The 72089-nt window shown below is 42.8% G+C and overlaps 1 protein-coding gene across 1 annotated transcript; it reads left to right on the top strand.

The window, feature by feature from the left end:
• Window positions 1-15457: 15457 nt before the first annotated feature.
• On the top strand, window positions 15458-62818 carry pard6ga (par-6 family cell polarity regulator gamma a). The gene is made up of 3 exons (XM_068050235.1): window positions 15458-15748; window positions 22167-22389; window positions 60995-62818. The coding sequence occupies exons 1-3, from the start codon at window positions 15677-15679 to the stop codon at window positions 61846-61848; spliced, it is 1149 nt and encodes a 382-aa protein (XP_067906336.1). The 5' UTR covers window positions 15458-15676; the 3' UTR covers window positions 61849-62818.
• The last annotated feature ends 9271 nt before the right edge of the window (window positions 62819-72089 follow it).

The raw sequence follows: 72089 nt of genomic DNA, 5'->3' as shown, positions 1-72089 counted from the left end.
GCAGCAGAATAAAGGTATAAATGTTTAGAGTTGTAAACAGTAAATTTAGAACAGATATCAGAGCCCCAATGTTAACTTGAGGTGGCAGTTGGCAGGTGAGGTGGACAGAAAACCATACTGTCTTCACTAGCATGAGGCCGTGGAGATTTTAACTCCGTGGCTTTATCTGCATAGGCCCGGTCAGTTTCTCACCTGCAGCTGGTGGAAAGTGCCAGCAGGCAGGAATGGAATGTCGAGGGGTAGGAAGCGGCTGCTGGGGACTGAAGGAATGGCCTCTGGTACTCAGGTAACCATTTAGAAGGGGCACAAGAAGGTCATGGGATCAGGAGGGCAGGATGTCCAGAGCAGGGAAGACCTAAACTTTCATTGCGGGGCTTGAAGTAGCACTCCTGGCAACACAAGGAACGTAAAGAAAACCACTTACCTTTTGAGGTTTTTACTGATCCTGACCCCTCTTCCTGCTACTCTGGCCTGGCAGGTAAACCACAATGGCTTCCCCATGCAGATCACTGGCTAAATTTGCAGTTGGGTCCTGATGACGTCATTGGCCATGCACTGCATATTTAAAGCAGAACCTCACAGGCTCCCAGCGGGTGTTCCTGTCACTTGTTCAAACAGCAGGTTAAATTTGGAATCCACAAGAAGACAGCAGACCTTGGCAAGTAGGTGCACAAGTAATTTTAATTCCCCAGCCATCTGGTTTCACCAGCCGGGCAGGGTTAAAATCGGCCCTCAGCAAGTATCTCCTCAAACAGAGAGTGATTGACTACTGGACGATGTTGCTAGGAACAGCAGACTCATGCTGGACTCACTCAAGAAACAACGAGAAGATAGGTTTAATATTTTGCAGAATGAGGTTGAATGGTATCAACAACAACTACCTGCCTTTGGCCCTGAAAGAAAGAAGAAACTTGGATTTATATCGTGCCTTTCACAACCTCAGGATGTCCCAAAGCACTTCACAGTGTCATGCTTATGAGAAGTGCAGGAATGAAAATACAAAAAGTAAACTGAAGAGTTATAAAAAATTAGAACAATTTAAAAAAGACTGGTACATTTTTGCCTTCAACAAGATGGAGGACAGTCACATGACAAATACCATCTTCTGCACTAAAATACACATCCATGTCTGCTAAGAACTAAAACTCATTAACCCCGTCTGCGTTGAAATTAAACAGCTCATCACACATGGATGTGAGCTGTCCACAAAGTGAGTTAAAACAAAGGCATAGCAGAGGCTCCGTCTCAAGCTACAATCACTACTTTAAGATGTAAAAATCCTCATCTTATCAAAATGGGCTGAGATCAGAAGCCATTATATAGCCCCTCAGGAACCAAAAGCCTAAAGTCACATGGGCAAAACTAACACTTTATGAATTTACCTTTAAATGTAACCTTTTTGGAGAACAAAGGGAGTCATCAGTCATGAAGTCATCAGAACATCAAGATCATCAGTTCGGGATCTCCAGCCACGGAGATAACATCAAAAGCCATCTTTTATTCCAGAACAAGGCTGAGAGAGAGAGAGATCAATTCCAGCTAAGACATTTGAACCCTGCTGAGATGAGTCGGCAACCAACTGCAGCAGAGAAGCAAGAGAGTGCCATTTGAACAACTCCTCCATAAGTGGAAATTGAACTAAGAGATACCAGCATCATCTTCAAACTGACATGTTCTCTGCCAGGAGACTTCAGCAACCCTGTGAGGACAAGGCGACCAGAAAACAGGCCTACAACTTTAAAACTTTCATTCTCAGAGGATTCCACAGGTTTTCCTGAAAACAGCAGACTTTTCCACCTTGAACTCTTAATGCTGCTTACCCTATACCTTCTATCTATCTTTTCTTGGGTGTGTATGAGAGAGTGAATGCATGCATGGATAGTGTTGTGAACATTTCTGTTGATTTTTTTTTAGAGATACAGCACTGAAACAGGCCCTTCGGCCCACCGAGTCTGTGCCGACCAACAACCACCCATTTATACTAACCCTACAGTAATCCCATATTCCCTACCACCTACCTACACTAGGGGCAATTTACAATGGCCAATTTACCTATCACCTGCAAGTCTTTGGCTGTGGGAGGAAACCGGAGCACCCGGCGAAAACCCACACGGTCACAGGGAGAACTTGCAAACTCCACACAGGCAGTGCCCAGAATTGAAACTGGGTCCCTGGAGCTGTGAGGCTGTGGTGCTAACCACTGCGCCACTTGTTTAATAAATATTTAACCTTCTGTTTTAAACTCATGAGTAAACCAGTAACTGTCTGCTTATTTGGACAACAAAACACAGGGGCTGAAACATTAATTTAAAACAAAACACTACCTGTGGTCAGTTAGTAGGTGACCAGTGGAAACTAGCCATGTCATTTCCAACCTGTCCATAACAGAATTAAATACTTTTGAAGTGTAGGCATTGTTGTAATGTAGGAAACATGCCAGCCAATTTGCATTTAGCAAGGTCCAACAGACTGCATGTGATAATGACCAGATAATCTGTTTTAATGATGTTGTTTGAGAGATAAATATAGACCAGGACACCAGGAAGAAATCCCCTGCCAAACTTTCCTTGGACTTTCTGCCTAAACTGAAGAACCCTGCAGAAATTCATCCACACTGTTTCTTGTTTCTTGGGCTAATAATTCATGGCACATTAGAAATAGACTGTCCCACTCTCACAAGCTTTTGTCTCAGTGGAATTATGATAGAGATTTTATCTGAGGCCTGTTGCTGCACAAACATTCGAGGTTGGGAGTCCCAGAATTGCTCAATCTTTTTTTTCCTTCCCTGAATTGTTCCTCTCTGGAATATATAGAAGTTTTCAGCTTTGATGGGCAAGTGTCACTATTGGTATTTCTTTGTCAGGAGCAAACCATTGCATTGATTAACTTCAACATTTGTTTGTTTATTTATGATTGAAAGCCAGGAGTTGTATTAGGGGAGTGCTGGTTACCTTATCAGAGAAACTGGCATTGAGGAATTGCTGAGCCTGATACTGTGAGGGAGCTAACATGTTTACATTTCAGAGCAACTTCAACTGGAAACAAATCGGTAATATGCTGGCTTCCCAGTGTAAAGGAGCTTACACCATTTACACTGCATGACAGATTCTGCTACACCAGCAACAACAGACAAAAACACATGTGAAAGCTAGTTTGTGCCCATTTGTCTGATGGTTACAAATTACTGAGATAGGGAGTAGAGTTTTGCACAACAAAAATCCATCTGGAATTCAGATGCAGACCTTGGTGCATCCTGCATGACTTTCATCCTAAATGGACAGAAAGTTATGTGAGGTGTGCTGATTTCTGCACACCAATAAGCCCTCTCATTGGGCAAGGCTTTGCTCTTGGAGTGCCAATTTGTAAAATCTACCCCATCATTAAAGCAGTAAAATGAAAACTTGAAAGGTAGTGCCCATTCATTGTTAAATTATTTCAGTCAGCCAGGAATCTGAACATGTGCTGGAAGAAAGTAAAATTAAGCCCTGTCTTGGGACTATTTTCTGAATGCTGTTTTTATTTTTGCACAGGCAATTAGTGACAATTAGAAAAGCGCAGAAACTATTTATATTTGTTTAGACAGTGTTAGCCTTAAACTGTGGTTTCTTGACTGGACTCAATGTTAACTGTTTACCATCATTGGAATAAAAATACCATCTGAACCAATTTTTTGGCGGAGGGGGTATCCTACCTAAGTGAACAGCAAAGGCCCACAGTGCAGGACACCACAAAGGATAAAACAGCAGGAGAGAAGCCAAGGTGAATAAAGAATTTGATGATGCATAGTTTGGATTTTTAGAGTCTGTCTGGTATTAAAATAAAAGGAAGATTGTAGGAGGGAAAAAGTGCTAAAGTTTTTACTTATCAGAAAAGAATGAGTCAAACTCCGATTTCAACATGAGGTGTGAGTGCTGTGTGGGAGGAGGGTGGGATTGGGGGGAGTGACCACCTCACATGGCCGCTCTGGTGAGAGGTCTCTTTTAACCTTTGGACCTTATCACTATATTCCAGATGGACTCCCACCAAAGCAGTGGAAATGATGAGGAAGCCAGCACGCAGGAGTGGGAGCGGTTGTCAAGTCTGATCAGGAGGCAATAACAGTCAGGAGAGGGGGGAATTTCCGGTCCAGGGAAAACCTAAGGTTTCCTTGTGGGGTTTGGAAGAGCATCTGCACACCTCTCAAAATCAGGAAGTTAAAACAGTAACTGGCAGGAGTACAGTGCAAATGGGGCATTAAGTACTCTTCCCATAGTTTAACCTCCCAAATGCTCCACACTCATTGAGCGTGGAATGTTAATATAGGGACTTTTGACTAGGGCGCAGAATAATGATCCGAACACCTACGTGAACATTAGAAGGGACAAGGGTGGTTGTTGGTCGGCACAGACTCGCTGGGCTGAAGGGCCTGTTTCAGTGCTGTATCTCTCTATGACTCTATGACCCTAAGATAGAAAACTTGAAAGGAACATATTTGTAAGAATAACATACAGTGAGAGAAAGAAAAAGATGTTGTGACAGAACGAAATAGCTTGGAGGTCAAAAGTGAGGGGAGTCACCTATTAGACAATTAAACTTTTTCTTGTATCCTGTCCAGGCTTAAGAGAGAAGTGTCTCCCCAAATATGGCTGAACCTGCTTAAGTGAGGTGATATTACGAAACATTTGATGCCACCAGTACTATCTACCTGCACTATAGCTTCCTATTAAGCCTTAATAATTACACAAGATTAAAGTTTACAATATTGATAGATTTTATGAGTCCCCGTCTGCTGCAATTTTCTTCATTCATTGCAGGTGCATATTGGAAAATCACAGTGGAGGAGGGGAAGACATTAAAAAGGCCTTACCAAATAATGCTATAGGTCTTGTATATTCAAAGAGTAAAGCTAAAATGAGTCTTAGTGTAAGCAGCTATCGTGGAACTTTTTATTTACATCTCCCCAACAGAGGGGGCAGCAAAGAGGCAGTATACCAGCATACAAATGCTTAGCTATCACAATACACTACAATAGGAGTCTTAATTTTCCATAGAAAGTACAGGTTTCATGCACCTACTTTTCAACACACTGGAAATTACCCTCTGACTTTAATTAGCTTCTCAAGGAGTTTGAGTAGAATCTGATGCCTGATGCTTTGCTGTTAAATCTGGAAACCCCACATTACAGAATTGACCTTAATTTCACACCAATTGGCCTTAGAGAGGTCACAAAATGGTTAGTGTGAGGATGTGGAAACGCTGTCACACTGGTTAGATAGAAGGTGCTATTAATGTCAGAACATAAGAAATAGGAGCAGGAGTAGGCCATAAGGCCCCTTGACCTGCTCCACCATTCAATAAGAACTTGGCTGATCTTCTATTTCAACTTAACTTTTCTGCCCTATCCTCATAACCCTTGATTCCTTTAGTGTCCAAATATCTCTCAACCTCAGTCTTTAATATACTCAATGACGAAGCATCCATAGCCTCCTGGGATTGAGAATTCCAAAGATTCATAGCTCTCCGTTAGTATCTCATAGTGTCTCAGTTCTAAATGGCCCCTTTACCCTGAAACTATGCACCCTATTTCTAGACTCTTCAGGAAGGGGAAACAGCCTCTCAGCATTTACTCTGTCAAGCCTTCTAACAATTTTATATGCTTCAATTAGATCATCTCTCATTCTTCCAAAGAATATGGGCACGTTCTACTCAGTCTTTCTTCACAGGATAAACTTCTCATCCCAGAAGTCAATTTTGTGACTCTTCATTGAAACCCCCCACCCAAGGCAAGTATATCCATCCTTAGGTAAGAAGACCAAGCAGGACAAATTTGTTCACGTAAGGCACCATGCAGACTTAAGTTGATTCCCTGGGGCAGGCAGCACCGTGGGCTGCTACTTGCATGGCTAGTGCACCGTTCCTCATTGATATCATTGAAGAAACCCACACGAGCCACGTAGGTAGCAGCTCACATCACGGTCTGCCCCTGGGGAAATCACTGTAGTCTGCGTAGCATTGCTACGCGAGCAAATTTTTGCTTTAGGGGAATATCGGTGACAAGGGCACCAGAGTAGAGGGAGCTCTACTCTGCCTCTGGGCTGTGTTTAATACTCACACTGGGTGCCTGACTTAGCTTCAGGAGTTCCGTGGAAAATTGGGCAGAGTGTAAAACGGGTTGCTGATTCACTATACTATACACTAGTCCCCAAAATCAGTTTCACTCCCATACTGCTCCTGTAACTTTTGAGATAGTTTTCATGTTATCTGCATCACAGAGGGGGAAAAAATTCATTCATGAAGAGCCACTAAATATAAGTGGAGAACGTTGCGTGGGTCACACAGGTAACAGTCCATGGATCTGCCTGCCCTCAGGGAATCAACATAAGTTTTCTTCCTCTATATTTAATTTTCTCTATTGAGTGGCTGAAGTGCCTGATGTCGCTCCAAAATAAATGTCATTTCAATGATGTGACCAGAGCAATCTTAAATATTCTGAAATAAAAACAGAAAGTGCTGGAAATACTCAGCAGGTCAGGCAGCATATGCGGAGAGAGAAGTAGAGTTAACGTTTCAGTTTTGTGACCTTTCATCAGAACTGAAAGTAGAAAATGTAGGACTGAAAGACCATAGAACTGAAGTGAATGTTTAAACATGTTTAATTTTTTTAAGTAGTAGATAAACATCACCCTCAATGTTCCCTGCGTCAGGGGATAAATAGGCTATGCACAAGAAGTGGTCCCTTTAAGATGTGCAGATGAGTGGCTGCGTGGCAATCTTAAAGATACTGTGTAGTGGAACAAACAGGCTGCGCACAGCGAAAAGAAATTAGAGTGATCATTAATTACAATTACTGTAATAAAGCTGTGAGGCATGCCCCCACCCAAGTACTTCAGCAATAATCGAGATTGACACTTCACTACAATACTGACAGAATGCTGCATTGCTGAAAGCATTCTTTATCAGATGAGACATTAAACTGAGGCCCTGTCTGTCTGTTCTTCTGATGGAGGTGGACATTAAAGCTTCTATAGCACTATTTGAAAAAGATCAAGGAGCTCTTCTGATATTCTGGCAGGGAGATGATAAAAACCAATCCAGAGTCAGAACTTATAACATTTATTTTGGAGTGAAATTTCACATTCCAGCCATTCAAAAGAGAAACTGATACCATCACATTATTTCATTGGTTGCAAGAATATAAGTATAGCTTTAATGTGCTCATCAAGATGAAAGAAGGATTTAGGACTGAGGTTTGGAATTCTTCCCATTTCAGGTCTCCAGTCACTTATGAATCATTTGCTCTTATATACGAATGATATGTTTCAGCCTGAAACATAGGAAGACAATGAGCTGGATTTTACCAGCCCCTCAATGCCGTAGATTGTGGCGGGGAGGGACATAAAATGCTAGCGGGAGCGGCCTGCCATGAGCGACGACGCCGAGAGGGCCCCGCTTGGCGGCACGGCCTTCATTAAAACATTAAAATGAGGATAATTAAAATGCAAATGAACTTAGCTGCCGATGGCGGCCGTCCCACACCGATTTTACGGCCAACCGGCCGCAACTCGCGCGCCTTTGGAACTCCATATGGAGTTCCGAGGCGAGACACTGGTGGGGAGGGGGAGGAATAAAATTATGAGGGAGGGGGGTAGTGGAAGCGTGGAAAACCTTTTTCATCGGGTGTGGGGTTGGTGGGAAGGGGTTTAGGGTCAAAGGGAATAAAGTTCGGGGGGACAGGTCGTTACTGATTACTTTTTTTTTAAGGGTTTAGACCAAATAAATAACTGTTTTGTGCATGGGGGGGAGGGATTGGAGAGGGGATTGCAGGTATGCACAAATCCTAATGTAAAGTTTCATTGTCCCGGCATCTTTAAAAATGTAAATTTCATTTAAGGGCTGGAAGCCCTTTAAAAATGGCACCGGCGCCTGTGCGGTATTGCCAGATGCCGTTGCTGGGGACGCAGCAGCTGCCTCCTCTACGTCATTGGTGGCGGCCACTCCACCCCTCAAATTAAATGAGCTCCCGCAAGTAATATCACAGGGGCTCGGCAGCGGAAGGCTGTCGACTTCGCAGCGCGCCGCCGTAGAGCACGGCGCGCTGATAAAATTCAGCCCAATATTTCTTCATGAAGAAAATACCTTTCTAACTTGAGTTCCAAGAGTAAGATATGCTCTTTTTCACAAACCACTGAAGAGCCTGAAAATGGGGATTTCCAAAAATAATTTGGCAAAGTTCCTCATGAATGTGTATTAGTCAATCTCAAAGCCTTATGAATTTAGGGTAAACACTGGGAATGGATAAGGCAATTGTTGAAAGTGAGAAAGCAATGAGTACTCATTAGAAGATTTATGTCAGGGTAGAGGGAAATACTGGGCTGAATTTTATCAGCGCGCTGCGCTCCGTGGTGGCACACTGTGAAAGCGGCGGCCGAGCCCCCATGATATTTCGCGCGGGGGCTCATTTAAATGGAGGGGACGGAGTGGCCGCCCCTGATGACTTTTAGGGGGCGACCACCGCATCCCCTGCAACGGCATCCGGCACAACCACAGTGCCATTTTTAAAGGTCTTCAAGCCGTTCAGGATATATTAAAATTATGCTCAGGCGGCAAGGTCCAAGGAAAGGCCGGGAGAAGGTTCGACGAAGGCGTCCACTGTTCGAAAGGAGACCAGCAACCTTCTCCGCAGTGAGGAACTTCAACCTGAGAAGGAAGGGGAGGCAGCTGAAACCAACGACCCAGCACCTACCCAGTGCCCGGAAACCCCTCCTCCACAGACAGAATCAATGGAGGAGGAGGCAGCAGATGGACAAACAGGTCAGTGGCAAGTGGTCCAGAGGAAAACCACAAAGAAAAAACATCCCAAAGCCACCAACCACCCAAACCAGTGGCAAGAGGAGGCTCTCTTCTGAATCAGACTGCAACAACTCCTCTTCACTGGACGGGGAAATGCTGGAACGACAGCCCCTTCAAAAGAGGCGGCAGAACTCCGAGATGGATGATAAAGCAACCCAGCCCCCGGGCACTGGAAGCTGTGATGGGCCCGGCGTGCCCCAACCCCAATGCCCCACACGTAACGACGTGGCCAACGCATCTCAGCTCTGGGACACCGGGAGCAAAGACACGTCTGGCGCACCTGAGCTCCGGGAGACCGGGAGCTGTGATGTTTTCGAGGAGGAACAGATGGAAGCAGCTGAGGACAACCCAATCCTCTCTGCCTACAAGACCCCCCCCGATGTCACCCGAGCGGAACAAACCCTGCATGAAAAATAAGGAGGGGTTTCTGAGCCCAACCAACGTGAAACTGCTTGCGCACACGATGGGTATGCAGGAACATCCCGAAGGACTGGGACTAGCGAGGACAAATGGTATGGGAAGCAACAACTAATTTTTAGTAAAAAATGGGTGTAAGAATTGCTTCCATTAATGTGCGTAGCATTAAATCTACTACGCGATGTGTTTCAACCTTGGATTACCTTGCCAAGGTCAAAGCTGACCGACTGTTTCTGCAGGAGTGTGGAATACCACACCTCAGCACCTACAGGCAGTGGTCGCGATGGTGGTCCCACGGGCCATCGATCTGGTCGGGGGGTAATGACTGCCGTTCCTCCGGCCTGGGTATTCTGCTGCGGGGAGGTAACTTCACCATCTCCGAAGTTAAGGAGGTGGTGGGCGGCCGCCTCCTCGTAGCAGACGTGATGTACAACAATGCTCCGCTCCGGTTGATCAACGTGTATGCCCAGGTACAACGCAGCGAGCGGCTGACCGTCTTCCAGCAGCTCCCACTGCTGCTGGCGACGTCCAGGCCGGTCATCCTGGGTGGTGACTTCAACTGCATCATTGATGCGGCTGGACGATCCGGCAGTGACAACAGCAAACTGGACGCTACGTCCAGATTCCTATGGAAACAGTTAAAGATGCCAAACTGCACGACGTCTTCAGCAAACCTGCAGACGGAGCGCAGCGCAGATACACATGGTCAAGATCGGACGGGTCTGCCCGTTCCAGGATTGACTTCCTGTTTGTGTCCCGTGCTGTCACGGTCGGATCCACCGACGTCAAGCCGGTGTTCTTCTCCGACCACTGCCTCTTACTGGCCGACTGTCACTTACAGGACGACCAGTGGGTTGGCAGAGGGACGTGGAAGCTCAATGCGACACTGCTGACCCCAGAGAACGTTGAGGAACTCAAGAGGGATTACAAAGGTTGGAGGACCGTGAAACCCCTCTTTGAGTCTCCAGTTCACTGGTGGGAAGCGATTAAGGAGAACATCAAGAGGTTCTTCATCCACAAAGGTGTTCAGAAGGCGAGAGAGAGACAGAGGGAACTGTCCCGACTCCAGAAAATTATGCAAAATCTGCTCCGGTTGCAGTCAATGGGGGTCGAGGTCAAGGAGGACCTCCAAGAGGTGAAGAGCCAGCAGGCCTCGCTCTTTGCCAAGGAGGCCTCCAAGATTATCTTCCGGTCCAGAGTCCGCTCCATCGAGCAGGATGAGACGTGCTCGCGTTACTTCTTCCAAAAGGTACACAGAGAGAGCTCTGTTATCAGCAGCCTGAAGGAAGAAGATGGCTCGGTAACGTCGTCGCAGTCCGACATACTAAGGATCAGCAAATCCTTTTATGCTGGGCTGTATGACGCGAAGCCCACAGACAGCAGAGCCTCCCAGTCCTTCCTGTCATCTATCACAGAGGTCTTAGATGACAGCAGGAGGGAGAGACTGGACAAGCCACTAACTCTGGGCGAGCTGACAAAGGCCGTCGAGTCTTTCGAGACGAGTAAAACTCCCGGGAGCGACGGCTTACCGGTCGAGTTGTACTCGGCCCTGTGGGACTGGGTCGGCCCGGACCTGCTGGAAGTATACGAGAGTATGCTCCTGGCCGGCAGCATGTCAGAATCCATGAGAAAAGGCATCATCACCCTCATTTACAAGCAGAAGGGGGAGAGGGCAGAAATCAGAAATTGGCGGCCCATCACACTGCTTAATGTTGATTACAAGATTCTGTCCAAAGTCATAGCCAGTCGAGTCAAGTCTGCTCTGGAGTTGTTGATTCACCCCGATCAGACCTGTACTATACCCGGCAGGAAGATCTCTGATAGTCTCGCGCTACTCAGGGATACGATCGCCTACGTACGGGACAGGAGGGTGGACACCTGCCTCATCAGCCTGGACCAGGAGAAGGCTTTTGACAGGATATCGCACACCTACATGATGGACGTGCTTTCCAAAATGGGGTTTGGGGAGAGAATCTGCAATTGGATCCAACTGCTCTACACAAACATCAGTAGCGCAGTCTCAATCAACGGGTGGGATTCTGAAAGTTTCCCGATCAAATCTGGAGTCAGACAGGGCTGTCCTCTGTCCCCGGTCTTGTTTGTTTGCTGTATTGAACCCTTTGCTGAGTCTATTAGGAAGGATGCGAGCATAAGAGGGGTGACAATCCCAGGCAGTGGAGGCACTCAGGTCAAAACCTCCCTGTACATGGATGACGTCGCCGTCTTCAGCTCGGATCCGCTGTCCGTGCGCAGACTGATGAGCATCTGCGACCAGTTCGAACTGGCCTCGGGAGCCAAAGTTAACCACGGCAAGAGCGAGGCCATGTTCTTTGGCAACTGGGCTGACCGATCCTTTGTCCCCTTCACCGTCAGGTCAGATTACCTGAAGGTGCTGGGGATATGGTTCGGAAGGGCCGGGGCGTGCACCAAAACATGGGAGGAGCGAGTAGCCAAGGTACGACAAAAGTTGGGCATGTGGGGGCAGCGATCTCTCTCCATTGTGGGTAAGAACCTGGTCATCAGGTGCGAGGCGCTCACGTTGTTGCTCTACGTGGCGCAGGTCTGGCCCATACCCACTCCTGCGCCATGGCAGTCACCCGAGCCATTTTCCGCTTCGTCTGGGGATCTAAAATGGACCGGGTCCGGAGGGACACGATGTTCAAATCTCTGGACAAGGGCGGGAAAAATGTACCCAACGTGGCCCTCATCCTGATGACCACCTTCGTGTGCGGCTGCATCAAGTTGTGTGTAGATCCCCAGTACGCAAACTCCAAGTGTCACTACGTGCTGAGGTTCTATCTGTCCCCAGTGTTGCGAAGGATGGGCCTGGTCACATTGCCGCGGAACGCTCCATGCAGTTGGGCCGTGCCGTACCACCTATCCTTCGTGGAGCAGTTTCTGCGGGAAAACACCTTTGACCACCGGTCCATCAGGCAGTGGTCTGCACGGAATGTCCTCAAGGCCCTACGGGAAAAGGAAACGGTGGATCCTGTCGGATGGTTCCCCGAGCAGACCGTCAAAGTCATTTGGCGAATGCCTCATCACCAGAACTTTCAAACAAGCACCAAGACGTAGCTTAGCTGGTGGTGAGAAGGGCCCTCCCTGTCAGATCCTTCATGCACACCCGAAGTCTCGCCCCCTCCGCACAGTGCCCCCGCGTTGGCTGTGGTGGGGAAGAGACGGTCGCCCACCTCCTCCTGGAATGTGCCTTTGCAAAGCAGGTGTGGAAAGAGATGCAGTGGTTTTTGTCAAGGTTCATCCCAAGCAGCTCTGTAACACAGGAGTCTGTGCTCTACGGGCTGTTCCCAGGGACGCACACCGAGACAAACATCAACTGCTGCTGGAGGACTATCAATTCGGTGAAAGACGAACTTGCTGGTCTTCCAGCGCAAAGAGTTGTCCACCACCGAATGTTGCAGACTGGCACATTCCAAGGTCCAGGACTACGTGCTGAGGGACGCACTAAAGCTTGGGGCAGCCGCAGCAAAGGCTCAATGGGGAAAGACCACAGTGTAAGGTTCCCCCACCAAGCTGGACTGAGGGGCTGGATCCATGGGAAACCCCTCGAACTGTATCGTTAATATTCTCAATTGCTGTAAATGTAAAACTGTAATTGACATGACAATTGTGAAACGGAAGGGTTGGGAAGAAACTTATGACAGTATTGAAGGAAACTGATCTCCCTTGCAATGTTTGTATTTTTTGGTGCTGTTTGGAAACTGTTTGGCAATGTAATTTTTACAGATTTTTATGAATAAAGTATATTTTGGAAATTTAAAAAAATTAAAATTTTTAAAGGTGCCAGTAAGCTTAAAAAAATTAATAAACATTTAATGTAACACCTCTCCCACCCCCCACTACTGAGTCCTAAACACATAAATTGACCTATCCCCCCAAAAATACACTTTTTGAAATTCTGAACTTTCCCCCGCGAAGTTCAGTGTCTTTGACCCTCAACCCCTTCCCACCATCCCCACAACCAATAGGAATAGCTTTCCCCAACGGAATTCCAAAGGCGTGCAAGTTGCGGCCGGTTGACCGTAAAATCAGCGTGGGCGACAGGTGAGTTGATTTGCATTTTAATGTGTCTCATTTCAATATTTTAATGAAGGCCCTGCAACTTGGTGGCAGGGGGAGCCACACCGATGCCTCGCCGCTGCTGCTAATGTCCGATGGGACATTCTCGGCGTCGTGGCGGGCCATTTCCGCTAGCAGTTTACAGATCTCCCCGCCACAACCCACGGCGTCAAGGGGCTGGTAAAATTTAGCCCACTGAGTGGAGTGTTTCAGGGCTCAATGTTGGAACCAGTCTTGTTTCTCAATTACATAACTGACCTATACACAGATACTTAACATGAAGTGGTCGGGTTTACTGATGATATCAAACTGGGCAGTGAAATCAGTATAAGCAGCTGAAAAATTAGAGTGAGTTGGACAAAAGAAGTACATGGCCAAATGAAATTTATTGTAGTCAGGTGCAAAATACTGCACATAGCATGGAAAAATAAGCAACATGTGTGTTCCATGAATTGTGTTGAGATAGCTAATGTTGAGTCAAAAAGAGACCTGGGAGTCCTACTAGACTTTAGACAAAATAATGTAGAGCAGCAATCAACAAAGCTGTTTAAATGTTGAACTGCATAGCCAAAACAACAACTTGTCTTTATATAGTGTCTTTAATATAGTAAAATGTTCCAAGGCGCTTCACAGGAGCACTATCAAACAAAATTTGACATGGAGCCACATAAAGTGATATTAGGGCAGATGACCAAAAGCTTGGTCAAAGAGGTAGGTTTTATGGAGGGTCTTAAGGAGGCAAGAGAGATAAAGACATGGAGAGATTTAGGGAGGAAATTCCAAAGCTTAGGGCCTAGGCAGCTGAAGACATGTTTGCCAATGGTGGAGCAACTAAAATTGGGTAGTAGGGTTGAAGGAGACTACAGAGGTAGGGAGGGGTGAAGCCATGAAGGGATTTGAAAACAAGGATGAGAACATAAGTAAGAGGAAGTTGTGATCCAGCATTACAGTACTGTGATCAGATCACACTTTGCATATGTGTCACCAAGACACAATGGAAGCATTCAGTGCAGCGAACAGCAACAAGGCTCATTCCTGGGGTTCTACATTAACTCAGGGCAGGAGTAGGAGGCCCCCAAATTGGGTAGCACATCAGGTCATGAAGGATTCAAGGTCAAGAATGATCTGGAAAGGAGGCCTATAGAGGCTATTTTTGAGAGGTATATAAAATAGTACATGCTTTGGAAAAGGTAAATCTGGAATATTACTTGTGAGAGTAGAAAAAGGTTCAAACTAGTATAAAGGAACATTAGTAAGTATTAGGAACTTCTTCATGTCAAGGATAATCAACATTTCCAGATAGAGTGGTAGAAGTAAAAAACTTGGATGACTGTTAAAATAACAATTAAATACTGCAGTGGAGGACTAGCGGGTGCTTCTATAGATTAAATAATATGGAACCCATGGCCTTCATCTGAAATTATTGTGTGATCTTCTGAGGAAGGACAGACCTGCCATAGAGCGAGTGTAACGGAGGTTCACCAGACTAATCCCTCGGATGGTGGGATTGTCTTATGAGGAGAGATTGAGGAAACTGGGCCTGTATTCTCTAGTTCCGAAGAAGGGTCACTGACCCGAAACGTTAACTCTGCTTCTCTTTCCACAGATGCTGCCAGACCTGCTGAGTGAATCCAGCATTTCTTGTTTTTGTTTCTGTATTCTCTAGTGTTTAGAAGAATGAGAAGTGATCTCATTGAAACTAACAAAATTCTTACTGGGTGGATGTAGCTAGGATGCTTCCCCTGGCTGGTGAGTCTAGAACCAGGGGACATAGTCTCAGAATAAGGGCAAGCTGTTTAAGATTGAGATGAGGAGGAATTTCTTCACTCAGCGGGTGGTAAATCTTTGGAACTCTCTACCCCAGAGGGCTGTGGAAGCTCAATCATTGAGCGTGTTCAAGACAGAAATTGATAGATATCTGGATATTACTGACATCAAGGGGTATTGGGGAATGCACGGGAAAGCGACGTTGGATGTAGGTAGCTGGTGAACGTGAGCCTCTGCTTCACAGAGCCACCTGCAATTTCAGAAGAGAACAACGTCACCATTTGGGAAAGGAGGCGGGGTGGAGTTGAACGGCTTTACGTGATGACATCAGAACGTCCGGGAGGCGCTCTTCGAGTGAGACAGACAAGAGAGAGTGTGGATGCGCGCGCAAGTAGGTGCTTGCTCGCGGCATTGAGTTTGATCGACAACAATCGGACGAAGATAACGTTAACGGTCGGTGTTTGGAACGCGCGTTCGAATTTCGATTAGAACGAGAGAAAGAGAGAGAGAGAAAAAAAAGCCTCTCCCGGGATTCGGCGGTGTGAGCGCCCGTAGCGGGCACATTGTTTAAAAACAGACGGAGAAAATGAACAGAAGTTACAGCAAGTCCAGCACGCTGAGGTGCTTGGACAGGGTGGCGGTGGAAGTGAAGAGTAAGGTGAGTGAGTGGAAAGTACAGAATAAGTCTGGACTGTCGCTCATCGGGTGGGGTGACGAGAATGGATCTTCCCTCGGTGGGGTGGGGTGAGCGCGGTGCCGGCGCGGCTGGGCCAGGGTCGGGCTCTGGGCTTTAAACTGTCGCGACTTGTTGTAGGTTTATTACACGGCTGCGCTGTAACCCTGTTGCTGCCTTGCCCCCTCCCCTCCCGTGCCTATTTAAATCTGGAGCGCAACATGTAGAGGTAAACTGCAGCTTTTAAAAAATCGTACACGTTGAGAGGAACACAAGAAACAGGAGGGTTGTTCCAGAAAGAATGCGTTTGAAAGTTTTTTTTCCCCTCTTTTTCTTTAATCTAAGGAATTAAATCTTCCAGCAAACTTAGATATGAATCAGTGTTTTTTTTCCCCTCGCCTAAAAGTTTAGGGCCAACATCTGGAACAGGGTTATGTCCTTCCTTATGTCTCACTCAGTTGCTCCTCTTCCCTCCCCCTGAAAACAAAAAGAGAGGTGGTAGAGCAGGCAAAGTGAGGCCACTGAGCAAAATTGCTTAGCCCAACTCCTGGAGAGTTGCTGCCTTTCTCTCCTACACAGGAGGAAGCTCGTCATTATCTAACATTTTGGAGTATCTGTTTACATCGGGAAAGCTCCAGAGAGAAGGTGCAGGAGTTTTGTGTGTGTGTCGATGTGTTCATTTGATACCAGAGCGGCAGTTTCAGCGTGTAAGTGGATAGCAGCTACAATTCCTGGACGGGTTTTTGATTTGGTGTGCCGTCTTAGGGAATATTTCTAAGGTTAAGCGGTTTAAAAAAAAAACGTGCTGGACACAGGATTTTGCTGCAATTTGCAAGTTGTTTCTTGATCTGAAACCTCTAATCATTTCAGGCAGTTTATACGTGATGTTTGCACGTCAGCCAACTCTGACCATCGCTGTTAATTGACCCAAAGAAAGAAGTAAATGAATTTGTGGTAATTTAATCTTGTGGTTTAAGGACAAAATAAGCTTCTCAGACTTCAGATTAAGTTTATAGTGCTATTTGTAGTCCAGCGTTTATAGCGATATAATTTGGCTCTAGGTATTTGTTTTTGCATAATCTTCATATTTCTGCATTTATATATATTCAGCTTCCCATGCTCTGGCCACTTCCCTAGTTTCCACAACTGAAGTTTACTTGGTCATCTTTTCTAACTGCTGCTTTGCAAACGATAGCTAAGTCATTGCCAATAATCCATCTCTATCAGTTTAAACAGCCTTTTGCTCCAGCATAACTTGTTCCATCTTGTTAGAACTTGCACATTTCACCTCTAATTTGAGTAGCTCCATTTTAATTCTGGAAAATCATGCAGTTAAGCACTTATGAAGCAACTGTTCTGTTATCAGAGCTTCTAAATATGGCAACTCTTTGCAAACCACCACTCCATCTCCAACCTCTCATGCTTGAACATGTTGTCGCCTCCTATCTTTCTCGTAACTCTGTTAGAACCCATCCAAGCAGGACTGCACTCTCGCCACAGCACAGAATGGCCCTCACCAATGTATGACGATGACCAGAGTAAACTCTTCCACCTCATTATTCTCTACCTACCTGCAGTCTTTGACATGGTTGCCCACACCATCCTTCAATGTATCTCCTTTGTCGTCCAGCTGAGTGAGACTGCCCTTGCTTGGTTCCATTCCTATCCATTCATTCGTAGCTAGAGAATCACCTGCAATGGCTTCTCTTCCCGCTCCCAGACTGTTGCCTCTGGAATCCCCAAAGATCTATCCTTGGCTGCCTTCTATTTCCCATCCACATGCTGATCCAAAAACACAACATCAGGTTTTATATGTGCGCTCACGACACCCATCTCTACCTCGCTGCCACCTTTATCAGCCCTTCCACTGCCTCTAATTTGTCATGCTGCTTGTCTGACATCCAGTACTGGATGAGCAGAAGTTTCCTGGAATTGAATACTTGGATAACCAATGTAAATGTCTTCGGTCCCTGCCACCCACTCCATCCCTCTCCCTGGCCACTGCCTGAGACTGAAGCAAATAGTTTGCCATCTTGGCCTCCCATTTGACCAAGATGAGTTTGCCACTCCATATCTGCTTCATCACCAAGACCTCTTACACCTCTGTACCATTGTCTGTCTCTGTCCTGCCTCAAATTATCTGCTGCTGAAACCCTCATCTGTGCCTTTGTTACCTCTGGACTTAACTATTTTAAGGCTCTCCTGGCTGGTCTCCTACCTTGCACTCTCTGTAAACTTGAGCTCATCAAAAGATTTGGTGCCCTATCCTAACTCATACCAAGTCCTGTTCATCCATTCCCCTGTGTTCACTGACCTACATTGGCTCCCAGTCTGGCAGTGACTCAATTTTAAAATTTAAACTTTGTTTTCAAATACCTCCATGGCTTCACCGCTCCCTATCTTTGTAATCTGCTTTAGTCCTACAGCCCTCAGATCTCTGTGCTCCTCCAGTTCTGGCATCTTGTGTCCCCGATTTTTAATCACTCTGCCAGTAGCAGCCATGCCTTCAGCTACCTAGGTCCTAATTTCTGGAATCCCTTCCCTGAACTGTTCTGCCTCTTCTCCTTTAAGATGCTTCTTAAAACCTACCTCTTTGCCTCAGCGTTTGGTCAACTATCTAGGCAAGGCTTCATGTCAAAGTTTGTTTGCTAACGCTCCTGTGAAGTACCTTAGGGCATTTTATACATGAAAAGTGCTGTATAAATCCAAGTTGTTGTAAATGTATTAAATCTCTTTCCTATCAAAATTGATGGATAGAAGGAAAGTAGCACCAAATACTAATATGGCAAAGTGCTTTTATGCACTGTTGTGTTTTGCATTTTACTTCCTGTCTACAATCTGCCTGTCCCATCTGTGGAAAGCACAAGTTGGTTCAGGATACTTAGTTATAAAAATATTCAAATAAATGTCAGGAATCAGCCTAAAGGCTAAATTCTGTTGCGGTATTGTGGAATCTGCTCTGTTTAAACTGCAGGGTGGATTCCACCACGCCACCAGTGGCACCATAAAACAACCTCTAGCTAGGGATGGTCTGTACAGATCAGCAACATGCAAACAATATTGCTTGCATATGCATTCAGCCTGGCCATGCTCAAAAAGTAGTAACTGGTCCACTGTACGCTGGTTCCCATTTTATGTTGCGAGTGGTGCAGGAAAAAGAATGCCACTAAAGTAGATCTCTATACCTTGGGGTGGTTGAGTTTATCTTGCGTAAGATTGTCATTAATTTGCTGTTAGCACTGTTAGAACATAACTTTAACTGGGGTATGATAACTAATATTTGCAGACGTTATCAGGTGATATATGGATATAGAACTCATGCTAATGAGTTTGGATGAGCATTCTTACCCAATATATTAAATGGTCTTGACGCAGTGTACTTTCTGCATTTTCTGTTTTTATTCTACGCATCATATTCCATACATTAAGCCCCATCTTTGCTGTCATGAAGTATATAACATTGCAATAATACCAAATTCAGAACTAGTCGTTTGGGGTTGAATATTGATTTCAGTTCCGTTAAATTGTCTGATTTTTCTTCTAATGGATTTAAGTACTCTTATTAGCAATATGATTCATCATTTGAAGGGGTGTTTGAAGTGCTGCATATCATGGAGGATACAAATAGTTAAAAGATTATCTGATTTTTCTATTTCTTTTTAAAAGTCACTTTTGCCTTTCTTTCTGCTAGGCTGTTTCATGACATCACCACAGAATGTCATTTTTGTGTCTTGGGGTGGCTTTTTTGGAAGCAGTGTTGGAACTAGCCTGAGAACCAGTCAGGATTCCAGGGGGAGTTTTTGGCTCCAGATTAGCTCTCCGTCTAGTCTCAAGTGATGGCACTTGTTTTTCCGGAAACTGCTTTTCTTGGCAAGACAGGTGGCCTGACTTAACTGTCTCCACATTGTCAGGTGGTTCTTAACACATAGGAACAGGAGTACACGCTTCCAACCACCATAATGGCCTCTCTTAGTGAAATCAATAAAGACACACCTCAAGGCATTGTCAGAAATTTCTTGATTGCCATTCCGATGTAGCCAAATGGTAGATCGCAGACAACCCCATTGTAGTCCTAAAACTGCATTACAAACTTAAACTTTCAGGGCATCACTGTATTTTACCTTTTGATGCATGGGTGTTAATGAGCTGAACTACTAGCTCCTCATGTTTACAAAAATAATTCCAAAAGTAAAAGTCCAAACTGATATTAAAAATTAATGTTTAATCTAGTTTTAAGTTCAGTTGATCCTTTTATATTGTACTCTCTTGGAAGCTGCCTAGTTATTTGTTCTGGTACAGTAAAAAGAGCTGAATCATCAAAAGTGGCTCCAGTTTGCTTCATTAACAATGAAATTGGTAATTGAAATAACTCTTTGATTCTGAATGCTACAAATTTGTAGCTCCCACTAGCGTAACCAGCTTCATAACTGAATTTGCAGTGCCAAACTGAAATGGTTCTTGTGTTTTTCTCTTTTGGTGAACCTGGCCTGTTTGCACTGCTGTGTCAGTCACTATCTGCTGTAAAACTAATTCTAATTTTTAAATGGGCGGCACAGTGGCGCAGTGGTTAGCACCGCAGCCTCACAGCTCCAGGGACCCGAGTTCAATTCTGGGTACTGCCTGTGTGGAGTTTGCAAGTTCTCCCTGTGACCGCGTGAGTTTTCGCCGGGTGCTCCGGTTTCCTCCCACAGCCAAAGACTTGCAGGTGATGGGTAAATTGGCCATTGTAAATTGCCCCTAGTGTAGGTAGGTGGTAGGGAATATGGGATTACTGTAGGGTTAGTATAAATGGGTGGTTGTTGGTCGGCAGAGACTCGGTGGGCCGAAGGGCCTGTTTCAGTGCTGTATCTCTAAATAAAAAAATAAATAAATACATTTGGAAATAAGAACTGTGCTTCTCCCACCACGAACTCGCAATGTCTCTAGTTATCTTTTCATGGAAATGTTTTTCAGTTCTTGGAATTCTCTTACCTCTTAACCGTAAATCAGATTTGAACTCTGTCTCGATTTTATGTGACTTGTTGGAAGCTGTTGATTAAAATTGACTTGCTGAATGAGGATTGCACAGTTTTAGTTAATTGCAACGTTGGCTAATGGTTGTGCTGAATTGTTGAAACTACAGATGTTTCAAATGAAGTATTTGGTATCCACCATTTATAGTGTATTTGTAGTTAAATGTTTTGGTAGCATCTTTATGAAATAAGTATCAACAACTTTAAGTATGAGCCATACAGTAAATTTGATAAATTGAAGTTCTTATGCATAGAAATGAACTTGTGGATTGTTGCATAGAATTAAGTAAACTATTGTTTTAGTTCAAACTTGTTGGCAACGTTGTTTATTGAAGGGGAAAAAAAAACAATTATATATGTTTATAATGTTTGAATTTATAATGAAAACTACCTAAGCAAACTTGTCAAGATAAATGTAAGTAACCCTTGTGACCAGTAAAAAACAGTGTTCCCACCACTGATGACTAGTTACATTGTGTTTCAGATCAGACAACTGCCAGTACAGGTAGACCTAAAAGATCCCAATAACTGAAACCAAAGTCTTCATTCTTTAATGTATTTGAATCAGCATAGCTTAGTTATGAGAATTAACCCCAAAAATAGAGTTTAATGGAGAATATGTAGGATGGTGTGTCTGTCTCCTGTCAGTTGTGATAACACAAAGTAACACATTGTTCAACTATTTTTTTAAAACAAATTGTACTCTGTACTCTGATTTACAGTTTTTAACTATTTGATAGCTTCTGGTATACGGCAAAGGGACTTTCAAAGCATGTAAAAAAAATAATAAATTGGAGTAAATAAAAATTGTGAACAAAGTAAAATGATGTGGGTTAAATATCTAGTATTATATTTCAGATTTAGAATGTTTAACACCTTTGGTTTATAGGCAATGTGTTCAGGTGATAAATGTAAAACTATATTGAGCTTTGGTCTTGATTGTTGTTAGAGCTATTGACTTTGCAATGCACAATTTGCAGGTTTCCATCATCCTCGAAGCATTGTTGCAAAATGTTTAAAATACAGCCATGAGATGTCTTGTCACATTGTACCTTTTAGCTTCTCTTTTTCGTTCCCTTCCTCCCGAACCTATCTTCAGTTTGCAATCATACCCACCCTTCCCAAGAGACTCTTATGGGTATTTTGCTTCCAGACTTTTGATAAGGAGTGAAGGAGGAAAAGAAGGAAACTTGTCTCTAGATTGTTTTTGCTTCAAAAGCCTATAGGAGTTTGAGATTTTAGTATTGATGTTTTTCAATAACAGTACAGTGGACTAATGTTAGTTTCATGGCTGCTATTCTATGTTTTAAAAAAAAACACCAGTATATTGTATTAAACCTGTGTAAGTTTGCTCCAGTGCAGTACTAATATAACCTTTTGTTTTTCATCAGTTTGGGGCAGAATTCCGAAGGTTTTCCTTATGTCGGTATAAACCTGGAAAGTTTGATGAATTCTACAGTTTAATCCTTCATACGCATAATATTTCAAACATGGATATATTAATTGGATATGCTGATGTCCATGGTGACCTGCTGCCAATCAACAATGATGACAACTTCTGCAAAGCCATTTCCATGGCAAACCCATTGCTCAGGATTTTTGTACAACGGAAAGGTATGGTTTTGAAAGATTATCATCTGAAAAATAAATTGTTGAAGTGCTGCATGATATGCTTTGGCCTTATCTATTTAGATTTTTTTAATGCTGATGTTTAATCTCCAATTATTCCCCACCTATTGCCTCTGGTTTGCTATGTTCTTATGTTTGTATAGCTAAAACTTGTTTAGTGTGATTATCCAATTAACTAGAAAATATAACATTTTTTCCATCTTATTCAAATTACATGCTCCAATCAATATCTAGTATCTAGTAATTAGGGACTGCATAATAGTGTTTTAGTTTCCATCACGAGGAGAGGAAGACCAAATAACTCAAGTGGTATAAATTGGGCATTCTGCTGTGCTTATTTTTGCTGTTTACGCAAGTCAAAGTTACTGTTTTATGTTTTGATGGAGATTACAAGCATGGAAACTTTATAACTATTCTGGCCTTGAGCTGCCGCTGTATCGGTACTGCCATCTCAAAAGTCTGGAAAATTGTTATTTTAATCTGCCTAAGTCTTGATGCCTGTATGATTGAAAAATTTGAGTTCCTGTGAATATTTAGATTTGATTGCATACAAAATAGCACGAGAATAGTCTGCTCTGGTGTCATTGTAGTAAAAAAATGTTGTTACGTTCAGTACATTATATATGGCATCCTGTAAAATGTCTGAATAAGGCAAATATACAGCATTGGTTGAAGTTATGTAAGTTGGTCATGCAACATGACCCCCTGATGCAAATGAGCATATTTTTATGTGGAGATAAATTGTCGATTGAACTAAATGAATCTGATCATAAATATGGCCACCTGATTGATGGGTAGATGGGATGTGTGGGGGGGAGCCCAATAGCAGAGGGCAAGGAGGTTCTGCCACACTTAGCAGCATGGCCTCATTGAATAATTTTGAGTAGCTTCCCACTGGGCCAGATTGTTTGTCCACCTCCACAAATCAATTTGTAGATGGAGTTTAACATAGTTAAGTGTAATGTTATGCATTTAAGAGTGTGTAGTAAGCAGGGGATTATAGAATTAATCAGGAAATAGTAACAAGACAAACCAAGAAACAAATCTGGGAATCAAAGTAAATTGGATGTTTGTTATAAAAAGAGTAGAATATGTGTTGAAGGAGGTTTTGCTGCCATTGTATACAGCATTGATTTAGGCCACGCTTGCAATTCTGTATGCAGTGCTGGAACTTTTGTAGCTGAGCTGGGAAAAGTAAGAGAATGATTGAGAATGAAAATAAGCTGGCTGTCAGAACAGAGACTCTTTTTGAAGAAAAAAACTGAGGTGACTTGATAGAGGTATTCAAGTTAATAAAGCTCAGGGGTATGCAAGATCAATTAAGTCTGTTAAATTTGCTATACAAAATAAGGGGAAATGAGTATCTGCTGAAAATGGATGAATTCCAGGTTGGATATAAGAAAGCAGTACTTCACTGCAAAAGTGGTCAATTTTTGGAATAGCTTGTCTGGGAAGGTTGCAGGGGGAAGTAGCTTAGATCTATTCACACTCAAATTGTGTAAGTATTTTTGGAAAAAGAATGTATCACTTACAACTGCTTTCATAGCAGGAAGGTGAACTAGATGACCCTGAGAATCTTTTCAGGGAGGGTAGAGGAACCTAATGCCTTTTCCAATATTGAGATTTTCTATGTTTACTCAAACGTGAATCACTGGAGGCTCTGTTAGAACCATGGGAAAGTTACAGCACAGAAGGAGGCCATTCAGCTTGTCATATCTGTGGCCGAAAAAACTAGCTGCCTAATCTAATTCCACCTTCCAGCACCTGGTCCATAGCCTTGCAGGTTACAGCACTTCAGGTGCATGTCCAGGTACCTTTTTAAAAGAATTGAGGGTTTCTGCCTCCACCATCATTCCTGGCAGTGAATTCCAGACACCTAGCACCCTCTGGGTGAAGAAATTATTCCTCATGTCCCCTCTAATCCTTCTACCAATCACCTTAAATCTTGCCCCATGGTAATTGACCTCTCTGCTAGGGGAAACAGGTCCTTCCTGTCTACTCTATCTAGGCCCCTCATAATTCTGTACACCTCAATTAAGTCACCCCTCAGACTCCCCTGTTCTAAGGAAAACAACCCTAGCCTCTCCAGTCTTCATAGCTGCAACTTTCAAGCCCTGGCAACGTTCTTGTAAATCTCCTCTGCACTCTCCAAAGCAACTATATCCTTCCTGTAATGTGGCGACCAGAACTGTATGCAATACTCCAACTGAGGCCGAACCAGTGTTTTATATAGTTCCAGCATTACATCCCTGCTTTTCTATACCTCGGTCAATAAAGGAAAGCATTCCATATGCCTTCTTCACCACTTTATCTACATGTCCTGCCACCACTCCAGGATCTCTCACGTCTACCCCTCTCCGTATCCTCCCATTTATTGTGTATTCCCTCGCTTTATTTGCCCTCCCCAAGTGCATTACCTCACACTTCTCTAAATTGAATTCCATTTGCCACTTTTCCACCCACTCAACCAAACCTTTGATATTATTCTGTAGTCTACAGCCATCCTCTTCACTATCAACTGCATGACCAATTTTTGTGTCATCAGCAAATTTCCCAATCATGCCTCCCACATTTAAGTCCAAATCATTCATATATACCACAAACAGCAAAGGACCCAACACTGAGCCCTGTGGACCAACACTGGAAACAGCTTTCCATTCACAAAAACATCTGTCGACTACTACCCTTTGCTTCCTGTCACTGAGCCCATTTTGGATCCAACCTGCCACGTTCCCCTGTATCCCCATGGGCTTTCATTTTACTGACCAGTCTGCCATGCGGGACCTTGTCAGATGCCTTACTAAAATCCACGTAGACCACATCCACTGCACTGCCCTCATCAATCCTCCTTGTTACTTCCCCAAAGAATTCAATTAAGTTAGTAAGACATGACCTTCCCTTAACAAATCCATGCTGACTATCCCTGATCAGTCCATGCCTTTCTAAGTGGCAGTTTATCCTGTCTGTCAGAATTGATTCTAATAATTTACCCACCAAGGTTAGACTGACCGGCCTATAATTATTTGGTCTATCCCTCGCACCCTTTTTAAACAAAGGTATAACGTTTGCAGACCTCCAATCCTCTGGCACCTTGCCTGTATCCAGTGAGAATTTAAAGATGATCCTCAGCACATCTGCTGTTTCCTCCCTATTGTCCTGGACCAGGGCTTGGATCATGTGGTTTTCCTGGCAAACATTCCATGGAACCAGGTCCAGCTCTACAGATTCATCCAGATCAGGAAAGGTATATTTTTATGCTTCACAAAAAGGTGGTGTCCCATTTTCTATCTCTAAACGTTGAAACCATTCCTTCGTAATGAATGATTTGAGTTGATGACTCTGCCTCAGACTATTCAGGCAGTATCCAGGAGACTATGTGGCCATAATTGATTTTATAAAGGTTATCTGCTTTTGCATTATCATTCATTCAGTCTGGTCATTGCAGTTATCTCCTATTTAGTTTTCAGTGTCACGACTACCCTTAAAAGATGCTCATCTTTGGTCTGTGACAGCTCCCACAGTTTTTAAGATCTGTCCCATGACGTCATCTAGCCAGAAAGACAATACAACAACAAATGATATAAGCTGCATGGCTGGCAACTCTCACGGAAGTAACCCAGAACATATTCCAGACTTGAGTTTGCCCATCAATGGTCTTTGGTGACAAAACAATTTGCGATTTCTGTTCTGTTTTACAGTCAAGGATAAGTTGACCTTTTTTCTTGGAAACAAATGCTTCTGTATATATTTTCTTTCCCCCCCCCCCCCTAATATACACTAATGCAAACAACCTGAGCTCAAGTGAATCCAACTCTGATTTTCCTTGCTAGCTTGTCTCATAGGAAGTATTATCTCAATTGTGGGGTCAATTTTGCACCTGGATCTAGCAATCTTAAACGATTAGTCTGGCTTTAGGCAAAGGTGGTTGATAACGTTCCCTCTAACGTTTTTTTTGGAGTGCGCAGGTGATTTATTTAAATCTTGCACGGCTGCGCACGCATGGTAACTTAAAGGAGCTGACTTGTGCATCACCTGCGTGGGTTCTGTGTGGCTGCACAGCTTGCAGAGAATGTTGATAACCAAGATAACCACCCCTTGGACACATCTGAGGTTCCTGGCTTGTTTGCATCCTATTCCTCAAATCAGAGTTTGAAAAATTGCTTAACTTTGTAGATAATTTTGTCGTCTTATGCAGACCATATGAAGTTCTTCCAATATCCTCAACAGTTATTTGTTCTGAAGGCTTACATAGTACCATGGAGCCACTCATGGCTTGCCGGGTGGCTTGTTAATTGTGTTATGAATGGTGGACTTCGTAGCATGACTCCGTTTTTAAAAACTGATTTTTTTCAAAGTTTAAGATGGAGTCAGAGAAGTCAGGTTACCTCATGTCTTCTCTTTAACCAAAGTTGATTTGGTTACCAGGACAACAAAGATCCCAAATCAAAGACTATTTTTGAAAAGCAGAGACTACAGGGGTATAACACCTGAAGAAGAGCAATGGGTTTCGCCCTCCCAGACTTTCAGATCGTGACCGAGGGGTTCGTGATTCTGAGGATGTAAATGTGCATGACAGTTGCTAACACCTGGAAACAATGGAAAGCCTGGGTGGCTCTGCTGAAGCCAGACTTATGGACTTTGCATATTGGAAAAGGACAATGGGCTATTAACTTTTGATTTAACAGATTTTCTGAAGGCAGACAGACTGTGCAGAAGACCAGCTGTGGCAACCTCAGCAGGCAGTAAAGAAGATAATCAGCAGTGGCAGCCTCCAAGGTAGAGAGAGGGGGATCACCTGCTCTCTGAAGATATACAGCAAAAGGCTGTGAAGACTTGAAACTATTTTGAAAGTTGAGGTTCACAGAGAAGTAAAAAGATCAACAGGACCACCAGGAATCGCCTTATTTACGGACATCCAGGTCGAAAGTCCTCGGGAAAGTGAGCAAAGAGGACGTTTGCTTTGAGAAAGATCCAACTTATTGTAACTGGGAGGAGTTTGGGCCTTTTAAACGCACGGATTTTGCCATCATGGAGGACTGTGTAACGTATAAGTGTGATGTGAGGCTTTCGAGTGTCTTAATTAATAAAGAAAATAGCTTTTAGTAATTTGGGATATCAGCTACTTACAAAGTACTATTTAGTTAATGGGGCTTTCTTATAGTATAATAGTCTTAAAACATGAAATCTTGTCATGTAATTCTTTAAATTGATCTGGGGGTTCACATCTTGTATTTTAACATTAACGGTTTCACTGAGGTAGCTAATGATTGTACTTGTGTTGCTACCATCTAGCTGCAGGAAATCCACAGGATTGGTGAAAGCTCACAATACCTGTTCCATGACTGCTATCTGGGCATCCCTTAAACAGCTGTTCATAGATAATGGCCTGGATTTTGAGGTAATAACAGTGAGCTGCAGAAACTTGAGCTCTGGGTTTCGTAACATGAGCGGCGGCTAGATTCACTGTGGTGCATCTGTGAGGCTGAGGACTACAAGGATAGCAAGTTTAGGGAGGTGGTCACACCGCAAGTTAGGAGCGTGCAGGCAGAGAGGGAATGGGTGACCACCATCAAGTCTAGGAGGACCAGGCAGGTAGTTCAGGAGTCCTCCTGAGTCTATCTCACTCCTGAACCAGTATTCCGCTTTGGATGCTGATGAGGGTGATGGTTTCTCAGGTATGTAGCAAGGGCTGCGTTTGGGGCACCATGGGTGGCTCAGCTGCAAGGGCGGGAAGGAAGAAGAGTGGAAGAGCAATAGTGGTAGGGGATTCAATAGTTAGGGGAACAGACAGGGGTTTCTGCAGCCATAGACATGACTCCAGGACGGTATGTTTTCTCCCTGGTGCCAGGGTCAAGGATGTCAGAGTGGTTGCAGGACCTTAAGGGGGAGGGTGAACAGTCTGAGGTCATGGTTCACACTGGTACCAATGACATAGGTAGAAAGGGAGATGAGGTCCTGGAAGCAGATTTTAGGGAGTTAGGTAAGAAATTGAAAAGCACGACCTCAGAGGTTGTAATATCGGATTACTCCCAGTGCCACATGCTAGTAAACCATAGAAATAGATTAGAGCTGATGAATGTATGGCTGCAGAGATGGTGTAGCAGGGAGGGCTTTAGATTCCTTGGGCATTGGGACTGGTTCTGGGAGAGGTTGGACCTATACAAGCTGCACAATTTGCACCTTATTAGGTTGGGACTAATATCCTTGCTCGGAGGTTTGCTAGTGCTGTTGGGCAGGGTTTAAACTAGTTTGGTAGGGGGATGAGAACCTGAGGGTAGACTCAGATGGGGTAAAATTAGAAATGGAAGGCAGAAAATTTGAGATAGTCTGGTAGGTAGAGGAAACAAAGGATAGAAAATGAAGAGTTTGGCAGTGCTCAAGGGTATATACTTCAATGCAAGGAGTATAACAAATAAAGCAGAAGAGCTGAGGGGGCAGATAGAAATGTAGCAGTATGATGTATCTATTACAGAAACATGGCTTAAAGAGGACAAGAATGGCAGCTCAACATTCCTGGTTATAGGATTTCAGATGAGATAGAGAAGGGGATAAAAAGGGAGTGGAGGGTTGGTGGTTGGCAGTGTTGGTTAGAGAAGCAATTACAACTGTGAGGGGCGATGCTATGTTAGAAGGATCATCAATTGAGGTCATATGGATTGAGCTTAGGAACAAAAAGAGGGCACTTGCACTAATGAGAGTGTACTATAGACCCCTGAACAGTCAGAGGGAGATAGAAGAGTAAATATGTGTGCAAATCTCTGAAGTGCAAAAACAATGGGGCAGTAATAGGGGATTTTAACTACCCCAATATTAACTGGGGTAGTTTTCACTGTGAAAGGAATGGAGGGAACAGAATTCTTAAGGTGCATTCAGAACTTTTTTTGACCAGTATGTAGCAAAAAGAGATGGCGCGGCTCTGGATTTGTTTTTAAGTAGTGAAGCTGGGCAGGTAGAAGGTGTGGCAGTGTGAGAGAGCATTGTGATGGTAGTGATAATTCAGTTAGTTTTAACATAATTATGGAAAAGGATAGAGATAGAACGGGAGTTAACGTTCTAAATTGGGGTAAGGCCAAATTTACTAAGCTGAGAAATCATTTAGCAAAAGTGGACTAGAAACTGCTACTCTGAAGGTAAATCAGTGTCAGAGCAGCAGAAGGCATTCAGGGGGTTCAGAGTAAACATGGCCCCACAAAGAAAAACGGTGGGATGGCCAAATCTAGAGCCCCCGGATGTCAGGGGGCTTATAGGGTATGATGAAGCAGAAAAGGAAAGCTTGTGTCAGATACCGAAAAGCCAAGAGGGAAATCAAAGGAAATTAGGAAAGCAAAGAGAGGGTATGAAAGAATATTGGCAAGTAAAATCAAGGAGAACCCAAGGATGTTTTATCAATACATTGAGTAAAAGGATAACTAAGGAAAGAGTAGGGCCTATCAAAGACCAAAAAGGTAACGTATGTGTGGAGGGGGGAGATGTGGGTATGATTCTTAATGAATACTTTGCGTCTGTCTTCGCAAAAGAGGACGACGATGCAGACATTGTAGTTGAGGAGAAGTGTGAAGTATTGGATGTGATAAAAATAGGGAGAGAGAAAGTATTAAGGGGATTAGCATCCTTGAAAGTGGATAAATCACCAGGGCCAGATGAAATGTACCCCAGGCTGCGAAAAGAAGCCAGGGAGGAAATAGCGGAAGGTCTGACCATCATTTTCCATTCCTCACTGGATACAGGTGTAATGCTGGAGGATTGGAGGTCTGCTAATGTTGTACCTTTGTTTAAAAAGGGAGCAAGGGATAGACCAAACAATTACAGGCCAATCAGTCTAACCTCGGTAGTAGGCAAATTGTTGAATCAATTCTGAGACAGTATGATCTGTCACTTAGAAAGGCACTGATTAATCAAGGATAATCAGCATGGATTTGTTACTGGAAGGTCCTGTCTGACTAACTTGATTTGAGTTTTCTGAGAAAGTAACAAGGATGATTGATTAGGGTAGTTGATGTGGTTTACATGGTTTTCAGCAAGGCTTGTGACAAGGTTTCACATGGCAAACTGGTTTTAAAAAAAATAATAAAAGCCCATGGGATCCAGGGGAGTGTAACAAGCTGGATACAAAATTGGCTCAGTGGCAGGAAACAAAGGGTAATTGTTGACGGGTATTTTTGCGACTGGAAGGCTGTTTCCACTGGGGTTCTGTAGGGCTCAGTACCAGGTGCCCTGTTTTTTATGGTTTGGACGATTTGGGTGTAAATGTAGGGAGAATGATCAAGAAGGTTGCAGATGACAAAAAAATTGGCCACATGGTTGATAGCGAGGAGGATAGTTGTAAACTGTAGGAAGATATCTGTGCACTGGGCAGAAAAGTGGCAAATGGAATTTAACCCAGAGAAGTGTGAGATGTTGCATTTGGGGAGGCCAGACAAGGCATAGGAATACTTAATAAGTGGGAGCTTATTGAGGTGTTGAGGAAATGAGGGACCTTAGAATGTATGTCCACTTATCCCTGAAGGTAACAGAACAAGTTGATAAGGTGGTTACGAAGGCATATGGAATATAAGAGTAGGGAGCTTATGCTGGAACATTAATTAGGCCACAACTTGAATACTGTGTGCAGTTTTGGTCACCTCGTTACAGAAAGGATGTAATTGCACGAGAGAGGGTACAGAGGAGATTTACAAGAATGTTGCCAGGACTGGAAAATTGAAGCTTTAATGAAATACTGGATAGGCCGGGATTGTTCTCCATGGAACAGAGGAGGAGGAGGGGAGATTTGATTGAGATGTATAAAATTGTGAGGGACCTGGAAAGAGTGGATGGGAAGGGCCTAGTGACTAGGGGGCATAGATTTAAAATGATTGGTAGAAGGATTAGCGTGGTGGGTGTCTGGAACTCACTGCCTGAAAGGGTGGGAGAGGCAGAAAACCTCTCCTCATTTAAAAGGTGCCTGGATATGCACCTGAAGTGCTGTAACCTAGAGGGCTATGGACCAAGTGCTGGAGAGTGGGATTAAGCTGGATGACTTTTTTTTTTCCAGCTGGCACAGACTGAATGGGCCAAGTCGCCACTTTCTGTGATTCTATGAGGCTAGGACCACTTATCATTATTACAGGGTAAATCGGGCAGCAACTTCAAATGTCCACACATGCACAGTTAAATGTGAAAATTCCGAAGTTCCTGTCAGATACCCTGTTAAACTACAGGGTGCCGTCCTCGCCAAGAGATCTGGCATTCAAATGATGTAACGGTGTGAACTTGCTGTGCTTGTTCACGAGGTCTGCAATAAAAATGACTGAAAAGTTCGTACTGGTGCATTTGGAAGGAAATCTGTTTTTAAATTTATAAATAGTGATAATTACTGCTGAACAACCTCTCTGGCCTTGAAAAATAATTTTGCAATTGTAACATCACATTCCCTCAAAAGAAAATTAATGTTGGAGGATTTAAAAAAAAAATTTAGGAACATCAATCCCATCTGCATTTGCTGATCTTTATTTTACTTTCTGTGCTACATTTATATTTCCTGCTGTATACTTCCTGATTTGGGCTTTGTGTGTGTGAGGGTTCTCCAGTGTGACTGGATAAAGAGCCTCACTGTTTCTTGCCCTGCTCCCAGATGCCACAAATCCCCTGAGGGTGCTGCACTAGAAAAAAAAATGACTGATTAGAGGACATCTACGAGAAGTCAGCACAAACTCTGTGTGGGGAACTGTCAGTGAGGTGAATGACAAATGCTGTTGCTTCGCTGTTAACAGCAAAATCCAGGTGAATATGTAAAGCAACTGCATAGCGTTACGCACATGGTTGGATGTAGTAGAGCTGTCCTAGTGCCTGGAGTCTTTGCTGTCACAAGGATCCTACTCCTTCACCACTTGGTGTGTCTCCACAAGTGTGTGTAATCTATGGAAGAAAAAAGGCTACCTACTGTGTAGTCTCATCTTTATTCTGCTAATGAGCATCATCCTGACATTGCTTCTCACTCAGCTGTCCTGATTTGAAGAGAGTGTAGGTAATATATTGCCTTCGTTTGAAAATACCTTGAAGCAAAGTGATAGAGCCCTGCTTTGCCATTAAGCTATTATATACTGTGAAGAAGCATGTTTTGTTGTATGATGGCCTGATTTAATTATGTTACAAAATATCTCTTAAATGCCTTCCTTTATGTGATGCTTGCCTTTTCGCACACCCATACATCAAAGTTGATTCTGACTATAGCGTCAGAGTCAGTTGATAAATATTATTTGCGCTTTCCAATTCTCCTGGAACTGAAAACTTTAGTTTCTATATTAAACTTAATGGTTTGTGAATCAGCGCCAGTTAAACTTGAGCAATTTTTCTTCTTCCAACAAGTTTTGTACCTTTAAACAATAGCCTGGAAATTACTGAATATCTTTTGAATGTTTAAATTGTTTAATGTCTCTGTTAACTAACAGGAAGGTTTGATTTGGGTTTTAAACATTTGTACAATAAAACACATACTTTTTTGGAAACCAGAATGCGAGAACTGTACCTGCTTAGAGGACAGGAAACATGATTCTGATGTTCAAAAAGTGTGGCAGGATCCTGAAAATGATAGGCTAACTAACCAAGCTGTAACGAGGAAATTGAGCATTTTATGGGGTATTATTGATGCTCATCTGAAGAGTGGGAATAGTTAATAGTTTTTTGAGAGGAATATGTCATGCATCTCATCTAAATTCAGCAGATGAGAACCACCCAGTTGATCGTATTTCAGACTTTAAAATTAGGTTAATGTTTATGAAATTAATTGAAAATTAACTAACTATTGCACATTCACTGCAATATGAAACAGAGGGTGCCGGTAATCAAAAAATGTCAAGGAAGCATGTGCTAGTGGCATTTTAGTGATTTATTTATTTGAAGTGACCTCCTTACCACATTTCTATTAATACTGTTGAGCTAAGCCACATGCCCTAGTGACCAGTGAAAGACAGATTGAAAGCATTCAGTGGCATTTGCACCAGTTAAATGGAAGGACTCCGAAGTAATATTTGGATTTAATGTGGTTAAAGATCAGGCAGTAGCAAATTGAATGGTAAACCTGGAACATGATATGGTTTTATTTAGCAAAGCTGAAAAGGAAACTATCTTTGTGATCTAAAAGCAGAAAGTGCTGGAAATACTCAGCAGGACTGACAGCATCTGTGGAGAGAGAAACCGAGTTAACATTTCAGGTCAATGGCCTCTCATCAATTCTGTTGAAAGGTCATCAACCTGAAAGGTTAACTCTGTTTCTGTCTCCACAGATGCTGCCAGACTTGCTGAGTATTTCCAGCATTTTCTGTTATTTAAGATTTCCAACATCAGCAGTATGTGGAGATGGTGGCATAGTGGTAATGTCACAGAGCTAGCAATCCAGAAGTCCAGGATAATGCCCCTGGGGACACGAGTTCAATTAATAAAATCTAGAATTGAAAGCTAGTCTCAGTTTCATGGCACCATTACTATCATTACTGTAAAAACCCATCTGGATGGAAATCTGCTGTCCTTACTTGGTCTGGCCTAGATGTGACTACATACCCACAACAATACGGTTGACTCTGAATTGTCCTTTGAAATGGCCTAGCAAGTCACGCAGTTGTCAAGGGCACGTTAGGGATGGGCAACAAATGCTGGCTTTGCCAGCACTATCCACATCCCCTGAAAGAATAAAAATGTAGCTTTTTTTACTATCTTTGTGATTATTGACTATCCACTGATGCTGTTTGAGAAAGATTGTGGGTTATATGGATTAGGTTAGACAAAGATGGTCAAATATTCTTGGGAATGCATTTCTTTCTGTATTCTGGAGTTGATCATTTATGGAAAGTAATTAACCAAATTTGAATAGTAGGTTTATAAATATAGATGGATGTTGTAGAATTTTGATCAATGTTCTGAGAGTTGCAAGAATTTCTTTTTTTTTAAAAAAAGCTCTCCTGGTTAATAAGTAAACACATCTTCAAATCCCAGTCTGAACTGATTTTTTGTGGTGGATTTACTAGTCTCTATTGAATGGTTGGACATATGAAACTAGCAATCTATCTTATTACTGCAGAAAGTGAAAACATTATCTATTTCCACTGATACACCACACATTACATACAAAATTACCCTTTCAAACAAATAATCAAAGGAGTTGCAGATGATTTTCGCTTGTCAATCTTACTTCTCTAAAGAGTACAGGTTAAGGTGTCCCTTCTAGGAACGCAGAAAAGGGAAAAGTCTTTTCAACAGACAATATCTGACAAATATGATCATTTGCAGTTGATAGAATCATCACACAGAACATACAATATCACAACTTGCCTCTGATTTGGTCAGTCATATAGTATTTAAGTTGTCTCATCTGTTAAGGTCGCATAATTATTCTAAGCTTTCCCGCTACTCTATAAAACAGCTCTGCCCATTGAACCGCAAAGTGTTGTAATGTACCAAATGTGCTCTCTAGTTTGACTGAGTTGTCTCAGTAAATTTCCTATTGAGTTTTAATGAAAAATTAGCACATTCGAAAATAACTTTTTAAAAAGTTAATCCTTTAGACTAATGGAAAGTGCACAGAATTTTGAGGCCACCCTGGGCTGGCCTTTTTTACAAAAGGAATTCATCTTGTGCACCATGACACTAAACTTTAGTATTTCAGTAATTAAACGACTTGAATGTTAATAGCTTCTTTAAGGTAAACTTCCTGTAATTAAAGCAGTTTAAAAAATTATTTTATTAAATGCTTTACTTTGCTGAACTGCCTACCCCATTTTCTATTCTCCCCAATTTTTACTTTAGCTTGCATTTCTAGGTAATAACCCATATATTGTGTACTTTTTAAAGTCGCATACCTATTTGTTTTCCTGAGCTTTGGATAATAGAGAAGACAAAGTCAACTTTTGATTTTCTTTTCTGCTATCACTTGTTTAAATTTTCTTATCTCTTTCCCAGCAGCATAATTGCATCCAACAATGAAATTTGCCACTGCTCTGGAGTAGATTTGCTTCAGTAATCCTAGTTAATGAGCCAATTGATTAATTACCTGGATGCTTTCTCTGAACACTCATTCTAATCATAGATATGTTTTAAGGCACTGAATTTAAAATCTGTTATCTTGAATGTTGGCCAGACAGTTCCTGCCTTTTTGAAGCTTGTATATAGATGCTGTGTAATGGTAGGTTTTGGTATCTTTGGCTTGGCTGAAATATAAATAGTTTTTCTCACATGGGAAAGCTGCTTGGGGTGGTGTAATGTTTGCAGTACTATAACCTTCAAAGAACAGAAAACCTGCAAATAAAAATGTTTTCAGGAGGGCTTCTCCCAAAAGGGAATTTGGAAGCTTAACTATCCTTGGTTGATCTTGGAGCTTTATCAAAATGAGACTTCAGTCTTTGTTTAGGAGGTCAAAATGTATTTTGATATTGTTTTCCTTAATTGCACTTCAAGATATTGAAAAATTTTCAAACGCTACATATCTGCAATTGTACAGTGAGCACAAAGATCAAATAATGGAATTAAAATGATGAGTAACTCAGTCGACCAGTACATGATGCATGTTGACAACCATGTTTATTGATCATCCACAGTTTGTTTACCAACTCTTAGTGGCTGACTTTTCCATAACAATACTTTTCTTCTGCTGAGCACACCATGTTATATTCAAAGCATATAATATGTTTCATTGTAGATTTCTATTGTAGGATCTTTAGCTACATTTTTCCAGATTTCTGAATGAATGTTGCATTCCTTACATCTTCACTGAGGTTATCCTTCTACCTTATATCTTTCCATGCAGTTTTGTACCACCCTTCATTTGAGATAGCGGCATTGTGTTCAGTCCAGCAGAGGTATGCCTTTATGACCAGGCTATTGATCATTAACACCACTCATGTTGATCAGCTTCCTCACTTCAGTGTTCGTCATTCTGTTTTATCAATTTTATTTTTATTTATTTAGAGATACAGCACTGAAACAGGCCCTTCGGCCCACCGAGTCTGTGCTGACCATCAACCACCCATTTATACTAATCCCACATTAATCCCATATTCCTACCACATCCCTTCCTTGGCATATGAAACAACTAGAAAAGATTTCACCAATGTCAGTGTTTAGATTTCACAACCGTCTAAAAATACAGTGCACTAACAGTTTTGGTATAGCTTTGTGTTGGTTCCAGACAGTATTACATGCAGTAATGACCATTTTTGCAGTTGCATAACCTGGTCCAATTTTCTGGTACAATGCACATTCTGAATGTGTAATAACCTGAAGATGTAAAACTATCCGCAGCATTTAGTTTTATGTTCATGATCGTGTGCTCATTGTCCCAGTGGAATTTGGTTTACAGCTTGTATCTTTTTTTTTAAGGCTGACCCAGTAAACTGATCAATAATATTTTTGTAGATAGGCAGCAAAATGGGCAATTATAACATTCACCCGTCAAGTGCTTCACTGTGTACATAATGAGCAACCATTTTCAAGGTTCAGTTTTATGTTAAGCCGTTCCAGAGAAGCATCTTTGCTATCCTTCGCAGTATCAAAGTAAAGTTTGTAAATGGTTGTAAATACATTGTTTCTATTGAATACTATTATGTTACCTAGTCATTTTTTATAAATTGCTTGTTGGTTTATAGCTTGGGAGAACAAGTTCACAAATCGGTGCTTTATTGTAGTTTTCGACATGAAATTGCTGAAGTTTGAAATATTGGCATCTGTTGAAATCTACGATGACGTTCTCCAGCATAGTATTGGATAAATAGGGTTAGATTTAGTAATGAGTAATGAGTTACGTTTAATTAGCAGCCTAATCTGTGAACATTTAACGAATAGCGATCGTAATATGATCGTGTGTAGTGCTTGAAAGAGAGAAACACAGAGCAGCTACTAGGATTGTAAATTTAGGCAAGGCTGACTTCAGTGGGATGAGGTGGAGACTGTCCACATTAAACTGGGGAAATCTGTTGACAGGAGATCAGTGGGAAGTTTTTTTAAAAAAAAATTTTAACTTGGTACCAAACCAGTTCATATCCCGAAGGGCCAAGAGTTCTACTTGTCAAAAAGACAGCCATGGACCTGTGAAGAGCTAAGAGACATAAAACTAAAGGAAAAAGCATTCAAAACTACAAAATTAGGACAGATCCTGGCAAATGGGAAAGATAGAAAGAACAGCAAAGGGTGTCAAAATAGTAAAAGCTATAAAAAGGGCATATGAAAAGAAACTTGCAAGGGATATCAAGGATCTATCCGTGTCCCCCAATATTTTCTCATCTGCATGTCGCCTCTTGGTAACATCATCTGAAATCACAGCGTCAGTTTCCACGTATGCTGACAATACCCAGCACTATGTTGTCATCACCTTTCTCAACAGCTCTACTATCTCTAAATTGTCAGACTGCTTGTCTGACTTTCAGCACTGGATGAGCAGAAATTTGTTCCATCTAAATATGGAAAGACTGAAGCTGCTGTCTTCAGTCCCTGCCACAAACTTTCTTCTTTAGCCATTGGCTCCATGACAAATCAGAGGCAGTGGAGGGGGTGGGAGATGTGGTGAGATAAAACTGGATGGTGTTTTTGGATGAAGTTGCCTATGGGCAGCATTTAGGTGAGAAATGCATGGTTTCCATGGTGTGAAAAAGATATAGAGGCATTGAAAAAAGTGCACAAATGATTTGCAAGGATGATACCAGAACTGAGGTGATGGCAGTTTAGAAGGGAGGGGGAACAGTATTTGAGGAAAGACAACTGTTAATGCTATCAGCTAACATGGAAGCCAGAAAAGAAAGTTGAGTGATCAGTTTTGTGGGAATAGGGGCAAGGGAGCAGGAGATGGGGCTCATGGGCAAAATAAGCTTGGAGAAGTCATAGGGGAGATGGGAGAGAAACTAGAGAACAGGGGTAGGGCAAGCTGGAACCTTTTGGGGAAGTTTGGCTTGGTGGGCTGGGGATGAGAAGGAAGTAACAGAAGCAGCTGAATGGATGGTCTCAACCTTGGGAACTAAGTCCACGAGCTCCTTACACTTGTTATTGGAGGAGGACACCAATTGATAACTTCATCCAACTGGCAGTAACAAAGGTGGTACAGAAAACATCAGGAGCTGAGGTTACCATATGATTATATTCGCTGGTTCGGCTACAGCTGGAGTACTGCATACAGTTCTGGTCACCACATTGCAGGAAGGACATAATTGCTCTGGAGAGAGTACAGAGGAGATTTACAAGAATGTTCTCAGGGTTTGGAAGTTGCAGCTATGAGGAAAGATTGGATCGGCTAGGGTTGTTTTCCTTGGAACAGAGGAGGCTAAGGGGTGACATAATTGAGGTGTACAAAATTATGAGGGGCCTAGATAGAGTAGACAGGAAGGACCTGTTTCCCCTAGCGGAGGGTTGAATTACCTGGGCCTGAGAATTAAGGTGATTAGTAGAAGGATTAAAGGGGACAAGAGGGAAAAACATTTTCACCCAGAGGGTGGTGGGTGTCTGGAATTCACTGCCAGGATCAGCGGTGGAGGCAGAAACCCTCAACTATTTTAAAAGGTACCTGGACACGCACCTGAAGTGCTGTAACCTGCAAGGCTACGGACCAGGTGCTGGAAGGTGGGATTAGATTGGGTGGCTAGTTTTTTCGGCCACACGGACACGATGGGTTGAATGGCTTCCTTCTGTGCCATAACTTTTCTATGATTCTATATCACTGGACAATTACGAGCTCTGTTGTTTCAGCTTCAAGGTTCTTTCTTTACTGCAAAAGATCATACAGAAAACAATATTAAGTTTAGTAAACACCTATGGGGACTCAAACTCTGTTTTTCTTGCACTCTGACTCATTTTTGAAGTGCCAAAACATTCCACAGTGATGAGTTAGAAAATCTATTATTTTTTACTGCTTGGGCTGAAAATTGGGCAGGTTTTACAATAGGTGGGCGATCCTCTTCGCCAGATTAATGTCCATGCGATGAGGTGAAAATTGGGCCGCTTGCTCTTTATTTGCTGTCACAAGACCTTCGTCTGCTGTGTTCTATGTATCGTGTTGTAGAGCCTGAAAACTGACTGAATTTAAGGATAAAACTGTGAAATGCAATTTTTCTTAACTAGGTTTTAGAATTGCATTCTGAAAATAGTATATGGCTACGTAATGGTGGTTTCCTAACTATTTGAAAAGATGTGTTTTATCAGTGTTTGATTTATACTAATTCAAAGTATGAGGTATATAACTTTTTAAGCTCCAACATATGTTTTTAATAGGTGCTAGAATAGGTGCTTTTAGAAGGAAGGGAACATACTATACTAGTACAGCACTTTAAAATCAGTTGGTGGTTGGTTGTAGATTATTTTTAAATTTTACTGGCAATTCTTGAGGATTTTGCCAGGAGAAAATCGAAAACAACTTTACAAAGGTATATTATCCGAAGTTCAAGTCATGCTGCAACCCAAGACCATGTATATTTCCAAACAAAAATATACACTTGTCCCATAGGATGAGCAAGTAGTACCTTTCTAGAGCTGGGTGAAAGGGAACATAATTTATCATATTTAAATAAATGATAGGTCTGTGGCCCTTTATTTCATGCCCACCTTATTTGTTTAGATATATTTAGTAAAGATATTTAGTAAAGCATTCGCCAGAGCTGGCGGGCAGCCATAAAGACAGGGCTAAATTGTGGCGAGTCGAAGAGACTTAGTAGTTGGCAGGAAAAAAGACAGAGGCGCAAGGGGAGAGCCAACTGTGCAACAGCCCCAACAAACAAATTTCTCTGCAGCACCTGTGGAAGAGCCTGTCACTCCAGAATTGGCCTTTATAGCCACTCCAGGCGCTGCTTCACAAACCACTGACCACCTCCAGGCGCGTATCCATTGTCTCTCGAGATAAGGAGGCCCAAAAGAAAAGAAAGAAAGTAAAGATAAAGAGCTATACTTAGTTTGTCACAACAAAATGTAAGACTTGTGTGGTTTAATTTCAAGGACTTTAATTTTTTTTAAAGCCATCTGTTTCAGTTTCTCTGCATTTTGGATGTCCTGTCTTTAGGACTGTCAGGAACACTCCATAGTTAACTTAATTTTCAAACAAAAACAAGAAATGCTGGATTCACTCAGCAGGTCTGGCAGCATCTGTGGAAAGAGAAGCAGAGTTAACGTTTCGGGTCAGTGACCCTTCTTCGGAACTGACAAATATTAGAAAAGTCACAGATTATAAACAAGTGAGGTGGGGGTTGGGCAAGAGATAACAAAGGAGAAGGTGCAGATTGGACCAGGCCACATAGCTGACCAAAACTTAATTTTCACTTGCATATCCTGAAGATGGTATGTTCTTGGCATTTTTTAAATAACTTGTTTGGAGGAGGAAGTTGTTGATGGTACCTGTTATAGCCTGGCATGTTAATTATTTTGATTGAACTTGAAGCTTAAATGGTGGCTTTAATGTCTTGGCCATGATTTCACAGGCACTGAGTCTAATCATGTTGGGACATGTAAGTACACGATGCCTGCAAAAAGAACCATTTAAAGCTCTAAAGCCTTTATCAGGCTGTCAATCAACCTTGCTTAGCCAAGTTAAGTAACAGTCTGATGTGTAAGCAAAAAATAAACAAAATAAGCTTATGCAAGCAGAATATAATTTATTTTGTAATTTCCATCCGGAATAAATATTTCAATTTTTCATTGTTTAAAAATGGTATTCTAATTGAACAGTTTGCCAAATATCAGCAGTTTACCATTTTTAATGACTTCTAAATGGATCTTAGTGACTTGCAGAATTTAGCTGGTAAAATAATGTGTATTGATTGTCTGGATCTAGTCAGAAATGGAAAGAATGCCTATCCAAGTTGTTTCAATGAAATTGCTCACTGATGGGCTTTATGGTTCAGCTGAGTGTAGCTCATGTCACAACCCAAGTTGAAACATCTTGTGGGTGTGGGCAAAGTGATTTTTTTTTCATAATGTTTCACCACAGTCCAATTACCTCTGGGTAAATGCACCATCTTGTATGGAACTGAGTCATACAAACCAGGAAAGTTCCAAGTTTAATCCCCCAGTCTGTGCTCAGCTGGATCATTGGTTGTGCTCCACAGTTTGCCTCCCTCCCTAGGTCAGGCAGGGCCATTATGTCAACCAGGGATTCTAGCAAGATGCTGATGATCAAGTACTCCCTTTCTCCTGGTGGATCCTAAAAGATAGAGTAACACAGCATTTGCTCCTTTTAGGTGAAGAACTCCAAGAATTTCTGCAGTAAATGTTGATGGTGTTGACGACTTGACAAATTGTTCCTAAAAGTCTCCTGATATGTTTTGAAAGGCCTGTTCAAACCTCGAGCAGCAAGTGAATAGTAAAAGGTAATATACCTTTTCAGTCGTGCTCAAAGTCCTGTGCAGCAACTTGTTTACTCCCAATCAGCTGGCGACTATTAGGAAACACCGTTGGATCAAGCGCTATCCACCAAAATGCCGTACAGCCCCGTTAATAAGTGCTAGCAGGCAATTTAAATGGCAGTCAGCCCTTTTAGAAGTCTTTTATCAAGATGGTGTTTTGCACTAAACAAGCATTTCAGTTTTAAGACTCTTTCTTAAGACACCTTGGAGGCTCTTTAGTGCCTAAAGTATTTGGTGAAAATTGGCCCGAGTCTGAAATATTTTGTGTGTGAGGAGTGAGATCTGAAACAGAGTATGCCATCTTGATTTGAAACCGGATGCAATATTGCTTTCATATTTTGATAGAGCCATTTCAAAAAATGATTCTGTTTATCTTGATTTCCTCTTATGTGGAATCTATCCCATTCTGGTAATGGATTCCATTGCCCTGGTGACGAGTGCTATTTGTGTTTGTCGACCTCAGACTGTGAAACATAAAAACTGCTAAAAAGGAATGTAACTGGTGTGATTTGTTTCAGTAGCAGAACAAGTGGTGACATGAAATATACTGACATGTTTGGATTTGAATTGTAAAAACTGCAGCTGCTCATCTTTTAAAGAGAAGGCTGGAAAATAAATGTTGACGTGAAGTATGTTGGCGTGTTTGGATTTGAATTGAAAATACTGCAGTTAATTTTTTTTAATAGGGTAGAAAATATTTTTCTAAACCACCAACAAATTTCAAAGAGCCATTTTTCTGCTGTGTAAATATTGCAAGTGTTAGTGCCTTATATCAAAATATCTGAAATTGCACCACATGATTAATCATAAATTGAAGTGCAAATGCTACAACTATTCTGCACCAGCAATATCTATTAACAGCAATCAGAAGTTCTCTTGCTCACTCAGTAATCTATCCCCAATATCCAAATGACTTGACTGTTTGCTGTGGCACCTAGGAATACACAGCAAGATCCTTTCAGACCTGAGAAAATATGTAACTTAATATTAAAGAAAGTAGCGCATGCATTTATATAACACTTTTCACATTCTCAGGACAACCTGAAGGGCTTTACAGCCAATGAATTAATTATTTCATCAAGTCCAGCTTCAGCTTCCAATGCTGACCTGTCTTTTGGTAGTATTAGTTAAGATCTGATTGTTGGCCAAAGCACCAGGAGAACACTTGCTTTTACTCAAATAGTGCCATGGGCTCTTTAATATAATGCATGTGAACCACCAGAGCTGGAAGATAGGGCTTAGTTTAACCTTGTTTTGTACTGCACTGGAATATTAGCCTAGATTATGAGCTCAAACCCTGGTATGTGGCTCAAACCTGCAACCATATTACCTACAGGCATACTGAACCAAAAGGATATTACTGCACTGCAGTACAAACTCTAGGAGCATGTACAGTAGTTATTCCCTCTATCCTTCCTCCCACCTCCCCTGCAAAAAAAAAATTCATTAGTGTCCTAACTGTACATTATGCGACTTGAATTATATATCTTCTATTTCTAAATAGAATGATGTCTAAACTGACTGCAGCATTTCAGCATTTACCTACGTAAGTCCATGCATTTCAAAGTAATTCATTGTGAAGCACTTTGAGACATTAGAGAGCTGTAGTAAGCTGCTTTATGAATACCGGTCGTTTTTTTCTGATTCAGCAATACTGTAGCATTTTAATTTTGCTGAAATGTCTTGTACTTTACTGATCACTTTGAATTTCTCAGATTTTCTACCGTGTAAATATATAGTTAGGTTATTGCTTTCTAATACACATAGTGGGGAAATTGAGATTTTTGTTGCATTTTATATGTGCATCACGTTTTGCTCTTTTTGCTTAATTTTGAGTTTGTTCAAGTTTGTCACGGCCACCGTGTTCTGTTTTAATCCAGCTGTCAACCTTGACTCCAGAGAACTATTCGGTGACCTCTGGTGATGGTCTGATTTAATTGGGGAGGTTGAAAAGAAAATGTAACTACTAGACTAAGTACATCTTCAAGTTGGATGTTCACTGTGGTGGGGGGAATATATATTTTGATTTAAAGACTTTAATATACTGACTTAACATATTGTGGGTTTAGCTATATACGCGTGTGCCACTTCAATTTTTTTTATTCTTTCATGGGATGCGGGCATCACTGGCCAGGCCAGCATTTGTTGCCCATCTTTAATTACCCTTGACAACTGAGTGGCTTGCTCGGCCATTTCAGAGGGCATGTAAGAGTCAACCACGTTGCTGTGGGTAGGGAGTCACATGTAGGCTAGACCAGTAAGAATGGCAGATTTCCTTCTCCAAAGGCCATAGTGGACCAGATGGGTTTTTACGACAATTGATAGTTTAATGGCACAATTACGAAGACTAGCTTATAATTCCAGATTTTTATTAATTGATTGAATTTAAATTCCACTGGCTGCCATGGGTAGGGAGTCACATGGATTTGAACCTGTGTCCCCAGCTTGCTTTAAAACAGCTAGTTAGTAGCAGATTAGGGCTTTACACTCCTCTGTATGAAATGAAATGCTAAATAACATGTATGGGGAAACGATGGGGATTTGGGGGCATCAGTTCCCATTGATGCACTGGACGGGGGCATCAAGGTGTTACATGGGGATGTTAACTACCAGGAAAAATACCCACCAGCTGTGAATTTTGGGAACAGTGTTGCCAGATTGGGCTTTTTTTTTAAACTGTACAGGAAAGAATGGCTTTGGGTGGGTACCTGATTTTTGGTCCAGTTTGCTCCACTCCCTAGCTCTTTCCCCACATCCCTGCAATTTTATCTCCTTCGAATATTTGTCCGATTCCCTTTTGAGAGCTACTATTGAAACTGTTTTAACCATCCTAGCATGCATTGTGAAGCTACCTACCTATCACCAGTTGGAATAACATAAGCTGCAGATCCCTATGCCTGTGCTTAGAGCAGCACTATTCAAACAGTCGCACAGCTCTAGATACCACCAACATTCCTAACTCCCTCTAGCATAACATGTTTGGAACAGAGCTCAGGATCGCTCTTGCAGAAAGGACACAGTTATTCAGCTAAGCGATTACCTACTCTTGTGCTTGTTTTCTTCTGAGAGGAGACTGCACCATGAGCAGCAAACACAGTATTCTAGGTTCGAGAAAGTGTATGTAAAATGCTGTCTAATGTAGGAATGTTTGGGGCTCTAGGCAGCAGTACAGGGTGGAGATGATTGTGTTAGTGACTGCTGAGATCTGATGGTTCCACTGCCTTAAGATAAAATATACCAAGAAACTTGGTGGGTGGGGGACTGTTGGGCTTCTTTTGAGCTAGTTAAGCAACATAACATTTGGCTAATTTTGGTGTTTGGTTGAAAGGAAGGGAGGAAGCATTCCTGCTCCTTCTGGCCCAGAATCAGTGCTGTAAAGGCACTTACCTTTCCTATGAATCAGTCCTCTCCTCCCATCAGCTGTTGAGTTTCCTAAGGCCCAGAAAACCCAGCCAGCCAGAGTTAAACCTGGAAAACAGATTAAATATGAGGCATGCAGCCTTATAATATCTGAATATCCAATCCACCTCCTGGGAGCTGGAGAGTTGGTCTTCTGTTAAAACTGAAAGTGGGTGGATTAGGGTCAGGTTTGATATCTTCAAAATTTTAACATCCCAGCCCACCCTTTTTTTTGTGGTTAAAATTACCCCAAAGACCTTAATTGATATTAAAAACGGCATTTACATCTTAATTTATGATTTTGTAATGTTAAGTCCAAAATTGCATTAATCTTTTAGTCAGAAGATGTTATCCAGACTGCTTGCCATAGTGATTTGTAAGTATTAATAAAGTAAGGGGAGACCATTGAGGATAGTCTCAAGCATTCCTTGCCATTGCGATCGAATAGTTCCTTGGCGACACCCAGGGTGTCAACATCATCACTACTTATTCAAGTTTCTGTCATTTTTGAAAGATGACATGTGAGCCGCATGGAAGATGGCAGGATCCCCAAAGACACATTGTACAGCGAGCTCGCCACTGGTATCAGACCCACCGGCCGTCCATGTCTCCGTTATAAAGACGTCTGCAAACACGACATGAAATCGTGTGACATTGATCACAAGTCGTGGGAGTCAGTTGCCAGCATTCGCCAGAGCTGGCGGGCAGCCATAAAGACAGGGCTAAATTGTGGCGAGTCGAAGAGACTTAGTAGTTGGCAGGAAAAAAGACAGAGGCGCAAGGGGAGAGCCAACTGTGCAACAGCCCCAACAAACAAATTTCTCTGCAGCACCTGTGGAAGAGCCTGTCACTCCAGAATTGGCCTTTATAGCCACTCCAGGCGCTGCTTCACAAACCACTGACCACCTCCAGGCGCGTATCCATTGTCTCTCGAGATAAGGAGGCCCAAAAGAAAAGAAATAAAGTAAGGGGAGACCATTGAGGATAGTCTCAAGCATTCCTTGCCATTGCGATCGAATAGTTCCTTGGCGACACCCAGGGTGTCAACATCATCACTACTTATTCAAGTTTCTGTCATTTTTGAAAGAGCCTGAAATTATGGTGACTGACTATTGCCTAAATATTCAATTACAACGCGCCTGTTTTACAGCAAAGGCCTGGGCACGCTTATACAGTGCTAGAGGTATGCTGAGCGCCATATTGGGTCGTTTCTTTTAAACTGACTGACTTCTAAATGCCTCATGATCATATTTAAATAAGGGTTCTGTGCTTGTTGTAAAAGGCTTTTGTGAAATTGGTTTGCCCCAGCACCTGACTTGCTACATAATAAACTTGCATAGCAACTTGTGGCACCAACAGGCAGCGAGGAATCTTCTTTAGCTGTGCTATTTTAAGGGCTCATTCTTACGTTTTAGTTGCTGGTTTGTTTTTTGTAGGCTGCTGGTTAAGTTCTAGGTGTTAATTTTGCCTATTTTTCTGCCTTCTACTTCTAAAGTTTTTGCTTGTGTTGGATTGTGTTTATCTTCCTTCACAACAGTTTTACTGCAGTCATGAATGGACAAATAGGACTGTCTTTGGGGCTTGAGATCTAGGGGTAGTAGCTAAGAAGACAGAAGAGAGCAAGAGCAGCAGGGAGCAGAAATAAGTAGCAGGGCACTACACAGCAGAACAAGAGAAGACCATTCTGTCCCTTGAAACTGTTTTGCCATTCAATTAGATCATTTAATCTGTACCTCAACCCTAGTTTTCTACCTTTGATCCATATCCTTTGATAGATCCCCTTAACTGAATTTTTTTTTAATTGCTCTCAGACTTTAAACTTCAATTGACCCAGCATCTGCAACCCTTTAGAGAAGCGAATTCCAGATTTCCACTAACATTTCTTTGAAGAAGTGTTTCCTGATTTCACTCCTGAATAGTCTAGCTCTAATTTTAAGATTGTGCTCTTTTGTTCTAGATTCTGCCACTGGAGGAAATAGCTTCTCTGTATCTACTGTCAAATCCTTTTTATTGTTCTAAATGCCTCAATCAGAACACCCCTCTCCCTTCTAGCCTCAAGGGATTTCAAACCAAGTTTATGCAACTTGTCCTCATAATTTACCCCTTTAAGTCCTGCTTGAGTCTTAGAATGGTTATAGCACAGAAGAAGGTCATTCAGCCCATCGAGCCCATGCCTATACTCTGCAAGAGCAATTTAGCTAATCCCACTTTTCACCCCCCCACTCCCCATAGCCCTGCAGTTATTTTCCTTCCAGGTTCTTATCCATTCCCTTTTTAAAGTCTCAACTGAATTTGCCTCCACCATTCTTTCAGGCAGTACATTCCAAATTGTAACCACTTGTGCATTTAAAAAAAAAAAAATTTTTCCTCATATATTGTGTTTGTTTCTTTTGTCACTCACCTTAAATCTGGTTCCTTGGGTTCTTGACCTGCCATTGGAACATTTTCTCTCTATATACTCTGATTAGACCCCTCATGATTTTGAATACTTCTGTCAAATCTCCCCTCAACTCTTCAAGGAGAACAGCCCCAACTTCTCTAATTTATCCACGTAACTAAAGTCCCTTATCCCTGGATCCATTCTCATAAATCTTTCCTGCATCACCTCAATCCTTCTCATCCCTCCTAAAGTGCAGTGCCCAGAACTGGACACAATACTGTAGTTGAAGTTGAACCAGTGTTTTGTAAAGAGTTATCATAACTTCCTTATGTTTGTATTCTATGCCTCTATTTATAAAGCCCAGCATTCTGTAAGCCTTATTAACCACTTTCTCAACCTACCCTACCACTTTCAATGATTTGTGTACATATACCTCCAGGGCTCTCTGTTCCTGCACCCACTTTAGAATTGTGCCCTTTAGTTTATATTGCCTTCCCTCGTTCTTCCTACTAAAATATATCACTTCTCCACATTAAATTTAGTCAGCCATGTGTCCACCCGTTCCACCAGCCTGTCTGTGTCCTCTTGAAGTCTATCTCTATGCTCCTCACAGTTCACAATACTTCCAAGTTTTGTGTCTTCTGTAAACTTTGAAATTGTGTCCTATACACCCAAGCCTAAGTCATTATTATATACTAAGAAAAGCCATCATCCTAGTACCCGACCCCTACAATGAGGAGACAATACCAACAGCAGGTCATCAGGCAGGACGCCCTCCACCCTAACTTCGCTGAAGAGTGATCTGTCAGTTGGCATTGCATCATTAAGGAGACTATCACTGAGCCCAACTCGTGCTTTGAACTAAGTCTACCTTAACGTCACGCTGTCATTCCAGGCTGCAACTGGTGACAAAAGCGACTTCTCTGTTTGCTGTTTACTCTTCTATCAGAATGAGATTTTAAATTCCTGATCCTTGTTTCCAAATCCCTTCATGGCACAACCCTCCATCTCTGTAACCTCTAGTCTTAGAACCTCTAAGATCTTTGTTCTTCCAATTCTGGCTTCTTGTACATCCCCATATTAATTGATCTATCATTGGCAGCTTAGACCCTAAGTTCTGGAATTCCCTCCCTGAACCTTTCTGCCACTGTATCTCTTTCTTCCTTTAAGACACGGCTTTAAATCTACCTGTTTGACCAAGTTTTTGGTCATCTGTGCTAATACTACTTATGTGGCTAGGTGTCATTTGTTTGATAATGCTCCTTTGACATGTCTTTGGGTGTTTTATTACATTAAAGACACTTTATAAATACAAGTTGTTGTTGAGGTCACTGAGGCGCTCTATAAAAGGAGGAGTAGATATATTACTTTCCCAATGAATAGAACAAAGCAGGGCGAGAGAGCACTAGGCTTTGCAGACATCCTCAGGGTCAAGTGTGTCATAGACAGGACCAATATTGTCTTGCATTCTCCCCATTACCAGCCTGGTGTCCTTCTGAACAGAAAAGGACTCAACGCCTTCAATATCCACCTTATTTGCAACCCACAGGCAGTGCATCATCCAACTCTGTGCTCAGTTTCTGGTAGAGGTCATGATTCAGTTATCCTGTAACTGTCCTCTGCTGTCTTCTAATGAGACTGACCAGCGACAAGCTAGCTATTGGTAACAAGAGACTTGGCTTGACTCACAATTCTTGTCAGGAGCCCAGGCACAGCTACAAATAAGCATGTGAGACATAAGCAAATCGCCAGTGTGCTCAAGCAACACTGCTGCTACCTGGACCTTTCGGGAGGAGTTTTGCAGTACAACCCTGACCACGTATCCGGATTTATGATTAACCGCTGCATTACTTTGTGATGATGAGGGGCCATCTTTTACCAGCAACTGGGCATTTAAAAACTGCAGGAAGAGGAGAACAAAGTGCAGAAAGCACTGGAGCAGTATTAACCACCAGTGCCGATGGATGTCAGAGTTGTTGGAGAACAATTCATCCAAAAAAAACTATTAGATCATGGCTGATCTGTGTCTTAATCCATTTAATCACCTTGGTTCTATATCCCTTAACAAAAATGTATCCAACAACTCAATTCCATCTAAGTATAATATTTAAAGGAATAATTAAGAATCATGATTGTTTATCCCTGTAATGCCTGTCTGTGCTTGTTTACCTATTGGAGTGCTCCATTGAAGTGCTTCCCCCATTGGCTACAGGTTGACAAGTGGGAGGCTGCTGAGCTTTTTTGAGAGCCCTTCAGATAATCATTGTGGGTGACCTCGAGCAGCTGTGGCCCTAATTGGCCCAACTGCCAGATCTCTGGGTGGGCCTGGGCATTCTTGCCCAGCTGATCCTGTAGCGTTAACGAGCACTGGCAGAGTGGTTGACAAGGAAATAAGCATGCTGTCAATCTGAGACATTGGGTTCCTCTGCCTGGAGTCAAGGCCACACTCCTGGGGCTACACATCAGCATTTCTGTAACTGTACACGAGAACAGCGTGCAGAGGTGATGTGATGCCCCCAACAACATTGGCCCCCAGAGCCAAGACGGCTGTCGCAACAGTGTGAGCTGCTATGCAGTTGACCACGTATTTGACAGATTGATCTCCAAGCTCATCAGGGGCCCTTAACTCTTTTCTCACATGGCCACTGCTCGCTGGTCCCTTTCCAGCGTCAGCAGTTGCTTCTGTCCTGAAGGCTGCAACTGATCTCTCTATTTTGCTACTTTTGAGGGCAGGTATAGAGGATGATATTGACACAGGTGTTTGCCCTATTGTGGCCTTTCCCAAAGGATGGGTTGGCCAATGAGGTGTTGAATGCCTTTCAGACAAAAGAACTAGCCCACCCCTTGGCTGGCATTTTACAGTCCCCAATGAGCAGGCTGGTGACGGGTGGGGCGTAAAATCGAGTGGGAGGCCTGACCTGACCATCAATTAACTTGCCTTCCATTTTTCACTTTGTTGCTGATCTGCACAAGCTTAAAATAACTAACAAAACCATCTTACTAATCCAAAAATTAAATTAACATTGGAGCTAATTACCTGTGATAGAGTGTGTCCGACCCGACCCAATCAGAGCCCGAATGCCCGACCCGGAAGTGCGACCCGAACCTGACACAGGTCATCGGGTCCCATCAGGTTCAGGTCAGATAGCAGGCCTTTACATTGTCTGGCACTTGTATTGCGCGAATGTTACTTGCAACTTATCAGCCCAAGCCTGACCGTTCTCCAGGTATTGCTGCATGCAGGCATGGACTGCTTTCGTATCTGAAGAATTGCGAATGGTAATGAACACTGTGTACTCATCAGAAAATATCCCCACTTTCTGATCTTATGTTGGAGGGAAGGTCATTGATGAAGCAGCTGAAGATGGTTGGCCCTAAGACTCTATCCTGAGGAACTCCTACAGTGATGTCCTGGGGCTGAGATGATTGGCCTCCAACAAATACAACCATCTTCCTTTGTGCTAGGTGTGATTGCAACCAGTGGGGAATTTTTCCCCTGATTCCCATTGGCTTCAGTTTTCTTCGAGCTCCTTGATGTCAAGGGCAGTCACTCGCTTCCTCTGGAATTCAGCTGTTTTGTCCATGTTTGGACCAATACTGTAATGAGGTCAGGAGGCGAGTGGTCCTATTGAAACCCAAACTGAGTATCAGTAGGCAGATTATTGCTGAGTAAGTGTTGCTTGATAGCACTATCGATGACCCATTCCATCACTTTGCTCATGATTAAGAGTAGGCTGATAGGGATGTAATTGGCCGGATCGGATTTGTCCTGCTTTTTATGAACGATGCATAACTGGGGAATTTTCCACATTGTTGGATGGATTCCAGTGTTGTAGCTATACTGGAGCAGCTTGGCTGGAGGCACAGTTCGTTGTGGAGTGTGTCTTCGGTACGACAGCCGTACTGTTGTCAGGGACCAAAGCCTTTGCTATGTCCAGTGCTTTCAGCCATTTCATGATATCATGTGGAGTGAAGCCAATTGGCAGAACACTGGCATCTGTGATGCTGGAGACCTCAGGATCAGGATCATCCACTCGGCACTTCTGGCTGAAGATGGCTGAAATATTTGCAATCTTGCCTTTTGCACTGACATGCTGGGCTCTGCCATCGTTGAGATCGGGAACGTTTGTGGAGTCGCCTCCTCCTGTTCGATTGTCCACTACCATTCACAACTGGATGTGGCAGGACTGCAGTGTTTTGATCTGATCCGTTGGTTGTGGAATCGGTTAGCTCTGTCTATAGCATGCTGCTTCCACTTCCTAGCATGCAAGTAATCCTGTGCTGTAGCTTTACCAGGTTGGCATCCCATTTTTAGGTGCTGCTCCTGGCATACACTCTTATGCTCCTCATTGAGCTAGGGTTACCCCTCCCCCCTGGCTGGTTGGTAATGGTAGTGAAGGATTTGCCAGGCCATGAGGTTACAGATTGTGGTTGAATACTATTTTCCTGCTGATGGCCTACAGTGCTTCATAGATGCCTGGTTTTGAGCTGCCAGATCTGTTCTGAATCTATCCCATTTAGCATGGTGATAGTGCCACACAACATGATGGAGGGTATTGCCAGTGTGAAGATGGGACTTGGTCTCCACAAGGCCTGTTTGGTGATCACTCTTACCAGTCCTGTCATGGACAAATGCATCTGCAACAGGTAGATTGGTGAGAATGAGGTCGAGCAGGTTTTTCCCTCTTGTTAGTTCTCCAGCCTCCTGTGCAGGCACAGTCTGGCAGATATGTCCTTCAGGACTTGGCCAGTTTGGTCAGTAGTGGTACTACCAAGCAACTGTTGGTGATGCACATGGAATTCCCCCACCCAGAGTGCATTCTGTGCCCTTGCTACCCTCTGCTTAGGTGCCAACTGATGAGTATGACTGTCATCTGCTTATTTGACTGTTCTGTAGCAGTTTGATACAACTGAGTTTACAACAGTCGATGGAAGTGGGTGGTGACCCAGCTTTTGCAGGTGGCATATTGCTGGTGGCGGTCAATTAAAGACTGAGAGCTGCCAGCCCAATTGGAGGGCAGCAGCCTCAGCAGTGCCATTGCTATTGGTGGCTGTTGCTGGGGCTGCAGCTCCTGGAAGAGGGCACCTCAATGGCCTCATTGGAAGGGTGCCCTCAGATTTGTGTTAGGTTTGGGGAAGCTACGGCCTGGTTGTCAAGCCTGGGTGATGGTTGTGTGGGGGGTTGTTGTGGTCATGGAGCATCAGGAGCATCATTGCCGTGAGGTAGCCATTGCCGCTGGGGGCCCCCTCCCCCGGAGCCTGCTGGGAGGCTGCTAGGTTCCACTGGACGGTGGTGGCCCCTCCCAACGTGGACAAAATGCCCGCGGACATGGGAAGTGGCCCAAGCCAGCAACTTTCTTCCGGCTGGCCGACTGCTAGCTAGTAAAATTACCACTATGCTGCCGTTCCCATTAAGGAACCTGAGGTTATGGAAAGTGTTAAATAATTGCAAGCTCTTTCTTTTAATGCCATTGAATATTGAAAGAGGAGCTTCTCTGTTATTGGAGATTGTCAGTGGCTGACATTTGTATGGCACTAATGTTACTTGTCACTTTGCAGCCCAAGCCTGGATGTTGTCCAGGTCTTCAGATCTGATCCCGTAGAAGAGTTTGGATAAAGCTTTTATGTTTTCCAATGATAAGACTGCTTGAATAACCAGTCTAGTTGTATTCCTTAGCTGCCACTCCTGGGTGAAAGTAACTGTGCTTCTGAGCTATATTCAAGGCTGTCAATTAATTGCCCACAATTCCAGGAGAATAAAGTACACAGGCAGAATTATAGAAGGCAAAGTGAAATGGAATTATGTGAAAGCTTGCAAGCATCCTCTACAGTGGAATTAAGCTTGTTTACTCATCTGTCTATTTCTGCCTAAAAATTCTACGTACAACAATTGCAGATTACAAATGAAGGTTATTAATTGAAGAATTTTCCCCCACCTCCAGTAAAATTTGCTGGGAATGGAAATGCCACTATATTTGCTTTCTTTCTAAAATTTATATATTTTTTTTAAAATGGTTTTAACCTTGGAAGGTTCTAATTTTTTTCCCCAAAAATATTAATAAAATTTGTTTTAAAAAATACATTACAAAACAATTCAAATTGGACATTTCAGAACGTGCAGTAGAGATCAGATTCTTTTGATACAGAACATGAGGTGCCTCACAACTTTTTGCCATTTCACCACATTACAAGAAGGATATAATTAATCTGGAGAGAGTACAGAGGAGATTTACAAGAATGTTACCAGGGCTGGAAAATTGCAGCTATGAGGAAAGATTGGACAGGCGAGGGTTGTTTTCCTTAGAACAGAGGAAGCTGGGGGTGACTTAATTGAGGGGCCTAGATAGACAGGAAGGACCTAATTCCCGTAGCAGAGAGGTCAATTACCAGGGGGCACAGATTTAAGGTAATTGGTAGAAGGATCAGAGGGGACAGGAAAAAAGGTTTTTTTCACCCAGAGGGTGGTGGGTGTCTGGAATTCACTGCCTGGATCGGTGGTGGAGGCAGAAACCCTGAACTCACTTAAAAGGTACCTGGACATGCACCTCAAGTTCTGTAACCTGCAAGACTACAGACCAGATGCTGGAAGGTAGGAGTAGATTAGGCGGCTAGCTTTTTTAGCCGGCGCAGACACGATGGGGCAGCACAATGGCGCAGTAGTTAGCACTGCAGCCTCACAGCTCCTGCCTGTGCGGAGTTTGCAAGTTCTCCCTGTGACCATGTGGGTTTCCGCCGGGTGCTCCGGTTTTCTCCCACAGCCAAAGACTTGCAGGTTGATAGGTAAATTGGCCATTGTAAATTGCCCCTAGAGTAGGTAGGTGGTAGGAGAATTGAGGGAAGGTGGGGATGTGGTAGGGAATATGGGATTAATGTAGGATTAGTATAAATGGGTGGTTGATGGTCGGCACAGACTCAGTGGGCCGAAGGGCCTGTTTCAGTGCTGTATCTCTGACTCTATGACTCTGATGGGCTGATTGGCCTCCTTCTGTGCCATAACTTTTATATGGTTCTATGGTCCTATTGCATTTTATGTACAATGTACATTTGCATTACATAGCAAAATCATTTTCTGGTGCATACAGCCCGAGGTGTTTTACACGGGTTCCAGTCCCTTGGTATACTGTGGCGGGAGCAGCTTACACAATGGCCTTTCCCCATTGAACCTTTGTGGTGGCTGCCCCAAGCTTTAGTGTGTCCTTCAGCACATAGTCCTGAATCTTGGAATGTTTCAGTCTGCAGCACTCAGTTGTGAACATCTCTTTGCACTGGAAGACCAAGTTTCAGGCAGATCAAAGTGAGTCTTTCACTGAGTTCCTCCAACAGTAGTTGATGATTATCTAAGCGTGTGTCCCTGGTAACAGCCCGTAGAGCACAGAGTCCTGCGTTATCAAGCTGCTCGGGATGAACCTCGACAAAAACCACTGCATCTCTTTGTAGACCTGCTTTGCAAAGGCACTTTCCAGAAGGAAGTGGACGACAGTCTCTTGCCCACCGCAGCTGCCTTAAGGGCAGCATGTGGAGGCAGTGAGACTCGGGGCGTGTGGGGAGGGCCCTTCTCACTGTCAGCCAAGCTATGACTTGGTGCTTGTTTGAAAGTTCTGGCGATGAGGCATTCTGCCAAGTGAATTTGACAATCTACTCTGGGAACCATCTGTCAGGATCCACCATCTCCTTTTCCCACAGGGCCTTGAGGACGTTACGTGTGGACCACTACCTAATGGGCTTGTGGTCACAGACCTGAAACGTCAACTCTGCTTCTCTGTCCAGATGCTGCCTGACCTGCTGAGTATTCCAAGCACTTTCTGTTTTTATGTCTGACTCCAGATTTGATTGGAAAACTTTCCAATTCCCACCTATTGATTGAGACTGCACTACTGATGTTTGGTGTAGAGCAGTTGGATTCAATTTTGGATTCCCTCCCCAAACCCCATTTTGGAGAGCCTGTCCATGTAGGTGTGCAATATCTTATCAAAAGTCTTCTCCTGGTCCAAGCTGATGAGGCAGGTGTCCACCCACCTGTCTTGTACATAGGCGATCGTATCCTGAGTAGCGTGAGGCTGAGATCTTCCTGCGGGCCGGATATAGTACAGGTCTGATCAGGGTGAATCACCAACTCCAGAGCAGACTTGACCTGATTGGCGACGACCTTGGGCAGAATTTTGTAGTCCACATTAAGCAGTGAGATGGGCTGCCAATTTCTGATTTCTGTCCTCTTCCACCTTCCGCTTGTAGCTGAGGGTGATGATGCCTTTCTTCATGGAATCTGATATGCTGCCGGCCAGAAACATATTTTCGTACACTTCCAGCAGGTCTGGGCCGATCCAGTCCTACAGAGTCGAATGCAACTTGACCGGTAAGCCGTCTCTTCCAGGAGTTTTACTCGTCTCAGAAGACCTGACTGCCTTCGTGAGCTCATCCACAGTTAGCGATTTGTCCAGACTCTCCCGCGTACAGTCATCTAAGATCTCTGTGATAGAGGACTGGGAGGCCTTGCTGTCTGTGGGCTTTACGTTGTACAGCCTGGTCTAAAAGGATTTGCTGCTCCTTAGCATGTCAGATTGTGATGACGTTACCGAGCCGTCCTCTTCCTTCAGGCTGCTGATCATCAAGCTCTCTGTGCCCCTTTTGGAAGGAGAAGCGCGAGCACATCTCTTGCTGCTCCACGGTGTGGACTCTGGACCGGAAAATGATCTTGGAGGTCTCTGCGGCAAAGAGCAAGGCCTGCTGGCTCTTCACCTCTTGGAGATCCTCCTTGACCTCGATCCCCACCGACTGCAGTAGGACCAGATTCTGCATGCTTTTCTGGAGTCGGGACATTTCCCTCTGTGTGTGTCTCTCTCTTGCCCTCTGAACCCCTTTGAGGATGAAGAACCTCTTGCTGTTCGCCTTGATCGCTTCCCAACAGAGTGTCGGGAACTCAAAGAGGGGTTTCATGTTTCTCCGACCTTTGTAATCCCTTTTGAGTTCCTCAGTGTTCTGTGGGGTCAACAGTTTTACGTCCAGCTTCCATGTCCCCTACCAACTTGCTGGTTGTCCTGTAAGTGACAGTCCGCCAGTAGGAGGCATTGGTCAAAAAAGAACACTGGCTTGATGTCTGTGGATCTGACGGTGAATGCACAGGGTACAAACAAGAAGTCAATCCTAGAACCGATGGACCCGTCTGGTCTCGACCAGATGTATCTACGTTCGCTCCGTCTACAGGGTTGCTAAAGACATCATGCAGCTTGGCATCTTTTACTATTTCCATCAGGAGTCTGGACGTAATGTCTATTTGACTATTCGCCCTGTTGGCTCGTTAAGCTGCATCAATGATTCTGCTTGGAATGACCCGCCTGGATGCCGCCAGCAGCAGTTGGAGCTGCTGGAAGATGGTCAACCACTCGCTGTTTTGAGCTGGGACGTACACGTTGATTAACTGGAGCGGAGCATTTTTGTGTGTTATGTCTGCTATGAGGAGGCGATCACCCACCACCTCCTTAACTTCGGAGATGGCGCAGCAGTATACCCAGGCCAGAGGCACAGGAATCATTTCCTCCTGACCAGATCGATCACCCGTGGGACCACCATCACAACCGTTGCCCATACGTGCTGAGGGCAGTATTCCACGCTCCTGCTGAAACAGCAGATTTGCTTTGACCATGGCAAGATAACCCCAAGGTCAAAACACATCGCATAGTGGACTTAATGCTACGCACGTTAATGGAAGCAATCTTTAAACCCATTAAAATGGTATGTTGCTTACCACTCCAGGTGTCATTGCTGGTCCCAGTCCTTGGGTATGTTCCTGCATACCCATAGTGTTCACAAACTGTTGCACAATTCTTGAGCTCAGAAAACTGTCCTAGTCATTCAAGGGTGTTTGTTCTGCTGGGGTGACATCCGGATGTCTTGTAGGCAGCAAGGTTTGGACTGTCCTCTGCTGGTGGTGTCTTTCCCTGTTGTTGCTCCCAGCTTCCCGGAGCTGGATGCGGTGGGTGTCTCGCTGCGTTCAGCGCTTTGGGGTGCGCTGGGCCCTTTGCTGTTTCCAGTGTTTTGGAGCTGGGGGGCTTTCTTTTCCAGCTCCTTTGTGTTCTGTCGCTTTTCCTGGTTTCGTCTTTCCTGCCCTTCCTCATCCGATGAGGAGCAGCCGCTGTAGTCTGTCTCAGACATTAACCTCCTCTTGCCACTGGTTTGGGTAGTGGCCTGTTCCTTTTTTTTGGGCCACCTTGTGGTTTTCCTCCTGACCACTTGCCACTCACCCGGTTGTCCTTTTCCTGGCTCCTCCTCCATTGTTTCTGTCTGTTGAGGAGAAGGTTCCAGGAACAGGATTGGTGTTTGGCAGCTTGCTGCAGCTCCCTTCTTTCTTCTCCTTGTCTTCCTTAGACAGATTTTCCTTGCTGGAGGCCTTAGCAGGTGTGGGGTTGCGGGCCTCCTCTGCAGCACCAGTCACATACCTTCCTCCTGCTTCTCCTTGATTCTCGCTGCCTGTACATAACTCGGGAAGCAATTTGGGCAAGACTTGTAGAGGTGGCCTGCTTCACACCAGTTGCAGCACCAACGCTGCTGGCAGTTCATTGTCTGATGGCCTTCCTGCTTGCAGGTCTTGCAGATGACTGCAGTTGGCCGCCACATGACTAGATTTGCCATAGGTACAGTAAACTCTGGCTCTCCCCCATAGACCAAGAATCCCTGACTTCCCCTGATAGCGAGGATGGCTCTGTTGGCATCCACCTTCAGGGTCACCCTGACCTGCCGCTTGCTGCTCCAAATCCTGAATGGGTCCTTGACCGCAGTGCCACTCCTGGCCACTTCGATATACCTGGCGAGGAAAGTGAGCACAACAACGACAGGAATATGGGCATTGTAGAGATAGATGGTTACCACCCGGTTCCGTTGTGACGGCAGCATAAAGAGCGGCTTTGCCATGAGAATCAGTAGCGGCACCTGGTTCCTTCTCTCCTTGAAGACTTTCAGGTACTTCATGCATCCTGCCACATTCTTGAACGTCATGTCAAAGTAGCCACTGCTGGGGAAGTCTTGCAGGCAGATGATGTCCACAGCTTCAAATCAACAGCATTCAAAAAGGACTCGCTTAATGAAGAAGGTCCGGTCCATCCTCCTTTGCTATTTTTCACCGTCACCTTAACGGTGCTGTGCACCCTCTGGCCTGGAGCTCCGGTGTTGGTTGCAGCTAATTTTTGCTTAAAATCTTCCCAGGACAGACACTAAGACCCAAACCAGCAGGAAAATGACAACCACGGGAGGACTCCAATCCCAAAGGGTGGAATGCCATAAAACGGTGCTGAAACTGCACCCTCCCCAAAAAAAAAAAGCACCAGCTGCAGGAACAAGGTCTCCCCCCTGCCAGGTAAGTATTAGAGAGACATAGAGACATAGATTCATTACAGCACAGAAGGAGGCCGTTCGGCCCAGCGAGTCCGTGCCGACTATCTGTAGAGCAATCCAACAGCCCCATTACCCTGCTGTATCCTCACAGCCCTGCAAGTTTATTTCCCTCACGTGCCCATCCAGTTTCCTTTTGAAATCATTGATCATCCCCACTTCCCCCACTCTCGTAGGCATGATTGTTGCCTTTGCAGTAACACTATTGCAGTATGGTTACGCTAAATTCTTTCAAATACATGCTACAAGTACATTCTGGTTATGGTATAGCCAGAAGTTAAAAGTTGACAATAGAATTTACCATCATTGGGTTTGGGGGAAAGCCAAATTTCCACAAATTGGCATTTGTAGCAATATACCAGATATATTTATATGACTGGAAATAATATTGCAGTGACTGAGCTATTTTAAAAAAAAAATGGAGTTGGAATAGCAGGAGGTAGATGATAATGGGTGGTAGCTTTCCATCTGAGAAATCTTTCATCCTGAAACAAAACAGAAAATGCTGGAAATTTTGTACCGGTTACTTAGCATATGTATCGATGAAAGACGGGTTAACATTCTGGTTAACCCTTCTGTTCAAAGTATTGTCTGTTTTCAAGACCATATATGTGATACAATTTTTTTTGAAAAACCTTTAGTTTTGCTGTCCAACAGGATCTGTAATTGACCGGAAGACCACCTAAAATGACCAGCTGGGGTGTGTAAGAAAATTTGAATCTGATAAACCTGTTATGATTGCAACTTAATCCATTTGTTGTGTTCCACAAAGTCCAGACACAATGCAATGTCTTTATCAGTAGGCATACAGAGAAATAAACACAATTGCTCTTTTTTTTTCCCGGGATGGGATCAATCCTTTTAATGCCAACACTCTACACATTGTTAAGGAAAGCTCAAGATCTTTATAAAAAGCCCCTGTCAGGCATACTGCCCCTGCTGATTCATTATGGCATGACAAGTATTATTGTGAACAAGACTCGCAGAAATGAGAGTTCCTTTAAAACAACAGGTGCCAACTTGTTTCTCATCCTGGCCAATTGTCCCAGTTCTTCTTTGAAGACTCTCTGGGTTATCTCGCAACAGAAGTAAGTCAACAGGCATGATTCACACATCCTGCACCTCAACAGAAACTAAACAGTAGTCAGCTAATGGGAATCATGGGAATAAACAGCTTAACCTTTTTGTTATTTCTAGCTACAATACAAATCCACAAGCCATTTAGAAGTAACAAGAAAGCAAAAATTTCAATCATATGAGATTAAAACAACTCCTAAATCCTATGTATATATGTGCACATGATTAGATTATTTTACAGGGGTGCTGCTTGTGTCCTTTTTTTTTTAAAGATAGCCACAGACTTTTGGATTAAGTACCCATACTTAACAAGCGAAGGGGACACAGAAACCTTTTATTATACTGTATTTAGGTATGTCAATTATAGTTGGCTTCATTTCTGATGATTCCTGAGCTTGGAACCTTAAGCAAGCTGTGGGAAAAGCTGATCCAATCCATCTTACTAAAGGAAAGCATGCTACTTAGTGAGTACGCCACATACTTTATCAGTAGTATGTTTTCCCAGTGTGTTCCTGATCTGCTTCCAGGCTAGTTCAAAGTAGTAAATTCACAAAAGGGGACTGAATGTAGTATGTGGAATTTCTTTATTCTAATCAATCTTAAATGATAAACCTAAAGAATTTTCACTGCACAAAAGTTGGTCAAGCTTGAGTGGGTTCAACATTATTAAATTGCATATGAGATTTGAATATATTACTGTTTCTGAAGTATAAAATTAGTTTGGACTTGGTTAGTAGAGAAGTTGAAATTGTAATATTTTCCTCATCTAATTTGTAAATTCTAATTGGTGTTTAAAACATGAAAATACAGTATAAATCTACATCGTAATGTCAAATTAAAATTTTATTTGAATAACTTTTAAACCATCTTCAAAGACAGCTTTGTACATTGGAAATACATTCTTACCTACCATCTGAATGTTTAGCACATGTTCAAATTCTCTCTTCTGTAAATTTATGTTGAATTTCAAAACTGTTTTTAAGAATAATGCTTTTTTTCCCAACTTTTTCAGAAGAGGTAGACTACAATCTCTTTGGCACAGATTCACTGACACGAAAGAAGAAACCTTTGGGTGGTCTCCGTAATGATACCCTCCGAAAAAGAGTTCACCTTAGCATTAGTATTCCTCAAGACTTCAGACCTGTCTCTTCCATCATTGATGTGGATATTCTGCCTGAAACTCACCGGAGAGTCCGATTGTACAAGCATGGATGTGAAAAACCCTTGGGATTTTACATTCGAGATGGCACCAGTGTGAGGGTGACTGCTCACGGACTAGAAAAAGTTCCAGGTATCTTCATCTCGCGGCTCGTGCCTGGAGGCTTGGCTGAAAGTACAGGCCTCCTTGCTGTTAATGATGAAGTTCTAGAGGTGAATGGGATTGAGGTGATGGGTAAAACTCTTGATCAAGTTACAGACATGATGATTGCAAACAGTCACAACCTTATAATTACGGTAAAGCCAGTGAACCAGAGGAACAATGTCAACCGCAGCAGTCGTATGTCTGGCAGTTCTGGCCATTCCAATGACAGTACAGCCAGTCATCATAGTCTCCCCTCTGCCCATGTGGTGCAGAACTATAATCCTGAAGATGAAAGTGATGAGGAAGCTGACATTATTATTGAGGGATGTAGTGAGCCACACAGCGTTCCAATTAAACTGCCATCTTCATCCTTCACCAGTTCTCGAACAAATGGTGGTAATCTGAGTCAGAGACTGCAGAAAGAGCTGACACTCAATGGCTTCACTAGAAAAAGCAATGAAAATATACTTAAAACACTGAGTGCAATCAAAGCTGAGGCAAGGCATAGCCTAGCTCTTAGTAGAGGGGGCATTGAGGAGGACGGAACAGTGATAACGCTTTGAAATGTTTGGTTTGGATTGATGTAAAGTGCCAATGGAGAATATTGAACTTAGATATGCTAATTTTTACTTTTTTAATTTCAAAGATGTTTTTGGGAACATTTCCCTTGTTTACTGGAATTCAGCATCTTACAGGATGTTTTTTCAGTTGCCTTTAGTGCTAAGGCTAATACTATTACTCAAATATAGTTAGTACATGGATGTGGACATTAAACCCATAAAATTATTTTAAATCGAAGTAAAGTTTTTAATAAACTACATTAAAAAGCATAATACCAAATTATTTTTAAACAAAAAAAAAGTGATATCCTGTGAGCAAAAACGATCGTGTTTTAAGCATCACTTATTGGATACATTTGTTGCAATAATTATGGAACACCAATATAACTATTTTAGATTCTTCAAACATAACCTGGCCGTGGATTGTGGCTGTTAATCCGTGCATACCCATTGAATTCTAGATTATGTTTAAAATTATTTTTATTAGATAATATAATGCTAAAGACTAATGATTGGAATTAGCAACCGTAGTTTAGACTTTTGCAGCATAAAATTGTCCAATCCAGTATACAACTGCAATGTTTTATGTTTGTATGTTTTAATGTTGAATATGTTTGGAATTTGGTCACTGCAAATTTTGAGAAACATGTGTACAATAGAAAATCCCTTTTGGAGCTGAAAATAATATTGCCCTATCAGCGAATTAGAGACTTTGACAATTGGTAGTTTGTAGAGATTAATGGGTACCTAAGAGTGATGTACGCAGTGGTAACGTAATCAAAATCTTAAGGTAATATAAATATCAAGAACAAAGCTTGAGCAGTTTGTAATTGTCATCTGAACCTCTAAATTAGGCTGCAAGTCACTTTATGGTATGCTGTTTATAATGTATACATTTCCAATTTTATATGTAAGATGTACTCTTATTTTACCTCTGTTTTGTATCTGCAGTGGCTGTCAGTGCACCTGTTTACCCACTAAATACAGAATATGGAAACCAATGTTACACTTTGTCTTGTACAGGAAGCAAAATTTTTATAGTGAATTTGGATTAATAGTTCATATTAGCTTTATTTTCAGTTTTCTTTTGTCTCTGAGGAGAGTTTTTAGTACTTATCCCTTTATTACAGTTCTAATTGGCCCAACAATGAGGGTGCAAACCAGCAATACTTGGTCAGCTATTCTGTGACCTTGCCCTATCATACCTTCTCTTTTGTTCTCTCTTGCCCCACCCCCGCTTTACTTGCTTAAAACCTATTACATTTCTTATATCTGCCAGTTCTGAAGAAGGGTCACTGACCTGAAACGTTAACTCTGCTTCTCTCTCCACAGATGCTGCCAGACCTGCTGAGTATTTCCAGCACTCCCTGTTTTTATTTCAGATTTCCAGCATCTGCAGTATTTTGCTTTTATTGTATACTTGGTTCGTTAATAGTTTGGTAAAGTACCATTACATTCTGCACCAAAAGCCTTTCAGTTTAATATGTTGATCTGTGCCTTTTATTACAAATTTAAACAATTTGCAGCATTTCCAATGATGTTTTCAGTAACTTTGAGGCAACCTTTTTATGAGAAAACTTTTCTACTTCTGGTTGTAAAGCAGTAAAATCCTGCACTCTTCATTTAGTCTCTTTATACACAGATTCCAAGAATCTGCATCAGCAATGTTCAAGGAGGTTTATCTTCCTGCTGCACTAGAATTTTTCTTTTGTGATCGCCATCCATTGTTGCTCAACAGCTTGCAATGACTCATGCATCAGTACCCCAAGTTCTTCTCTTACTTTGCAGTCTTGAGTACTCAGTCCTGCAGGATACGTACTTAATTTGATTTGTCTCTACCTAATTGCATTTTACTGCATTTATCTGTATTGAGAGATATCTCTGCAGATATGGGCCCATTCTGCAATTGTATCTGCCAGTTGTTGTTCTTTCTCCTCCTCTGATATTCCACTTTTATTATTATTGTTTCTAAGTACAGAGCCTAAATAGTTATAAAGTATCTCCAGCACTTCTTTTAAAAATTCCTCATCGCTTTAGAGACTGCCGCTTTGTTGCATGTATTTTGATGTGCTTGTAAAAGTGTTTGCTATCACTTTTGCTTTTATTCATACTTCTTTGGCCCATCAAATTCCCAATTTTCTTACCCTCTGCTTTGGTATTTCTCCTTGGCTTGTTCTGTATTACTAGCCATAATTTCATCATGCGTCTTCTCCTGAGACTTTTTTGCACCTTTTATTCCAGGTCAGAATGTTGTTAGTCTAGCATTACCTATATCATACTTAAATATGTTCCACTGCTGGTCTGGTGCTGTGTCAACTTTTTCCTTCACTTAAAACTTGCTGCTTTCTATTCCAAAACCTTTTGACGTATTTTGTATGGTCTACCTTTTAGATTGCTTACTTGTTCCAGTTAATTATCCAGCAACAGATATCTTACTACTTTCCAAATGGGACTTAAACATAGGAAATAGGAGCAGGAGTAGGCCATTCAGCCCCTTGAGCCTGCTCTGCCATTCAACTAGATCGTGGCTGATCATCTATCTCAACGCCATTTTCCTGCACTATCCCCATATCTCCATATCTTTAATATGTAGAGACCTCTGTCTTGAATATACTCAATGAGCCTCCACAGCCTCTGAGGTAGAGAAATCTAAAGAAATTCCTCCTCATCTCAGTCCTAAGTGGCCTACCTCTTATTCTGAGACTGTGTCCCCTGACTCTAGACAACCCCTAGCCAGAGGAAACATCCTTCCCGCATCAACCCTGTCGAGCCCTGTAAGAATTTTGTATGCTTCAAGATCCCCTCTCATTCTTCTAAACTGTAGAGAATAGAGGGCTAGTCTACTCAATCTCCTCATAGGACAGTTCCACCATCCCAGGGATCAGTCTGGTGAACTTTCATTGTACTCCCTCGATAGCAAGTATATCCTTCCTTAGGTAAGGAGACCAAAACGGTACACAATACTCCAGGTGTGGTCTCACCAAGGCTCCATACAATTGCAGCAATACTTCTCTACTCCATACTCAAATCCTCTTGCAATAAAGGCAAACATACAATTTGCCTTCCTAATTGCTTGCTGCACCTGCATGTTAGCTTTCAGTGATTTATGAACAAGATCCCTTTGGACATCAACACTTACCAATATCTCTCTCCATTTAAGAAATACTCTATATTTCTGTTTTTCCTACCAAAGTGGACAATTCACATTTTTCCACATTATATTCCAGCTGCCATATTCTTGCCTGCGCACTTAGCCTGTCTAAATCCCCTTGAAGCCTCTTTGCATCCTCCTCACAACTCTAATTCCCACCTAGTTTTGTGTCATCAACAAACTTGGAAATATTACATTTGGTCACCACATCAAAATCATTGATATAGATTGTGAATAGCTGTCAAACATGATTTCCCTTTCATAAATCCATGTTGACTCTGCCCAATCCGACCATTATTTTCTAAGTGTCTAGTTATCACATCCTTTATAATAGATTCTAGCGTTTTCCCTTTCCTCCAGAATTTATAGAATTTTGGAAGATCACCACTATCCACTATCTCTACAACCACCTTCTTCAACAGTCTGGGATGGAGATCATCAGGTCCAGGGGAGTTATCAACTTTCAGTCCCATTAATTTCTGCAGTACTACTTTTTTTACTAATATTTTCTTTCAGTTCCTCATCCTCGCTAGTCCCTTGGTTCTTTTGTATTTACGGAGGTTTTTTGTATCTTCCTCCGTGAAGGCAGACACAAAGTATTTTCTCTGCCATTTCCTTATTCCCCATTATAAATTCCCTTGTCTCTGCCTGTAATGGGCCCACATTTGCTAATGTTTTCCTTTTTACAGTGTGTTTTTATGTTTCTTGCTAGTTTACTTTCATATTCTATTTTTCTTCATCAGTTTCTTGGTCCTCCTTTGCTGAATTCTAAAGTGCTCCCAGTCCTCAGGCTTACTACTTTTTTGACAACTTTATAAGCGTCTTCCTTTGATCTAATACAGTCTTTAACTTCTCTGGTTAGCATGGTTGGATCACCTTTCCTGCTGGTTCTTTGTGCCTCAAGGTATTCGTCTGTTCCTAGCCTTCCAGCCCTTACGAAGGCTTCCTTTTTCTTTTTGACTAGGCTCACAATATCCCGCGTTATCCAAGGTTCCTGAAACTTGCCAAACTTATCCTTCTTCCTCTCAGGAACATGCCGGTCCTGGATTCTAATCAACCGACGTTTGAGAGACTCCCACATGTCAGATGTTGATTTACCCTCAAACAGCCACCCCCAATCTAAATTCTTCAGTTCCTGCCTTATATTGTTATAATTAGCCTTCCCCCAATTTAACACCTTCACCTACTCTTATCCTTATCCACAAGTACCTTAAAACTTATGGAATTATGGTCACTGTTCCCGAAATGCTCCCCTACTGAAACTTCGACCACCTGGCCGGGCTCATTCCCCAATACCAGGTCCAGTATGGCCCCATCCCGAGTTGGACTATCTACATATTGTTTCAAGAAGCCCTCCTGGGTGCTCCTTACAAGTTCTGCCCCATCCAAGCCCCTAGCACTAAGTGAGTCCCAGTCAATATAGGGGAAGATAAAATCACCCACCACTACAACCCTGTTACCTTTACATCTTTCCAAAATCTGTCTACATATCTGCTCCTCTACCTCCCGCTGGCTGTTGGGAGGCCTGTAGAAAACCCCCAACAATGTGACTGCACCCTTCCTATTCCTGAGCTCCACCCATATTGCCTCGCTACATGACCCCTCCGAGGTGTCCTCCTGCAGAGATGGTTTTCTAGAACAGTATGTTGGGGAACCAACTAGAGAATGGGCTATTTTAGATCTGGTACTGTGCAATGAGAAAGGGCTAATTAATAATCTCATTGCAAAGGTTAGGGAAGAGTGATCATAATATGATAGAATTTTACTTTCTAAGTTACATAGATCGGTTGGAGACTTGGGCGGAGAAATAGCAGACTGAGTTTAATCCGGACAAATGTGAGGTAATGCATTTTAGAAGGTCTAATACAGGTGGGAAGTATACAGTAAGTGGCAGAACCCTTAGGAGTATTGACAGGCAGAGAGATCTGGGCGTACAGGTCCACAGGTCACTGAAAGTGGCAACGCAGGTGGATAAGGTAGTCAAGAAGGCATACGGCATGCTTGCCTTTATCGGTCGGAGCATAGAGTATAAAAATTGGCAAGTCATGCTGCAGCTGTACAGAACCTTAGTTAGGCCACACTTGGAATATTGCGTACAATTCTGGTCGCCACACTACCAGAAGGACGTGGAGGCTTTGGAGAGGGTACAGAAGAGGTTTACCAGGATGTTCCCTGGTCTGGAGGGCATTAGCTATGAGGAGAGGTTGGATAAACTGGGATAGTTTTCACTGGACTGACTGAGGTGGAGGGGTGACATGATAGAGGTTTACAAAGTTATGAGCGGCATGGACAGAGTGGATAGTCAGAAGCTTTTTCCCAGGGTGGAAGAGTCAGTTACTAGGGGACATAGGTTTAAGGTGAGAGGGGCAAAGTTTAGAGGGGATGTGCGAGGCAAGTTCTTTACACAGAGGGTGGTGAGTGCCTGGAACTTGCTGCCGGGGGAGGTGGTGGAAGCAGGTACGATAGCGACGTTTAAGAGGCATCTTGACAAATACATGAATAGGATGGGAATAGAGGGATACGGTCCCCGGAAGTGCAGAAGGTTTTAGTTTAGGCAGGCATCAAGATTGGCGCAGGGTTGGAGGGCCGAATGACCTGTTCCTGTGCTGTACTGTTCTTTGTTCTTTATACGCTCTAAGAATTGGTCCTCCACAGCATTAGTGCTAATTATGTTTACTCAGTCTATATGTAGATTGAAGTCCCTCATGATTACTGTATTGCCCTTGTTACATGCACCTCTGTTTTCCTGATTTATACCATACCCTCCATTACCACTACTGTTTGGCCTGTAAATAACTCCCGCCAATGTTTGGTGCCCCTTGCTGTTTCTTAGCTGTACCCAAACTGATTCCACATCTTGATCTGAGATCCTCTCTCACTGATATACTGATCTCATCCTTTATTAATAGCGCTACCCCACCTCCTTTTCCTTTTTGCCTATCCTTCCTAAATGTCGAATACCCTTGAACATTCAGTTCCCAGCCTTGGTCACTCTGCAGCCACATCTCTGTAAGAGCAATTAGATCATACCTGTTTACTTCTATTTGTGCTGTCAATTCATCTACCTTGTTGCAAATGTTGTGTGCATTCAGATAGTGCCTTTAATTCTATCTTTTTATTATTGTCACAACCTCTAGCCTTATCTGCTGGAGCACTTTTAAGTTTGTACGCACTGTCCCTTCCTGCCACACTCTGATTATCATTATTGCTACCTTGCCCTCTTGCCTTCTCCCCTCCCTTTAAATTATTACATCTGTCAGTTGATCCCTCGCCCCTACTACTAGTTTTAAAGCCCTCTCTACCACCCTAGTTATATGCCTCGTCAGAACATTGGTCTCAGCATGGTTCAGGTGAAGACCGTCCCAACGGTACAGCTCCCATTTTCCCCAGTACTGGTGCTGGTGCCCCATGAATCAAAACTCAGTTTTTCCACAACAATTTGCTCATGCCTCAGGTAATAATCCAGAGATTATTACCTTTGAGGTTCTGCTTTTAATTTAGCCCCTAGCTGCTCACTACACCCCATGCAGAACCCCTTTCCTAGTCTTATCTATGTCATTGGTAACCACGTGGACCATGACAACTGGATCCTCCCCCTCCCACTGCAAGTTTGTCTCCAATCCCGAGCAAATGTCCCGAACCCTGGCAGGCAACATAGCCTTCTGGACTCTCGCTCTCAGCTGCAGGGAACTGTGTCTATCCCCCTGACTGTACTATCTCCTACTACCACTACATTCCTATTTACTCCCCCCGCTTGAATGGCTTCCTGTACCACAGTGCCATGGTCAGTTTGCTCATCCACCCTGCAGCCCTCACTGTCATCTATACAAGCTGAAAGAACCTCAAACCTGTTCGACAGTTCCAAGGGCTAGCTCCTCCAATTCTACATTCTCGATCCCTTACCTGCCTCACTTGTAATCACACACTCGTGTCCGTGACCAAATCAGAAGACCCTATCCTAAGGGGTGTGACTGCCTTCTGGAACAAAGTGTCCAGGTAACTTTTCCCCTCCCTGATGCATCGCAGTGTCTGTAGCTCAGCCTCCAGCTCATTGACTCTGAACCAAAGCTCTTCGAGCCACACTGGCGTCCACCAGCTCCCACATACTGCCCTGCAATTTTTATTATGTTAATTAATTTATTCTTAATTTATAACTAATACTTAGCACTACTGCTAAGCCCCACTACTAATGAGCTTTACTACTGCTAGTAAAGCTTACTACTACTAATAAAACCTTACTAATAAATTACATGCGTCTCAGAAGATTCTGATCATTCTTTCAATTAATGTTACACTAACCCCAATCAAAATTCCTTAGTTTAGATAAGAGAAAAAGAGGAAATGTTCATCAACCAATCACTTACCATCTTTGCTATAATGTCACTGGTCAGTTTTCTTTGGAATGCTCTGAACCCACAGACTCACTACCCTACCTCTTCAAACTCTTGCCACTGTCTCTAAGTTACCCTCTATTTCTGGAAAGAAACCTGCGTCTTTTACAGCTACTGGAAGCTGAAGAAGGAGCATCTCTTTTTTTTTTTTTTCCCCCCGCTCTGTACCAGAAAAAAAAAGTCTTGCGTGTATTCTCCCATTTTGGCCATTGTTCTGTGTTTTATTACAGGGTAGCCTTAGAGAGCTGGAAGTCCCCTATTATTCCTACAAATCTTTTTTGAGTTGCCTACAAAACTTTTCTGTTATGTCTGATTATTTGGTTTGTAATTAGACCTATCAGGCTATAAAAGCTGAACTGGGTAATTCTCATTCCTGCAAGATCTTTTACTAAACACAAGGATCACCTAACTAAGGCTAAATAAAGCTAATTTAATCAATAGTTCTCCAACTCCACAATCATATATAACTATTATATTGGTAGATTCACACATGTGATAGAGATATTTTCTATTTTTCTCACTCATTCAATCAATTGAAAATGCTGTCCATTTCTGCAGAACTTTTCCAATCTTTCAAACTCAGTCCTGCCATTTTTCCGAAGGGTTTCCTTACAGGCTGGTATTATGATAAGATTTGCTGTGCTTCAAGGTAAAAGGAAAGGACTTCCATTCATATAGTGTCTTTCACGACCTCAAATCTTTCCAAAGCACTTTACAGCCAATGAAGTACTTCTGAAGTGTAGTCATCATTGTAGTGAAACATGGCAGCCAATTGATGCACAGCAAGTCCTACATATAGCATACATGAGCAGTTAATCTGTGATGCTGTTTGAGGAACAAAATATTGGTCAGAATTCTACTGCAATTCATCAAATAATGTGTGTTTTGTGTGTTCACCTGAGAGGATAGCTGAGATGTAAGTTTAACACCTCATCTGAAAGCTCCCTGAGAAACACACTAAAGTGTAAGCATTTTATACGTTCCTCTCCCTTTACCCCATCATACCATCTGTGCCTTCAGCTATCTAGATGATGTGCTTTAGCATGATTTCATTAAGAGGGAACCAAGGGTCTAGGGAGAATGAGAAACTTGGAGATCAGTATAAGTAAAGAAATAGCACTGGAGAAATTAATGGGACCAAGTGGCGACAAATCCCCTGGACCTGACGACCTGCATCCTGGGGTTTTACAGAAATAGTGGATGCATTTTGTTTTGATCTTGCAAGATAGGGTTATGTTTGCTGTTGTTTAAGAAGGGAGGAACTGAGAACTCTAGGCTAGTTAGCCTAACATCAGTAATGGGCACAATACTAGAAGCTATTACTAGGGGTATGGTACCTGCACTTAAAAAATCATAACATGATTAAGCAGAGTCAACGCAGATTTATGAAAGGGAAATAGTGTTTGACAAATCAGTTAAGGTTTTTGAGGTTGGACAAGGGGGAACCAGTGGATGTAGTGTATTTGTATTTTCAAAAAGCATTCAATAAGGTGCCACATGAAGTTATTACAAAAAATTAGGACTCATGGGATTGGGGGTAATTATTAGCATGGAATGAAGATTGGTTAATGGATAGAAAACAGAATAGGTATAAATGAGCATTTTCAGTTCGGCAGACTGTAACTAGCAGGGTACCACAAGGATCAGTACTTGGGCTTCAGCTTTTAGAATCTATATTAATGACTTTGAAGGGGACTGAGTGTAACATCCAAGTTTTCTGATACAAAGCTAGGTGGGAAAGGAGGCGGTGAGGAGGGCACAAAATGGTAGCACAGGAATATGGACAGATTGGGTGAATGGGCAGGAATATGGCAGATGAAATACAATGTGGTTAAGTGTGAAATTATCCACTTTGATAGGAAAAATAAAAAAGCAGAATTTTTGACTGCTACTTGTACATGAATCACAAAGTTAACATGCAAGTGCAGCAAGCAATTAGGAAGGCAAATGGTTCAAAGCTTTTGTTACAAAGGGATTGGAGTATAAAAGAAGTCTTACTACAATTATACGGGGTATTTCTGAGGCCCTATCTGGAGTACTAGGTGCAGTTTTGGCTTCCTTACCCAAGAAAGGACATATTTGCCCTAGAGGGAGTGCAACGAAGATTCACTAGACTGGCTATGGGGATTGTGCTATGAGGAGAGATTGAGTAGACTAAGCATAAATTCCCTGGAGTTTAGAAGAATGAGAGGTGAACTCTCAGAATTACAGAATTGTTAGCGCAGGAGGCCAGTTGGCCCAGTGTGTCTGCACTGGTTCTCTGAGCAATCCACTTAGTGCAATTTCCCTGCTTTCTCCCCTTAACCCTGCACATTCTTCCTTTTCAGATAACAGACTAATTCCCTTTTGAATGCTTCACTTGAACCTGAGGCAGAGCATTCCAGACCTTAACCATTCGCTGCGTGAAAAAGTTTTCCTCATGTTGCTATTCCTTTTACCAATTACTTTAAATCTGTGCCCTCTCGTTCTTGATCCTTTCACAAGTGGAAACAGTTACTCCCTATTTACTGTATCCAGACCACTCATGATTTTGAGTACCTCTATCAAATCTCCTCCGTCTTTTCTCCAAGGAAAACAGTCCTTACCAGCAAACATAAGTTTTTTGTATAAAAACAAAATACTGTGGATGCTAGAAATCTGAATATCTGGCAGCATCTGTGGAGAGAGAAGCAGAGTTAATGTTTCAGGTCAATGTCCTTATA

This window comes from Heterodontus francisci, chromosome 2, assembly GCF_036365525.1.
Source record: "Heterodontus francisci isolate sHetFra1 chromosome 2, sHetFra1.hap1, whole genome shotgun sequence".
NCBI lineage: Eukaryota > Metazoa > Chordata > Chondrichthyes > Heterodontiformes > Heterodontidae > Heterodontus > Heterodontus francisci.
This window is presented reverse-complemented; position numbering and strand designations above follow the sequence as displayed.

Excerpts from the sequence above, each read along its gene's own strand:
- pard6ga (XM_068050235.1), top strand. The coding sequence starts at position 15,677 with ATGAACAGAAGTTACAGCAAGTCCAGCACGCTGAGGTGCTTGGACAGG. Across the intron at positions 15,749-22,166 it reads CGGTGGAAGTGAAGAGTAAG|TTTGGGGCAGAATTCCGAAG; the intron begins GTGAGTGAGTGG and ends GTTTTTCATCAG. Across the intron at positions 22,390-60,994 it reads GATTTTTGTACAACGGAAAG|AAGAGGTAGACTACAATCTC; the intron begins GTATGGTTTTGA and ends CAACTTTTTCAG.